The sequence below is a fragment of the Cyprinodon tularosa genome, unplaced genomic scaffold, assembly GCF_016077235.1.
Source record: "Cyprinodon tularosa strain WSP-4 unplaced genomic scaffold, ASM1607723v1 ctg1395, whole genome shotgun sequence".
Taxonomy (NCBI): domain Eukaryota; kingdom Metazoa; phylum Chordata; class Actinopteri; order Cyprinodontiformes; family Cyprinodontidae; genus Cyprinodon; species Cyprinodon tularosa.
Genome location: NW_024038216.1, coordinates 174,137 through 233,009, shown reverse-complemented (window position 1 = coordinate 233,009; position 58,873 = coordinate 174,137). Strand labels below are relative to the sequence as shown.

Genomic DNA, 58,873 nt, shown 5'->3' with positions numbered 1-58,873 from the left:
AGTGTATCTCAATATCGAATACTGAGCATGGCAAAGGGATCTGCCCCTTTTGGTGACATTTTTTGGATGTGTAACAATGAGACACAGATGTTAGCCACACTGCCCCCTCTGTGGGAAGGCATCTGTGCACCAATAATGCTGACAGGACAACTAAAGTTAATAGTAACTAACCCAGAAGGTATTAAAGAAACATCTAACGGAATAACCAACCGTGCTAAAAGAAGTACTCCCGTCAAACACGAGTGGAAAACATCAGATGAGGTATATATTACCTGGGATCAGATCCCATATGGAGTACCTGAAGAACAGATTGCCATAGGGAGTGATTGGATAGAAAGCGGAAGAGCGGCTGGTGCTGTACCAATTTGGGGAACTATCGTCAATGCACAGTACACAGCTCGAAATAGTAGATGGGTGAATCTCCTATGGTATAATCAACAAAGGTTTATCAATTTTACAATAAAGGGCATGGATCTGGTGAAGGAACAATTGCATGCCACTTCACTAATGGTTCTGCAAAACAGGTTCGTGCTAGAATCCCGTATGGCGGGGGATCAAGGGATATGTGATCATATAGGAGAAGATTGTTGTACTTTGATTCCTATGCATACAGATGTAAAAGGCAGCCTCACAGGAGTCCTACAGGAAATGAAACGCATGAGAGATGAGCATGTGCTACATACAATTGGAACACTCAGTTGAAGGGATTCTGGGACTGGTTTATTAAGCTTGGATGGGGAAGATATCTTAAGGCAATTGGGATGGCTCTAGGAGCAATAATATTAATCATATTGATAGTTATTTTGTTGCGTCATACCCCTTGTTCGAGGACTAGTCTCGCGACTCATTGTAAGTGTAACTGGACAGTTCCCAGTAGTACAAATACAATTGGACCAAGGCATATAGAACATACTCATGATCTTCACCCACCCCCACCAGGTATGTGCTTTTATTTACTAACAAAATTGTATATTAACAGGCTTAACAACATCTTATATACTTACTCACGTAGATATAGCAATTTGCATGCTGAATTATCCATAGATAAAGGAAATAACATGCCTTATGATGATGTCTAAAAGTGCCATACTATGTCCCCACAGGTAGATTATTGAACATGGCAGAGGCTTATTATGAATGTGACGAAAACCAAATGTCTTGTTTCCCATCCGATGAGGCATGCCTAGCGTATAATGAGAGAAAAAGACAAGCTTACGAGAGAAAAAGACAAGCTACACTGGCGTCATTAGGCACATCACTAGAGGTAGCTGCATGCCCATATGTTCCCCCCAGGCAGCCAGAAGGTCCTGTAGGAGAGCCAGGTATCGCACCTCCAGGTTGGAACAAACCTATGATGACGCCCAGAAGGCAGCCAGATGATCAACCACCATCACCTACAGGGAAGCCACTGTCCAACCCGCCATCACCTGGGAACCTCAGGATCGATTTCGGCCCAAACAGCACCCCTGCCAGTCCTGAGAATCCGGAGGATCGACGACCACCACCACCCCGCAAATTTCATTATGAGCTGCCATCCATCTCAGGCATACTGGCTGAGTTACACGACCCGCGGCCTGTCACTCCGCCACCTCTGCCACCTGTTGTCATAGCAGATGACATAGTGCTCGACCCTGAGGAAGCTCACCACATTGCAAAGTTCTTGGCTCATCTGCTGGAGTCGTACAAAACCGATGATGACCTTAAGCCTGAGATTACTTCTATGAGCACGGAGGTTTATTCCAAGTTCATGAAGGGTCTGGTGTACACCTATTCACGTCGACCCTTTGAACTGTTGCGCCGCACCATGTACAAACGCAAAGCAAATGCTGGGAATCAGTGTTTGACCCGAGAAAATCTGGAGCTGAGGCAACAACTTCAAGAGGCACGGCAGACCATTATCAACCTGCAAGGGCAGCTGATACAGCTGACCACTGATCAACAGCGTATGGCTCCCTATCCCCATGGGGGCCGGAACGGGGGCCCACACTATCATTAATCTCAACTACAACACCGTACTGGATATAAAGGACAATGGCATTATTGATGATTATGAATACCAATGCTAAAAATAACTGACAAAATAATTGTGTAATATATGTGACAGTACATGTACTGTGCAAGTGAGTGCCAGATGGTTACTCCTAGGGTGGATGTATTGCAGGTCCATTGACCATTGGACCACTTATATTGGTCACTATAACCATATGATGTGGGTTTGGTTTTACTTCTAGTTTGATGTGCATGATATATGAATATTAGTTACTTTTGAAATTTCACACTTATGATATTTTAGTCTCACGAAGTGTTGATCCTATTAGGATCAAAGGGGGGAAAATGTAGTGAATTAGTGTGCGCCAATGATTAAAATATATATATTTCTTTCACATGAATAAAGGTCTTGCTTTAAAGGTCTGGTATGCTGCAGAAAGGAGACAGAGGGTCTGGTATGTTGCTCTAAGTGCAACTTCAGATTAGAACGGGACAGTGAGTCTGGCAAGTCACTCTAAATGTGGCTTCAGTGATAAGGCTAAGTTAAGAAGGTGCAGATGACCTGCCCGAAGACAGTTGAGCCTAAATAAGGCCTGTGCATGAGACATACACTTGGAAGAATAAATCACTGGAGTTTGAAGTACAAGATTATGCTAACCAAGTTTAATGTGAAATGTTATAATCATGAATCACTGGATGAAAACTTTGCTCTGAAATATTAATGACTGAAATAAAATGTGTTTTTGATTTAAAGGCAACATATGTTATCATGACCTATAAGAAATGTAACCATAACCTGCAATAAAGGTTTTGTTGATTAAATATATAAAAAATATGATTTGAAAAGGACTTTCCCCCGGTAGAATAAAAATAATTGGACTTAACCGAAGAAAATGCATCTAAAATGGTGAAAAGAAAGGAGGGGCTTGGGGGAGGAGCCCCCAACAGCCCTGAATGTATAAAAGAGAAGCTGTTTCAACAGTTTGTCAGTTGCTCACCGGTGACCAGCTCAGTGTGGTTGTGTTGTGTTTTGCAATAAAGCACCCTGGACTTGGACTCAGCTTCTTCTGCCTGATTTTTGGATCTTTGTTTGAAAACTTTTCTGCTTTTTAAGAACTTTGAATTTTTACAAAACTTAGCCCCAATTTTTAAGTCATTAAGAAGAGAGAAAATACACGACACCACCTCCACATCTTTTCTTGGCTTTATGTTGTCCCCTGGCCTAATGTCGATGGACCCGGCCAAGGTTCGTTCGGTCACTGAGTGGCCCATTCCAGGTGACACAAACAACTGCAGAGGTTCTTGGGTTTTGCTAATTTTTAAAGGTGCTTCATCCGGAACTACAGTCAGGTGGCTGCCCCACTCCATGCCCTCACTTCTATTAAGGTCAAGTTCACATGGAACGAACAGGCTGACAAGGCGTTTAAACACCTTAAGAACCTTTTCACTTCTGCTCCGGTCCTAGTTTCCCCTGACCCAGAGAGGCAGTTTATTGTGGAAGTGGATGCCTCGAGTTCTGGGGTTGGGGCTGTCCTCAGTCAAAAGGCCTTGGATGGTTGTGTTCACCCTTGTGCCTTTTTCCCTTGAAAGTTATCACAGGCAGAGCGGAACTATGATGTGGGCAACCGGGAGCTTCTGGCAGTCAAGTTGGCGTTGGAGGAATGGAGACACTGGTTGGAGGGTGCTAAACTTCCTTTTTTGGTGTGGACGGATCATAAAAACCTGGAGTACCTCAAGGCTGCCAAGAGGCTCAACCCTCGACAGGCCAGGTGGGCTTTGTTTTTTGGTTGGTTTAATTTCTCCCTTTCCTACAGACCCGGTTCAAAGAACGTCAAGCCAGATGCCCTCTCCAGAATGTTTGAGTCAGAGGAGGAAAGTAACGACCAGACCTCTGAGTTCATCCTCCCTGACTCTGTTAGATGCTCGGTCACCAGGCTTGGTCTTGAGAAGGAGATCAGAAACTCTCTGGAAGGTGTTGATGTTCCTGAGGCTTGTCCCAGTAACAGGCTTTTCGTCCCAGACACCCTCAAGAAGAAGGTTCTGGACTTCTGCCATTTTTTGTCGCCTGTTTGGTCACCCTGGCATTTCTAAGACTCTTCGACGGGTACGTACCCAGTTCTGGTGGCCCTCCCTGAACAGTGATGTCAGGGATTTTGTTTCTGCCTGCAGAAACAAAATCCCTGGACCCAGGCCAGGGATCCATGCACCCAGGCCAAAGCCTCCCACCGACCTCCGTCTGGTCTGCTTCATCCTCTGCCCGTTCCTTCCCGGCCTTGGTCCTGCCTCGCTATGGACTTCATCACTGGTCTCCCTCCCTCTCATGGCTACACGGTCATCCTAACTGTTATAGACCGTTTCTCTAAGATGGTCCATCTGGTTCCCTTACCTAAGCTTCCCTCGGCCAAGGAGATGGGGTTAATCCTGGCAAGGGAGGTTTTTAGGCTTCATGGCCTCCCGACTGATATAGTCTCTGACAGGGGTCCTCAGTTCGTGGCCCGTTATTGGCAGGAGTTTTGTGCTATGCTGGGTATCTCCGTTAACCTGTCTTCTGGATTCCATCCTCAGACTGATGGCCAAACGGAGAGAGCTAACCAGGAGGTTGAGACCAAGCTCCGCATTATCTGTCAGTCCGATCCCTCCAAGTGGGCCCTGAACCTACCCTGGGTGGAGCATGCCATCAACACCACACTGTCCAGTTCCACCAGCCTCTCCCCATTCTACGTGGTTTATGGGTTCCAACCGCCGGTTTTCTCCATTGAGGAGGTGGAATCTAGAGTTCCGTCTGCCCGTCTGTCTGCCCTGAGGTGCCAGCGTGCCTGGAGAAGAGCAAGGAAGGCCATTCTCTCTGCTTCTCGAAACCAGGCTCGAGCTGCCAATCGCCGGCGGGTTCCTGCTCCACAGTACAAGGTGGGGGACAGGGTCTGGCTCTCGACAAGGGACCTTCCCCTCAAGGTGGAATGTAGGAAGTTGGCACCTCGTTTTATTGGGCCATTTCCCATCTCCAAGGTGGTGAACCCTGTGGCAGTTCGTCTCCGTCTGCCTCCTGCCATGAAGGTCCATCCCACCTTTCACGTGTCTCGAGTTAGGCCTGTCAAGACTTCTGGCCTTGCTCCCGCCCCCTCATCCCCGCCACCCACCCGGCTTGTTGATGGCTTCCCCGCCTACACGGTCAAGCGCATTCTGAAGTCTCGTAAGTGGGGTAGGGGTACTCAGTATCTCATTGACTGGGAGGGTTATGGTCCAGAGGAACGCCAGTGGGTTCCCTCACGTCACATCCTGGACAAATCCCTCATTAGAGAGTTTCACCATGCCCACCCGGACCAGCCTCGGGTGTCTGGAATCCGCCCTTGAGGGGGGGGCTCTGTGATGATCCTGGCACTGGAGCTGACGCTGGTTCAGTCTCCACCCCAATCATCTCTACTGGTTTCACCTGTCTCCATCTGCATATAAGCTCCTTCCTCATGAGTCTCCAGTGCCAGATCGTTTCAAGCCAATTCCGGTGAGAATCTTCCAGCCTTGTTTTTTTGAAAACCTGTCTGCCTGCCTGCCTGTTTTTTGATCCTTTTCTGTCCTCTGATTTTTGAACCTGCCTGTCCCCTTCTTGGACTTGTCCGTCTGCCTGAGATCAGCTCCGTTTGTCTCTGGATTCCAGAATGATTACCCGTGCCTAAGACCCAAGTCTGTCTGAAAGTTAATGAGCCTGTCTGCCCCCTCTTCGACCTGTTATATCGGAGATCATATCTGGATCAGGAACTAAACAAACCCGCTGAAATCCCCTCTGCTTATTAGCTCGATGTCTGGATCTACAACTGGACAAACTACCTGTTCCTGTCTGGTCCTCAGAGCCCCAACCTCCTGTGATATCAGGTTAGTCCATCAGACAGTTTCTCCTCTAACCTGCCAGAGCCACCACTAACCTGCCCCTTTGTCTCCAGGTCATATCAATCTGCACGCGGAAGCTGAACGTCCGAGAGTCGGTGTCCTAATCACCAGTTTTTGCCCAATCACCAGTTTTCTCAATAAACTTTTAAAATTGTCACTGACCTGTTGTGGTGAATCTTGGGTACGCATCCGGTTCATTACAGCTGCTCTTTCTTGAGTATAATTTCTGAATCTCAGTGAACAATCCCGCAGGCTGTGGTTGGACCGGCCAACACGGACCATCTGGTAGCTTCATGAGGAGATCAGCTATGCTGAACCAGGGGTCCGGTTCTCTGAGCTAGAACCCATCCATCCAGAACCACCACAGATAACCTGGACCAACCAAATCCTCAACATGCCTGGACTTGGTTGGTTTCATGAGCGCCAAGTCGGACTGAAAACAAGCAGGTCAATGAGGTCATGTTTAAAGACCGACTCCCCCCAAAATCAACAGTTTATTGCAGATAAACCGAACAAACTGCTTTTATCTCACTGAGCAACATTTTACATTTTTATTTATATTCTGCAGCGTTTGTCTAAAAACCGTCTCAGTGCCTCCCTCTTAGCTTCTTAGATCTTTTAGCCTACTTCATGCTGTCAGACAGGTTCTATTTAAAGAATATCTTGGTTCTGCAGGTCCAACTGTGACCAGGTCTGGTTCTGGTCATAGAAACTGAACAGATAATCTGGTTAATCCAGTTAATCCAGGATGCTTTTCTCTCAGTAGTTTAATCTTTATTTCCTTTGGTTCTAAAACATTAAAATATTCAAATCCCAGTTTGAATAGTTTCAGAGAGAAAGAACAGCAGAAATCCAGGCCCCTGAGGCTGGTTCTGGTTCTTCATCATGTTATAAACTGATGAAGTTCCACATGTGAGAACATGAGGTCTGATTTCAGGACGCTGATGATGGATCAGGTTCTGAAGAGGTTCCTGATCCTCATCCTGAACCCACCTCCTATCTCTGAGCTTCATTTCTCTCCTCCCATTGGTCCATGACTCAGTCTGTGGAGCCCTCTAGTGGACGCTGCAGGTTTCTGTACAGAGTTCTGCTGCTTCCTGCCACTGTGGGCCTCTCAGCAGCTCTGGGTGGGACCAGAACCGGTCTGGTAGAACTCCTCCTCCTCTCTGTGGTGTTGATCCTTCAGACTGCTGGAGAACACTCTGAGCCTCGTTGGTTCTGATGAACCCTGAAACAACCTTCATCAGACGAGGTTCTCCCTCTGTGATGAAGAGGAGGGATGAGGAACTCTCAGATGTTAGTTTTGATCCTGACCAGAAAAAGGTCCTGGGTTCAAATCCCACCCGTGTCTTCTGTGTGGAGATGCCCTGTTCTCCGTGTGGGTGGAGTTTCCACAGACAGACGCATCATGTTGGATCTTTACTCATAAACTGAATCTTCCTCCTTCTAACTGTCATCTGATGGTCTGAGGGCCCGCTGGCCCCGACTGTATGGCTGCTGTCAGCGGGCCCCAGGGCAGCTATGGCTACCATGTAGCTCCCCTGCATCATTAGGTGAAGGAGTGAATGTAGAGTAAAGCTGTAGAGTCTCCTGACTTCAGAAAATGCTGTTCCAGTACAGGACATTTACCTTTGGACCATTTGGAAAGATCCACTGAAGAACAGAACACTGATTCTGATAACCGACCCGGTTTGAAGATGGTTTGATCCAGAAGCTGGTTTCTCTGTGGGTCCAACAGTTTTCTGCTAACCTGTCCAGAGACGCCCAGTTTTCATTTTCTGGGTCAGAACCAGGATGTTTCCAGGCTGTTCCAGACATGAACCTTCAGCCAAACACAGAAACTGAGAATGAATATTTCCACTGATTGAGAGGAAATCCAGCAGCTTTATTCACTTTAACTGGAAATCTGTCTGCATCCAGAAGCACCAGTAAGGTGAGAGGACTGGTGGAGAGGGTTCCTGGCTTTCCTGTAGGAACAGAAACAGTTGGACTAAAGTTAGACGTCAATTATTAATGTTATTAAGTATAAATGTTAAAGAGAGAAAATTTATCTCTGAAGTTCAAAGAAGAGGAAGAATTCAAGAATCCATTCTTAGATTTGGAAACTTTTCAATAGATCCATAAAATAGAACGTTTGACCAAATTCAAACATTTGGTCAAAGCTTTATTAGAAATTCCTGTAAATAAACATTGTCAGTCTTTTGATTAAAAAGAAAAATAAAGATAGAAGCTAAATAGTGCAGAATAATCTAATTATAATAAAGGACTAAAAATTCTGGATCCGAGCAGAGCTTTAAAATTAATAAAGGTTTTAAACTTGAGTGTGCTGACCTCTAGTGGTGAACTGGTATCATGCAGATCATGCAGCCAATTTCATTGTTTTTTAAATTAAAAATAAGCTTTAGATACACAGATTTAAAAAATCTTGTAATTCTTCATAAGTTTTACTTGTCATAAATGTCATGGTTTTAACATACTTAAGAAGTTTGTTGCCAAGATTGTGTCTAAACAAAAACTAAGCAAATAACTAAACAAATGATCAATAAACAAATGTATTCTTCTGTATCTAGTAATAAAGTAAACAGGATTTCTATATATCATTCTTGTGTTCAGCCTGTTGATATCAGGCAGGACATCTCTGACCTCAAAGAAGGAACAACAGCTCCTGTCAGTGGACTCTTTCCGAGTCCAAATCTGTTCCCGGCGTTGTGAGCATTAGCTGTGTCTCACTCATCTGGGAACGTTATGAGGCCTGTGGGAGTCTTATTTTCAGTTTCTGTATCAGAGATGGGGAGTTAGGGACGGGATTCGAGTCACAATTAAGTTCCATATTTAATATGCTGGTGAAGATTCTCAGTCATCCAGGTCATAGTCATTTCGTAAAAGTTTAAAAAACAATCCACTAGACTTTGTTTCCAAGGTTTGAAGACGTTTTGCTTTCCCCCAGGAAGCTTTCTCAATTCAAAATGTCTGGATTCGCAGTGAGGTTGAGGCTTAAACATGCAAACTGAAACTGACGAGCAGGTCGTTTGGTTCCATTGTTAGCCTGTAATATCTGAAACCTGTCTATGATTCTGAAGGTCGGTCGTTAAAGGGATTGTTCACCTGGCTGTACCACTTGGGGGCGGCAACGGGAGCCATGCGGCTGCCGCGCCAGCAGGAGGGGGGGGGATAATGGAGACAAACCCTTGTTGTTCAAACAACGAGCGGAACATCTCCTCGTGTTGTGTAGGTTTGCTCGGAGGGGGAGCCCGCTCGTGGTTCTGCTGGGTCAAACTGGCCTGATGGTTCTGTCATGATCGAGGGGATTCTTCTGACGTACATGCAGGAAACCACCAGCAGGACAAAACTGATCGATTTATCTTATTTATTTAACAGAAAACAGTATCCGAGCTTGGTTCAGACAGATCAGCTACTTTGTTCCAGAAGAGGAGCCGATCTCAGAGGGGGCTTGTGGATTGGAAAGTAGGCTAGAGACCAAACGGTGGAGAGCGGGCAGGCAGACGGAGTAACAGCAGAGCCAACTGAGTCAGACCATCAGGCGGTGAATGGTCGTCCAGCTGCTCCTTATATGTGCTGCACCAGATGAAACACAGGTGTGCCACCTGTCGGGTTGGCACGCCACCGACACGCCACCTGTCGGGTTGGCACGCCACCGACACGCCACCTGTCGGGTTGGCACGTCCTCCAAATTAATTTTGAATTGTGGTTCAATAGAAATATTAATAATAAACAAACAAAACAAGTAAGCCAACACCATGGAGTTCATAAACTAAAATTTTGAGCATTACTTTGAGTGAATCACTTCAATCAGGTGTTTTCTTCAATGTTTAGTCAGATTTCTACTCCTGTTGGTGAAATATTCTAGACCAATGTGCTCTAAGGTGTCTGGGAATGTTTGTTAAATCACTGTTTATAAAAACACAATTCAAGAATCACTATTTCAATCCATCAAATATAATTTTGTATGTTTTTATGTATATTTTTTTTTTGGTTCTTATTAGAATTGCTGTTGTGAATTAATCCTTTCTTTATCGGGAGTGTGTAACTTTCAAGCACCACTGTATATATTTACCTTGTTAAATAGAATCTATTTTAGGATTGCCAGTCCAGAGAGGGAGCGGTGTCTAAGGGGAAGGAGAGGAGCAAGGTGGAAGGTCAGGTAAAGCAAGCTAAGTTTTGGTACAGCCCTTCTTAGAAGTCAAAAACCTCAGATATGATGTGTTGGTAAATGATTGAGGCAGTTATTGGCAGAAGGCAAGTTTCACAAATATAGAAAATGTATGTAGAAAACAGTGAAATGTTCTACTTAAGGTTTTTTAATCCTATAAATGCGGCTCAACCAGCTGCCCTTCTCCCTTACCAAGATGGCGGCAGCGCTGACGCATCCGTCCGGAAGTTGTCGCCCTAAGGTCCCCCGGAAGTAGCGCTGAGCAGTTGTTAGCAGCTAGCTTGCTTTGTGGACCGTCCGGTCGGATCTCAGGCCAGTTTGGATCAGCAGCTGCAGGAATGGGTTCAGTTCTTCCTCTCAGAGACTTTATCAGGCAGAGACTGGATGCTGCTGCGGAGGAGATCTTCTCCGAGGTGGAGAAAACCATCATCCGCCTGGAGGAGGAGCTGGCCGCCCAGAGCAAGCTGCTAGCTGTGTGCCTGAAGCCGCAGGTCAGGCTGCAGAGGCTCGGTAGGTCTGATGTTCATCTGCATCTCTGGAGGTTCCTCTCACTTAGATCCACATTACTAGATGTTCCCACTGTAGAAACACACCAGACTAACCTCCCAATCAATGAGGGCTCAGATTCATGTGGGTTTAATGACTGTTATTATCAGCAGGGCCGGATGTGGGAGAATATGGGCCCCTGGGCTGCAGATGTGGAGCAGAAGGTTCCTCTGTAGCAAAGGTGTAGGGTGGGGGGGTTCTGAGGGTGGGGGCAGATGGACCTACAGTTACTCCACCTGAATGCTTTCTTCAGGTTTTTGTATTTTCTAAAATTGAATTCTTTCCTGTTGTTGAGAACACAAGGAACCACAATACACTGATATTTATGTTTAAAGATGTTAGAGATGCTTTTAGTGCATTATGTATGTAATGGGTTTTAGAAGATGTAGATTAAATTCTACTAAAATATGTTTTATAGTTATTTGTGATGAGTGGTGTTTGGCGCCCCCTACTGGTTGGCCTATAAATACTGGGAACGGCTGACAATTCCACAGAATGTGTTTGGCCCCCAGCTGTGGTGAGTGCTCCGGTCTGGCTATCTTCTTTGTAGAGTTGGGTATCCGAGGGATTGCTGGACTTTTTATTGCATTCCAGCTGTTGGTGAACCAGAGGGGAGGCTAACCAGAGGATTTGTTTTTCTCTACCATTCATTACAGTAAATCTTTTTTTTTTTAAACCCAACTGTCTGGCATCTGATCTGTGCATGACAGGATGGCTAAGAGAGGAGCTGTGACGTATATATACAGCCCAAAAACATTGATGTATAAAAAAATAACCAATAACAGCCGATTCTGATGCCACAATCAATAAATCATGCATCACTAGTAAAACAATTTAAATTCCATCCATCCAGAAAAATATGGATATGCTAGATTTTAATTATAGAATAGCGTATTTTTTTCTTGAACATGGATATATATTTTATTGCATGTTGCATATCCCAGTAAATCTGTTTCTCCTTTAAATCTGCAGCTCTCCCTGTTTCTCTCCGTTTAAAAAGATTTATGAACCTCTTTACTAATATAATGATGCTAGAAACTACATTTCTAGATCTGTAGAAGCTCTGCAGTCTGATTCTCTGTTCAATAAGAAAACATGTTAACCTGGAACTGGGAGTCATGGTCCTCCAGTGTTTCCCACAGGATTTCAGGAGACAGTGGTGGGAGAGTCTCTGACCCTCGGGGGTTTTCATGTGTGCACATTTTTAAGCGTGGTGTATCCCACCTAAAGGGGAACGCCGTTTTTTTACATTGGGCTTTGTGTCATTTGGAGCCGTTCTGAAGATATTCCGTTAGGTTCTATCCAAGTAACGTCTTCCTATGAGCAACGACTTGAAGGCACAAACTAAACTGTTCATCATTTATTCTTTATGGTACGCCAGCATTCAGAACATGGAGACGAATCACTGTCCCCCAGACGTGGTTATATTTTTTATATGTCCTTTGAGAAGGCCAGATTTTTTAACTAGAAAAGAAAATATAATACTAACTTGTATAAACTTATAATCTGTTGCCATTTTTAGCTGAAAAAGCTCCTTATATCTAACCAACAGATTTTTCGGTGGCATCTCTAATTATTTTAACCAACTTGTCTCCTAACTTTAACTTAAACATCAAACTAGCTGCTGGTTAATAATCACTGAGTGCTGCTGTGTCTCTCCTCCAACCATGTAGCTACTCTCTAGGCAGTGAAATGCGACCACAAAGTGACAGATCTGATGATGTCACACCCAGAGGCGGGACATGGGAGCAGCAGGAAGAGAGGAAAAAAAACACGGACACTGATAGCTGCACCCAACGTCTGTTACCTTAGGAAATGAGCGGGAAAAGGAAAAAAACTGGAAATTATTGGTGTGGACATGTCCCCACCAACTCTGGCCTAGTGTGGACATGTCCCCACCAACTCTGGCCTAGAGTGGACATGTCCCCACCAACTCTGGCCTAGAGTGGACATGTCCCCACCAACTCTGGCCTAGTGTGGACATGTCCCCACCAACTCTGGCCTAGAGTGGACATGTCCCCACCAACTCTGGCCTGGTGTGGACATGTCCCCACCAACTCTGGCCTGGTGTGGACATGTCCCCACCAACTCTGGCCTAGAGTGGACATGTCCCCACCAACTCTGGCCTAGAGTGGACATGTCCCCACCAACTCTGGCCTGGTGTGGACATGTCCCCACCAACTCTGGCCTAGAGTGGACATGTCCCCGCCAACTCTGGCCTGGTGTGGACATGTCCCCACCAACTCTGGCCTGGTGTGGACATGTCCCCGCCAACTCTGGCCTGGTGTGGACATGTCCCCACCAACTCTGGCCTAGAGTGGACATGTCCCCGCCAACTCTGGCCTAGTGTGGACATGTCCCCACCAACTCTGGCCTAGTGTGGACATGTCCCCTCCAACTCTGGCCTAGAGTGGACATGTCCCCACCAACTCTGGCCTGGTGTGGACATGTCCCCACCAACTCTGGCCTAGTGTGGACATGTCCCCACCAACTCTGGCCTGGTGTGGACATGTCCCCACCAACTCTGGCCTAGAGTGGACATGTCCCCACCAACTCTGGCCTGGTGTGGACATGTCACCACCAACTCTGGCCTAGAGTGGACATGTCCCCACCAACTCTGGCCTGGTGTGGACATGTCCCCACCAACTCTGGCCTAGTGTGGACATGTCCCCACCAACTCTGGCCTAGTGTGGACATGTCCCCACCAACTCTGGCCTAGTGTGGACATGTCCCCACCAACTCTGGCCTGGTGTGGACATGTCCCCACCAACTCTGGCCTAGTGTGGACATGTCCCCACCAACTCTGGCCTAGTGTGGACATGTCCCCACCAACTCTGGCCTGGTGTGGACATGTCCCCACCAACTCTGGCCTGGTGTGGACATGTCCCCACCAACTCTGGAGTGGACATGTCCCCACCAACTCTGGCCTGGTGTGGACATGTCCCCACCAACTCTGGCCTAGAGTGGACATGTCCCCACCAACTCTGGCCTGGTGTGGACATGTCACCACCAACTCTGGCCTAGAGTGGACATGTCCCCACCAACTCTGGCCTGGTGTGGACATGTCCCCACCAACTCTGGCCTGGTGTGGACATGTCCTCACCAACTCTGGCCTAGTGTGGACATGTCCCCACCAACTCTGGCCTGGTGTGGACATGTCCCCACCAACTCTGGCCTAGAGTGGACATGTCCCCACCAACTCTGGCCTAGAGTGGACATGTCCCCACCAACTCTGGCCGAGGGTGGACATGTCCCCACCAACTCTGGCCTAGAGTGGACATGTCCCCACCAACTCTGGCCTGGTGTGGACATGTCCCTGCCAACTCTGGCCTGGTGTGGACATGTCACCACCAACTCTGGCCTAGAGTGGACATGTCCCCACCAACTCTGGCCTGGTGTGGGCATGTCCCCACCAACTCTGACCTAGAGTGGACATGTCCCTGCCAACTCTGGCCTGGTGTGGACATGTCACCACCAACTCTGGCCTAGAGTGGACATGTCCCCACCAACTCTGGCCTGGTGTGGACATTTCCCCACCAACTCTGGCCTAGAGTGGACATGTCCCCACCAACTCTGGCCTGGTGTGGACATGTCCCCACCAACTCTGGCCTGGTGTGGACATGTCCCCACCAACTCTGGCCTAGTGTGGACATGTCCCGACCAACTCTGGCCTGGTGTGGACATGTTCCCACCAACTCTGGCCTGGTGTGGACATGTCCCCACCAACTCTGGCCTGGTGTGGACATGTCCCCGCCAACTCTGGCCTGGTGTGGACATGTCCCCGCCAACTCTGGCCTGGTGTGGACATGTCCCCACCAACTCTGGCCTAGAGTGGACATGTCCCCACCAACTCTGGCCTGGTGTGGACATTTCCCCACCAACTCTGGCCTAAAGTGGACATGTCCCCACCAACTCTGGCCTGGTGTGGACATGTCCCCACCAACTCTGGCCTGGTGTGGACATGTCCCCACCAACTCTGGCCTAGTGTGGACATGTCCCGACCAACTCTGGCCTGGTGTGGACATGTCCCCGCCAACTCTGGCCTGGTGTGGACATGTCCCCACCAACTCTGGCCTGGTGTGGACATGTCCCCGCCAACTCTGGCCTGGTGTGGACATGTCCCCACCAACTCTGGCCTAGAGTGGACATGTCCCCACCAACTCTGGCCTGGTGTGGACATGTCCACACCAAAAAAAGTTTCCAGACATCTGACTTAAAAGCTGCAGGGGCGGGCACAATCTCAACTTCGGGGTTGTTTTCATCCTTACAAGTATCGCTGTCGGCCATGCTAGCTTGCTGCGAGCTTGTGTGGACAGCGTGCAATCTGCGTGCAATCCTATTGGCTTAAGGTTGGTATGAGGACGCAGCGCAAAGGAACTGGTCTATGCAGTTAAGGATTTTTTTCTGCGGGACTGTGTTTATTCCTCTTGCTTTTTGACGGACACCTTCCCTTTTATTATTGTAACCCAACCACAACGATATTGAGACACGTTTACCACCGCGATAGCAGATAATGTCAATATCGTTACATCCCTAATGTTTATCGGATGGAAACAGAGTGTTTCTGCTTGTTAGATCAGACCGACTGGCCAGTGGGAAAGGGGTATGAGATGGAAGTTTCATCCACATCTTCATTTGTCAGGTTCATCACTGTCTTCCTCAGAGTCCAGCTAGGTTTCTCCCGCCTCATCCTCATTCAGCTCCATGTTTATCAAATGGAAACAGAGTTGTTTCTGCTTGTTAGATCAGACCGACTGGCCAGTGGGAAAGGGGTATCTCAGACGGAGCTATTCACTGACTGGATTATATTAAACTGAACTTCCAATATTCACCACTGATCACGGAGCAGCCGGCATGCTTGGTCTCGCAATGAATTCTGGAATATCCAAGGATAGTGAGGATACATCGGACCCGTCCTTGAAATCGGGCAAAAAGAAGGACGCATTTTAAGGTCGCATAACGAGGACTCTTGGAATCCGACCAGACCTCGGCGCCACGCTATGACGTAATCGTCCTTCGAATCTGGCCTTCGGAGGACGCGTCCTAGGAATTTGAACAGAGCAAAAGTTGGTGCTTTAGGCGGTTCGGGTCGCAGAAACTAGAGGTCCGGTGCCACTCAGCAAACCCCATTACTGCCACTCTATAGCGGGAGGTGTTACTGGCAGGTTCTGATACTGTTTTGTTGGTGGAACTGGACTCAGTCTGTTTGGACTGAACTCATCATTGTTCTGTATGAACCCATCAGTCAGAACCAGATTCAGTTATCAGAACACAGACTAATCCGGGGGTGTTGCATTTTTGGTGGTTCTGAAGTTAAAGAACATTTTTTGGGATCCCATAAATCATGGATATTCTCCCTGTCTCCTCGGGGACTTCCTGCCAAAAACGGGTTTATAAGGAAGGGGGTTCGGGACCGACTACGGGAGTCTCTGTTTGGGGAAAAATTTAAACCAGAACCCCCAGCATTAAAAGGGGGGAAAGTGGGGCTGTACCCCCCTGAGTTCACACAAAACCCTACAAAACCAAAACCCTTCCCCCGCATCAAAGGGGAGGAAGGGGAGCTGTATCCCCCTAATTCCACGAACCTCACAGAACCAAAACCCCTCCCGCATAAAAGAGGGGGAAGGGGAGCTGTGTCCCCCTGACCCTTAAAACACAAAAACCTAAACAAAACCAGAACCCCCCAAAACCCAAAGAGGCCAGCAGCAGCCAAAACCTTTGCAGGGAAAATTTTTGGGATATCCAGAATCCCCCGGGAATGGGAGATAAACCGATGTGGCCCAAACCCTGAAAATGGCCCAGACCCTGGGGGGCCCCAGAACCCCCGAGATCTTTAGACGACCGGGGAAAGAGTAAAATTTTTTAAAACATGAAGGGCCCTGCCCAAAACCCCAAGGATGTCCACAATTATAGACGACTTGGGGTGATTTGGGAGTACCTGGATACCGGGGAGGCCCTGGGGGAAACCAGAACCCCGGAATCAAAAGATAAATCGGGGAAATCAAAAAAGCCCCCGAATCCCCCCAAAATTTAAATTTCCGGGAAAATTGGAGTTTGGACCCGACATAAAGATAGATCCACGCTTGGGAAAGGGGGTTTGATCCCTTTTGTTGCAGGAATAGAGAGTCCTTTAGCGAAAAACCCTCGGGGAGTTCTGAAATGATTTTGGCAAACGCCCAAATCCCGGGTCAAAAACACGGGTTACTTGCCCCAATGCCCCAACGGGTTTCGGGAAACAGACACTACCCACTCCCTTAATCTAAACCCCCTTTAATCTAGTTTTTTAAAGGGGCCCCCACGGGGGTCTTTTTAAAATTCCATTTTTAGGTTCAGTTTTGGGTTTTTTTTTATTCGGATTTGGAAAAAATTTTTTTGGGTTCTGAACCCTTCTGGGGGGCCAATTGTAAAATTTTTCCCAAAAAAGGGCCCCGTGATGTCCCAAGTTTTCTTTCCCCCAAACAATAGCAATCGACCCCAAATTCATTTCAAGTCATTGTTCAGTTTGGGGCCCCCCCCTTGATGATCCGATTAAAAGGGAAATCTTTTTGGGACAAAGTAGTGGCGTTTATCTCTCTTTGGAGAGTCAGGGGGAAATGATCGCCCCCCAAAACGTTCTCTGCAGAGGGCTGTGTATTTGACAAAGGAAAGACCCCAGGTCTGTTTCAGTGGGGACAAAGCAGCAAATTTTCACCGGGCAATTTCAGGGGTTCTGACAAAAAGAGAGAAAAAAATAAAACCCCCTTTTTAAAAGGGTTACCTTTGACCTTTTTACACACCACACTAGCATGATTCCTCGTTTTTCCTAGGGGCCCAATCTAGGGAAATACTTTTTTCTCAAAGGGGTTTTTAAAAAAAAAAACCAACATGGTGGCGCCTGCAGTTTTGGAAGATTGCGGAAGTGGGCAAAAAAAGAATCAGCCTTTGGGAATTATTTGGGACAGCCCTTCTTCTAGGAAGGGAAACACAAACAATTGTCTACTCGGGGTTTTCCCGGGACGAAGAAACAACAACAGACGGGGTCGGGGGGGGTTCATCACATGCAAACCCAAATCATCACGGGAAAATTGTTTTTTTGGGGCCGGGGGTGGGGAACCCAAGGTTTTTTTAAGAATGTCTAATTTCCTTTTTAAGAAGGCTGACTTAAGGAATGCCAATCTTTCATGCCTCTTTACTGTGAACCAACCCAGAACTAAACCGACCCACCCCCTAATGAATTAGTACCATGTTAGTAGGGTTTCGGGGGGTTGGCACAGCCCGGGGTTCATTTTCTGCGTACCATTTAAACTCAACAGTTTTTTGGGTTTTACCGTCCCTGGCCCAAAATTTTCCCCCAAACGGTTTCAAAAGGGGTTTGATTAAAGGGCCCAAAAAATGTGTCAATTCAGGGAAAAAACTTTTTGGATTGGATTCGTACAGCGAATATAAAGCAGGCGGGGCAGACGGCAAAAAAAATCAAAAAAAACCCATTTAAAAAAAGAATCCCATGCTAGGAGTTCAGGGGGAAGAAAACGGAAAAAGTATGACCCATTTTGAACCTCTCAAAACAAAACATCGAGGGAAAGAAAGAGAAAGTTTATCACTCTATCTGAGGGGAAACAAAGGGAAGTAAGTGCGGGCTCATCACCCCTATCCTTTTTATGAAAAAAAAAAAATTTGAACAAATTCAATCTCTCTTTGAGAATCCCCTCCTCCCTTACCCAGCAACAACCCCCCCACAGCGGTTTATTGCGGGTTTTCCCCTTTTCTTTTTAAATGTTTTTTCCTGTGGGTATTTAATTTTAGGAAAGGGGGCCATGAAGTGGGGGGAACCCCGTTTTGTTTTTTAAAAACCCTTTCCCCATTAAAATTTGTGGGACAGTTTTTCAGTTCTTTGGGAAACAGGCCCGAAGTAAACAAAAAACTCCACATACTAGACTGTCACCCGCCCGGTCGAACCTTTTTATATACTTTCAGTGTTAAAAAATGGGATTTGGAAAATTAAAAAGTCTACAATTTGATGTGAGCCGGGCTTTAAACTTGTTGGTTTAAACCATCAACTTTTTTAGTTTGTTATTTTCACTTTAATTCCTATTTAAATTTTAAAGAATTTAAGTGGGTTTTTTTTTTCAACACTATTTTATTTTCCCCCTGAATAAAAAAACATTTAAACAAATTTTTGATGAGAGCAGAAGGGGGGGTGTAGTGGAAGGGGGGGGGCCCCATCGTCAGTGCCAAACACGATACAGTACAAAAAAAACATTCTCCATTTTTCCCCCCTTTTTTTTGTTTTGTAAATTGGGAAAATTTGTGTGAAAAAAAGTTTTTAAGTTTAAATCCAGTTTTAAAAGGGGGGAGATCGATGGATTTTTTCAGTCGGCACTTTTTTTAAATTTGGGAAAGTTTAAAAGGGGAAAAAATACATTCACATTCACAGCATGAGGGGCTGCCAAGTTCTAACCTTAGACAAATTGTTCCCTTTCTTTTAAGGAGATCAAAAAAAAAACAGAAAACTTTGGTTAAAAAGGTTTTCCTAAAAAGAAATGGTTTTGTTTTAAGGGAAAAAAAAATGTTTTTGTCTAAAATCCCCCTCAGACATTTTGTGGCCCCGCAAATGAGGGCAAACAAAACTAAGAAAAAAAAATTTTTTAGAGAGTACATGCATAAAAATTTTTTTTTTAAATGAGAAGAAAAAAAAAAATAACATTTTCCCACAACAAAAAGGGGAAAAACTGAAGTTTTTTTTCATTTTTTTTTTCTATGTATTTCCCAAATTAAAACTAAAAAAAGGTTAGGTTTAAATTTGGTGAATATTTTTTAGAGGATTTCTGGGTTTTTTGGGAGTTTCCCCAAAAAATCATAAAAATTAAAGATAAAAAACCCCTGATCACTAAAATCAATTTTTTTGCTAAAAGCCATAAATTTTAAGTATAATTTTTTTTAAAAATAGTGAAAAATTTAAAAAGATTTTTACAATGGGCCCGAAGGGTTTAACTAAGGGGAAAGGGAAACAAATGACCCTTACCCCCTTAAAAAATCCCGAAAAATATTTTAAAAGAATTCTGTTGGGTTGTTTTTCCCAAATTTAATTTTTTCCAAGAACAACCATTGTTTTTAGAAAAAACGTGGTTGAAATTTTTGGGGTGTTTAGGCCCTCCTTACAACCCCGTCCCCTTTGGGATGACCTTATTTGGGAAAGTCTTTTAAAGAGTTTAAAAAACGATGAAAAACACACATTAATTAAAATCATTTTAGTTCATTAAAAAAAACCCATGAAACCCCAAACCAGTAAAATAAAAAAATTTCTAAAATTTCTTCATATTAAATTGAATTAACCCACTGGGAAAAAAAAGGATGCCCCAAAATTTAAAAAAAGAGTTTTTTCCGACGGGAGCCCCCCCTATTTGACCCGTTAGTTTCAGAACCAGCTGAGACTCCACTGTTTAATTTTTTAATGTTTTAGCCCGTGGAATAATTATTTTTTTGATTGTTTTTTTTTCCAAAAAGAACAAAAAACCCCCTGGTTTACCATGGAAAACTTTCCCAAATGACCCCCCAAAGGTTCCCCATGTGGATTCAAAAAAAACCCGGGGTTCCCCGCCCCGATAAAAGAGGACCCCGGAAAAAGGGTTAAAAACCCCCCAAGCCGTTCCGGGCCCCTTTAAAGAACCCCCAAAACCCTTTTTTTGTTTGACCTGTTGCAAAAAGTTTCCCCCAACCCAAAAAAATTTTGCCGCCTGCAAATTTTAAAAACCACCGAACCCGCACCCAAAAAGAAACCTTACCTTTTTCCTGTGGAGCCCCTGTTTCCCCGGGCCCTTCCCCTTCCCAGTAAAAACTGCCTTTCCGCCCCCTTTTTATAACCCACACCGGGAAAAAACCCTTCCCCTGTAAGATCTGCGGGGGAAAAGTTGCCTTTAACATAACCCGGTGGCCCCCCTGGGCGGCACAGGGCGTGAGAAAACCCTTTCCTGGCCACAAAAAACCCCAAACAAAGAAACCCTTTAGACAGAAACAACAAACCCCCCGACCTATCCCCATCAAACCCCCAAACCCAAACCAAGGGAAAAGACTACCCCTTACCAAAAGGTTTTGTGTGGGAAAGGGCCCTTTAAAAACAAGGGGGGCCGCCATGAAAAATCCCCCCATAGGGTTCCACACCAAAGGGGAAGGCCGTTTTTTCCCCCGTAAGATCCCCCCGGGGAAAAGGTTTTTGGGTTGAACAGTTTAACCCCCCCGGTGGCCAACCCCCGGAAAAGGCCCCGCACACGGGGGGGAGAAGGGCCTTTCTCCTTTTCCACATCCTGCCAAAAAAACGCCCTCAAGCCAAAAGCAACAACCTCACCTGTCCAACGTCAAGAAAACCCCAACAGGGAAAAACCCCCTTTCCCCCCTGCCAAACCCAGTTGGGAAGGGCTTCATCCCGGAGGAAATGTATTTTAAAATTCCCCCCAATGAAAAGGTTCCCCAACCCGGAGAGAACCGGGGTTTTCCTGGAAAAAGTTGTCACCCAAAAAGGTTCACCCCAAGGGGGGGGGCCCCCCGATAACCAAATTTAGGAAAAGCACACCCCGGGGGAAGTCGTATTCCGCAAATGTGTTTGGGAAAAAAACCCCCTTTAGACAATCCAGCGACTTGCAGTGCCACAAGAAGCACTGCCAAAAAGGGGCCCCCCCGCAAAAATGAAAAAATTGGTTTTCCCGATTCCCCGTGCCCAATTTAGTTAAACTTTTAAAAAGGACCTTTTTGCGGCTCCCCTTGGGCCCTTTATACCAAAAGGAAAAAAATCCCGGGGAAAACTTTGGTTTAACCTACTGCAGGTTGGCCCCCTTCTAATCCTAGCAAAAGCCCCCCTTAGCCCTATTTTTAAAGCTTGTATTCAAAAAAAGAAGGGGGGAAAGAAGGAGGAAAAGAGGTTTTAAATTGACGGTTGGGGAAAAAAATTTGGCCCAAATATTTTTTAAAACACCCTTTCCACCCCCCATGTGTGGCCAAATTTTGGAAAAGACAAAGGGGAAAAGGGGGCTCCCTTTGGGAAGTGTTTAAGCTCCCTGGGTTTTTAAACACCAGATAAACAATGGGAAAAAAGAAAAAAAAGTTAAAACTAATATTATTATAAAGTTTAAATTTAGAAAAAAAAGTTGGGTTGGAGTTAAAAGATTTTTGCAGTATGGCTCCCTGGCCTGGTTAAATATTCCCAAAATTGTTTGTGCCCTTAAAGATGAGCCAAAGTGGGGAAAAAATTTGTTTTGAACCCAATTCCCTTTTTTTGGGTTTGGGCAAATTGTTTTTTTTAAACTAATACACTTCTGTTTGTCAATTTTTTTTGAAAGGGTTTTTAAAACCCAAAAACCCCAAACCTAGGGTCCCCAAAAAAAAAGCAAAAAAGGAAAAGGGTTTGGAAGTTGTTTCCTAGCTTTCCCCTTCTGGTGAAAGACCCCCCCCCCGGCCCTTTTATTTAAAATTTTGGGGAAAAAAAGCTGAAGGGTTAAAAAAAACCCCCCCTAACTTTTTACAACCCCCCCAACCTTCCAATGTATCCCCAACCCCCCGATGTTTCCCCCCCCCAAAGGGAAAAAAGCCCCAAACCCCCTTTTAAATGGGAAAAAATTTAAGGGAAAGTCCGTTTATCCCCCCATAAGGGTTTTAGTGTTCCGGGTCTTTTTTTCTTTTTTAGCCTACTCAAAGGGGGTCTACTCGGGAATGGAAAACAAATTTCCCCAAAACCAAAAACGTTCATTAACCCTCGGTTGTACCCAAGAATTGAAACTAAAGATTTTCACGCCCAATTTACCCAGTTTTTGCCCTTTTTAACTTTTCGGCTGCTTAAAACTGCTCAGTTCTTTAAATCGAATTTTCTTTTGTTTTTTTCAAAAAAACAAAAAAAAAAAAAACGTGGTTTTTTAAAAAACAGTTTCCAGGGTTTAAAATGATTTTGGAATGCTTGGAGTGGGGTTTTTTGTTTGTTTAAAGAAAAAGGGGGCCCTTTAAGGACCCCTTACGACAAAGGGTTTCCCTTAAGGCGTTTTTGGGGGTTTTCCCCCCGCTTTTCTTTCAATTATATACCGGGCAAAAAAATAAGGCAGTAAACCATCTGAATGTAGTCAAAAAAGCTGTAACTATTACCCGAAAGAAAAATTAACCCCCCCTAAATTTAAAATAAAAAAATTGCAGGGTCCAAATTCCCAATTTTCGGGCCCCGATTTTCCCTGGGCCCAAATAGTTTTTTATTTTCGGGAGAAGGGAAAAAATTTTTAATTTCATTTTGGCCCCCCCCGGGAAAAGTGCAAAGATCGCAAAAAAAGAAAATTTTCACTCAAAAATAACTTTTTAAAAAACACGACAATTTTATGAAAGAAAAACCCGAAAATTTTTTCTTTTTCCCCGGGAAACCTTTTTTGTTGTTTTTTTTTTAAAAATTCCCCGCGGGATTTGAAAAAAGCCGGGGATCTTCCCCCAAAGGGCGGATTTTTTGTCCCCAACCTTTTGCCCAAAGTAATTTTTGATATTGTTCCAAAAAAAAAAAACAAAAAACCCCGGGAAATCCTATAAATATGGGAAGTCCTTTTGTCATCCTTTTCGGAAAAAAACACACACATTTTTAAAAAATGTTCAAAAACATTTTTTCTTTGAAAATTGGGAGGGGAAAAAAAAATTTAAATGTAAGGAGGTAAAAACATTGTTAGAATCCCGGGGACCTGTTATGTTCTTATTAAATTTTCCCTTTTTGCCCGCATTTTTTTTTTCAGGGAAAACTAAATGCTGCGGTCAGACTTAAAAAACAAGGGGGAATTAAAACCCATCTAAAGAAAGGCACCGGTGGAAAACCCCTTTTAAAAAAAATAAAACATTAATAATAAAAGACCCATATCCCTTAAAAAAAAAAGTTAAAACCCTTTTATTAAAATTTTAATTTTTTAAAAAAAATCCTTTAAACCCCGACAAACATACCCGGTTACCTTAAAATAAAAGTTATTCCCCTTTTGTGAAAATTTCTTCCCCGTCTTTTGATTTTTAATTTCCTTTAATTTTTAAAAAACCCCCCTTCCAAAAAAAAGGGTTTTTTTTTTTAGATTTTTTAAAAATTTACCCCAATTTATTTAATTTTTCGGCCCCCAAAAAAACAGTTTTAAAGGGAAAATTTAGTTTAAAAGAAAGTGCAGGAAGGATTGAAAAACAGGGTTAAAAACGGTAATGTAGGGTTTTAGTTTCCCTTTAACGCATGCAATACACCCCCAGGGGAACCCGGAAACTTTAAAAAATGCAGAAAATTTCAAAAAAAAATTCATTGGGTTTATTTAGGGAAAAAAAAAAAATTAGAACTAATTTATTTTAAACATTTTAATGGCAAGGAAAAATTTTTTTCTGGGCCAAAAAAATTGTGAAAGTCACTTGCCCCAAAGTCAACCCCTGAATGTAAAAACTTTTCATTTCTGTTTTTTACATCTATTTTTTGGTTTTTTTCTGGTCTTAAAGTGGATTCTAGTTTAAAAAAAAAGGGTTTTTTTTTAAGCGTTTGCTAATAAAGTTTGGTACTCAAGGACAATTTTAAAATGCATATTTGTTAAATTTAGTCTTTGATTTTTTCAAACTTTTTCTTGGGTTTAAGGGGAAAACTATCTAAATCTATAAAAGGGGGTTTTAACAAAAATTTTTTTAACAAATTTTGTGAAATCTTTTTTTTTTTTTAAAACCCAATATTTCTGAAACCCCCTTTCTTGCCCCAGGTTTTTTGTTTTTAAACCCCGCTATTAAAATAAAAATGTCTAAATGGGAAGTTTAAAAGGTCTGGGTTGGGCCGGGGGTAAGTCTGTTTTTATTTTTAAATGCTATCAAAACACGCTCTCAACACAGAACGCCCTTTTGGGAAAAAAAGGAGCCAAAATGGGAAGGGTTCCAGCAAAAAACCCCAAACTGGAACTGATTGGTGGGAAAAAGAAAAAAAGAAAAAATTTTTAAAACCGTAAATGGGAAACAGCCTCTGTTTTTATTATCTGAAGCTCAAACCCTTTAACACAAAAGAAAAAAAAACCCAAAAAATGATTGGGGAAATTTAAAAAGTTAGGGTTTTAAAAGGAAAACTTTTCCCCACATGATACACATTTCCCCTTTTTTCTCAGTGAAAAATGGACTCATTTCAGAGTAAATGTCTTTCCATTGATACGGCATGGAATCGTGGGGAAATTACGGATCTGATCATCAGCTGTCTCAGGTCTAGAGTACTGTTGAACACTTCAGCTTGAGGGAAAAGGATCAAGCCCCAGGATGATGGAGCTGTTTCTCCTCCCAGAGTTTCTCCCAGCAGATGTTTTCCTCTCAGCGGGCTGCTGAACTGTCGTCCTGTAGCAGGTCTACTATCTCTGGTTCCTCACAGCTCTTTGGTCTGATGATGATGGACAGGTTGGAGTCTAAGTGGACAGGTGTCCTTTATTCATACCATACCAACTTTATTTATGAAGCACTTTATACACCGAACAGGACCAAAGTGCTGTACATAATCATAAAATACAATAAAATTATAAAATAGAGAAAAAACTAGTCTAAAATACATATTAGTATACAAAAAGAATAAAACAAAGTAAAACCTCTCAAATTGTGCCAAAAGCCAAGGAAAAAAGATGAGTCTTAAGAAGGGACTTAAAAACAGCAAGAGAAGAGGCCTGTCTTATGCTCAGAGGCAGATCGTTCCACAGCTTAGGAGCTGCCACAGAAAAAGCACGGTCTCTTCTGAGCTTGCATTTTGTCTTTGGGACCCTCAGAAGCAACTGATCAGCTGACCTGAGGGAACGGGAGGGTGTATAAGAATGTAACAGCTCAGACAGATAAGAAGGAGCAAGGCCATTAAGAGTTTTAAAAACAAATAAAAGAATTTAAAAATGAATCCTAAAATGTACTGGCAGCCAGTGTAAGGAAGCTAAAACAGGGGAAATGTGGTCGAATTTTCGTGTACCTGTTAAAAGACGTGCAGCAGCATTTTGAACCCTCTGAAGATGAGAAATATACAAGTCACTGACCCCTGTATAAAGTGAGTTACAGTAATCCAGCCGTGTGGTCACAAATGCATGGATCACTGTTTCGAAATGCTGTCTGGAAAGAGTTTTACTTTTGCTAGCTGCCTTAAGTGGAAAAAGCAGGACTTTATAACGGCTCTGATGTGCGCTTCCAATTTAAGACCAGCATCCATCTTAACCGCTAAATTTGTAATAACCGGCTTAACGTACTGAGCCAAGGAGCCAAGACTGGTCACGGAATCAGCAGTGGATCTGCCAAAGATCATTACGTCCGTCTTGTCCTCATTGACTTTTAAAAAATGTAGGGCCACCCAGGCCTTCACATCTTCAAGACATAAAAACAGAGACAGAAGAGAGGTGGAGTTTACATTCTTTAGCGGTAAGTATATCTGTGTGTCATCTGCATAGCAGTGAAAGGCAATCCCATGTTTTCTGAAAATAGAGCCGAGCGGAAGAAGGTAAAGTGAGAAAAGGAGCGGGACTAGAACTGAGCCCTGTGGGACACCACACGACAGTGGAGCAGAGGGGGACCTATGGCCATCAAGACAGACACAAAAAGTACGTTCAGCCAAATATGATCTAAACCAATCTAGAGCTATGTGACCGACGCCCACCCACTGTTCCAGACGGGAAAGTAAAATGACATCATCAACTGTATCAAAAGCAGATGATAAATCCAACAGCACCAAAACAACAATGTCACCTGAATCAGTTGCTAAAAGTATATCATTAAAAACTTTTAAAAGGGCTGACTCTGTGCTATGAAATGGTTTACTACCTTCTCAAGAATTTTTGAAATAAAAGGCAATTTAGAGATAAGTCGATAATTTACCAGATTAGTAGGATCCAAAGCTGGTTTCTTAAGTAGAGGCTGCAGAACTGCATGCTTCAGAGCTTTAGGAACAACGCCTGAGGACAAGCTACTATTTACAAGAGCAAGGACAGAAGGACCTATAGCAGAGAAAGCTTCTTTAAATAATTGGGTCGAAATAACATCATCTGGAGAACCAGTTGGCCTTAAGTGACTAACCACCTCCTGCAATGATTGCAAGTTCACACATTCAAAGCTGTGGAAAACACCAGAACAAGGCACCACAACTGAAGGATCATAAGAAGAGGGGATAATCTGGGCCCTAATAGAAGCAACTTTCTTATCAAAAAAGTGTAAGAAGTTTTCACATGCAGCAGGTGAGGTCTCCATAAAGCCACTATGTGAATCATTTAGAACAGAGTTAATAATTTTAAATAAGATAGCAGGATTCTGACTATTTGATACAATCAAACCCGACAGGTATTTTCTTTGGCTGCCTTTTGCAATCCTTTGATAACGGCGCCAACATTCCTTTAATGTTTGGAGAGACACCTGTAATTTGTCCTTTCTCCATTTGCGTTCTGCTCTGCGGCAGTCTCTCCTGGCAGCCCGAGTGACCTCATTTAACCAGGGTTCATGCTTGGATTTTGGAAATCTAATTTTTAGAGGTGCCACCAAATCCAAGGCTGCTTTACTGGTAGAATAAAACCAGTTGCTGAGTTCCTCAGTGTTATTTCCCACATCCTCTGGAATAGTACAGTTCTGATTAAAAACAGAAGAAAACTGACCAGCAGTAGTAGGGTTAAAAACACGACAGAGCCGAGCTGCAGCTCGAGTTTTAGCTTTTCCACGGGACAGCGTTGTCTCAAATAAAACAGGCATATGGTCAGAAAAGAATGAGTCACCAATTTCTAAGTTAAAGACTGGTAGACCATAAGATAAAACCAAATCAAGAGTGTGACCATGTTCATGAGTAGCACCAGTCACAGACTGCACAAAATTAAAAGAATCAATAACATTAAGAAATGACTGAGCCATAGGTGAAGTCGGACAGCAGACATGAATATTAAAATCACCAACAATGAGAACTCGCTCATATTTTGGCATGATATCGGCCAAGCAGAGATGGCAAAAGTACTCACTTTCCATACTTGAGTAAAAGTACAGATACTTGTGTTAAAAAATACTCTGGTAAAAGTGGAAGTACTGATTAAACTTCTTTACTCAAGTAAAAGTAACAAAGTACAGGCTTGTAAATTTACTTAAAGTATAAAAGTAAAAGTAGAAACCACTTTTTTCATGCCGTTGCCTACATTTTAAATGGATGTCTGCCAATAGGACTAGATCTCCGTTGTGTTCATTTTCAATCATCTCGTCGTCCATGCTACTATGCTAACGCCACCGCCACCAAGCTGCAATGATTTGCCGCCAATGAATACCGCCGAATCTGTCGATTCATCTTGTAGTGGTGCGTCAAATGCAACGTAGATTCCCATCCAATTAGATTGAATTTGGTATTGATGACGTGAAAAATAATAACGGTAACTCCATTGAAATGATTCAAAACTAAAGTAACGAGCCAATTTTTAAAATGTAAGGAGTAGAAAGTACAGATATTTGTGTAAAAATGTAAGGAGTAGAAGTAAAAAGTCGCCATAAAAATAAGTAGTAAAGTAAAGTAAAAATATCAGAAAAATCTACTTGAGTACAGTAACGAAGTATTTGTGCTTCGTTACTTCCCATCTCTGCGGCCAAGAAATCAGAAAAGTCATTTATAAAATTTTTGTTATACTTCAGCTCAAAGCTACTAAACAAGGGTACGGGCAACTGCTTGCAAGTAAAACTACTTTTAAAAACAGTCACTATTCCTCCACCAGAGCCCGACATCCTTGGAGAATTAAAATAGCTGCAGTTCCCTGGGACAAGTTCATTAAAAATGCTGGAGTCACCCAAGCCACGTGTCCATGATTCTGTTATTGTTGGGAGCTGGAGTAGTACCATCTTTCTCCAGCAGAGTCCGCCGTGGATCCTCCTGAGCAGAGCCTCCTGCACAGCTGCTGCTCATTACCATCATCAGAGGATCCACTATATAAGCTGTCTTCAGACCTTGCCTCAATGTCGCAGTGTTGATCCAGTTGGTCAGCGCCTAAGCCTAGACTCTAAGTGTATCTTTGTGACTTTGAATCCAGCCAGGATTCTAACCGTTGTCTCTATCTTCCAGGAAACCTGTGTCTCCTCTGTGAAGCTCTGGAAGAGCTAACCTGCCGAGCCGACCCTCAGAGCCAAACCTGAAGAACCACAGAGAACTTCCATGCAGCTCAGGACTAAGAGCTGGAAAACCCAAAGCCAAGGTCTGTTCATTTCTAGACGTGAGACGCTGAAGCAGCAAGCGGACTCTGCTGAGCAACTCCTCTCCAGATCCAACAGTGACTCTCCCAAAGCTAACCTCAAGAACCCTCAAGGTACAATCAGTTGTCATCAAGAGATTAAGCTCCAACGTGCTAAGCTAACTGAACTGTCTCTCACGCAGACTCCAGTGAACCAGTTTCCCAGGCCTGAACCCGAACCTGTCATAATCTCAGTGCTTGTCTAAATAAACTCTGTTAAAACCTTTACTCCTGTTTCCGCCTCAGTGGTGTTCTGCATAATTGGGTCCCCCTTGAGAGCCCATCATGACAGTTATAAATAAAAAATCTAATCCTTGAGAGGAAAAGAAATCCTTAATTACGAAAGTTTTATTTGCCAGCTACCTGGCATTTACCAAACCGATCCTGACAGAAATCGGCGGATCCACGTCATCAGCTGCCGTCCGGGACTCCTGGCAGAGAGGGCGCAGGTTGCTAGGATTCACCCTGCGTCTACAGGGCCGAGAAGCGCAGGGACCACGGGACTGGAACGCTCTATCCCGGCCTCCACCGACAGGAACCAGACAGGAATCCACAGGATCCAACACACGCAATGGACAGGAAAGGCGAGGCACCAGACCACACATCGCGGAGGCAGAGAAACCGCGCCGCAGGGCAGCCTTCAATCGCACCAGCCGACCGCTGCACCTTCCACGGCGGCGCGCCCGCTTCCAACAGAAAGGCAAAATCCAGAAACGACACAGGTGAGCTGGAATGCCCAACGGCCGGGTCGAAGTTTTTTCTGTATTATAAGTCCTCAGTAACGTGTTTCCAGCTGAGGCACCAATGTCCAGCAATGTTTGGCGATCATACACAGAGAGTTTACACTTGTAATAAAATTAAAACCTGACAGGAGACAGAAACAAAACAGGAGGAGAGTCAGACGGCAAGCCTCAAACACTGGCGCCATCTTACCAGATCTCCCAAAAAAAATTCAAATAGCGTGTTTCCAGCAGGTGGAGTTAATGCAGGTGAAGAGTGGAGGACAGGTTGGTGACCCCAAGATCATTTCATTCCATAAAGGAAGAATAATGAAAGAGCACAGTGGGATTTTTCTGGTTTTAGATTCAGATTCAGTTAAAGTGTTTCTGTGATGAAGTTGAAGACCTTCATTCTCTTTAGAGGTCTGATTATATCTGCTCCCATAGCTCCCAGTTTATTCTGGATCAGTGGAAAATAAACTATCAGCCATAAAGCAGGTCTGTCTCTGCACCTGATTGGCTACATGGTTTCTTTTCTTATTACCTACAGAGCTCAGTGGAACCAGCTGAAGGTTCAGCAGATGGTCGGTTCCTGCAGATGTGATCTGATGTAGAAATAAACTAGTTCTAACTTGGTCTTTGAGGGAGAGGAGTTGAAATGATGACAGATGGAGGCAGAGGTGATGAAGTCTGGGTTTGGACTTTGAATTATATCTTTGAATTATACCAAATTCAAACATTTGGTCAAAGCTTTATTAGAAATTCCTGTAAATAAACATTGTCAGTCTTTTGATTAAAAAGAAAAATAAAGATAGAAGCTAAATAGTGCAGAATAATCTAATTATAATAAAGGACTAAAAATTCAGGATCTCAGCAGAGCTTTAAAATTAATAAAGGTTTTAAACTTGAGTGTGCTTACCTCTAGTGGTGAACTGGCATCATGCAGATCATGCAGCCAAATTCATTGTTTTTTTAATTAAAAATAAGCTTTAGATACACAGATTTAAAAAATCTTGTAATTCTTCATAAGTTTTACTTGTCATAAATGTCATGGTTTTAACATACTTAAGAAGTTTGTTGCCAAGATTGTGTCTAAACAAAAACTAAGCAAATAACTAAGCAAATGATCAATAAACAAATGTATTCTTCTGTATCTAGTAATAAAGTAAACAGGATTTCTATATATCATTCTTGTGTTCAGCCTGTTGATATCAGGCAGGACATCTCTGACCTCAAAGAAGGAACAGCTGCTGTCAGTGGACTCTTTCCGAGTCCAAATCTGTTCCCGGCGTTGTGAGCATTAGCTGTGTCTCACTCATCTGGGAACGTTATGAGGCCTGTGGGAGTCTTATTTTCAGTTTCTGTATCAGAGATGGGGAGTTAGGGACGGGATTCGAGTCACAATTAAGTTCCATATTTAATATGCTGGTGAAGATTCTCAGTCATCCAGGTCATAGTCATTTCGTAAAAGTTTAAAAAACAATCCACTAGACTTTGTTTCCAAGGTTTGAAGATGTTTTGCTTTCCCTCCAGGAAGCTTTCTCAATTCAAAATGTCTGGATTCGCAGTGAGGTTGAGGCTTAAACTTGCAAACTGAAACTGACGAGCGGGTCGTTTGGTCCCATTGTTAGCCTTTAATATCTGAAACCTGTCTATGATTCTGAAGGTCGGTCGTTAAAGGGATTGTTCACCTGGCTGTACCACTTGGGGGCGGCAACGGGAGCCATGCAGCTGCCGCGCCAGCAGGGGGGGGAGCCCACTCGTGGTTCTGCTGGGTCAAACTGGCCTGATGGTTCTGTCATGATCGAGGGGATTCTTCTGACGTACATGCAGGAAACCACCAGCAGGACAAAACTGATCGATTTATCTTATTTATTTAACAGAAAACTGTATCCGAGCTTGGTTCAGACAGATCAGCTACTTTGTTCCAGAAGAGGAGCCGATCTCAGAGGGGGCTTGTGGTTTGGAAAGTAGGCTAGAGACCAAACGGTGGAGAGCGGGCAGGCAGACGGAGTAACAGCGGAGCCAACTGAGTCAGACCATCAGGGGGTGAATGGTCGTCCAGCTGCTCCTTATATGTGCTGCACCAGATGAAACACAGGTGTGCCACCTGTCGGGTTGGCACGCCACCTGTCGGGTTGGCACGCCACCTGTCGGGTTGGCACACCACCGACACGCCACCAGTCGGGTTGGCACGCCACCTGTCGGGTTGGCACGCCACCTGTCGGGTTGGCACGCCACCTGTCGGGTTGGCACGTCCTCCAAATACATTTTTAATTGTGGTTCAATAGAAATATTAATAATAAACAAACAAAACAAGTAAGCCAACACCATGGAGTTCTTAAACTAAAATTTTGAGCATTACTTTGAGTGAATCACTTCAATCAGGTGTTTTCTTCAATGTTTAGCCAGATTTCTACTCCTGTTGGTGAAATATTCTAGACCAATGTGCTCTAAGGTGTCTGGGAATGTTTGTTAAATCACTGTTTATAAAAACACAATTCAAGAATCACTATTTCAATCCATCAAATTATAATTTTGTATGTTTTTATGTATATTTTTTCTAGTTTCTTATTAGAATTGCTGTGAATTTATCCTCTCTTTATCGGGAGTGTGTAACTTTCAAGCACCACTGTATATATTTACCTTGTTAAATAGAATCTATTTTAGGATTGCCAGTCCAAAGAGGGAGCGGTGTCTAAGGGGAAGGAGAGGAGCAAGGTGGAAGGTCAGGTAAAGCAAGCTAAGTTTTGGTACAGCCCTTCTTAGAAGACAAAAATCTCAGATATGATGGGTTGGTAAATGATTGAGGCAGTTATTGGCAGAAGGCAAGTTTCACAAATGTAAAAAATGTATGTAGAAAACAGTGAAATGTTCTACTTAAGGTTTTTTAATCCTATAAACTACCAAGATGGCGCCACCTACGGTCGCCCTGGTCCTCTCGTGCGCCCTGTTTTGTCTGTTTTTGTTAGTTAATTGTGCGTCTGCGTGCTCTTACTCCCGTGAAGAGCTTCTAAACATTAGAGCTACCACTCCTAAGGATTTATTACCAGTTTTTTTTAGTTTCTGCCGTGCACTCGGTCCTATTTCTGGCCAAGAGAGGAAGACGCCGTAAGAGAGGCAAACGTGCCGGAGCTCTTGTGCGCCTTCGCAGACGGGGGACACGCACGCCTTTACCTGGCGTATTTCTTTCTAATGTCCGAGCTCTCAGCAACAAGATGGATGAGCTGGCGCTGCTCATGAGAAGGAACAAAGACCTTTCCTCCTCTTGTGTTTTGTGCTTCACGGAGACATGGCTCAGCGGACAGATCCCGGACAGCGCGCTACACCTGGAGGGATTTCAACTCCTCCGTGCGGATCGCAGCGCGGAGCTCTCCGGAAAAACAAAAGGCGGCGGAGTCTGCTTCTACATCAACAACAGCTGGAGCACCGATGTGACGGTGATCTCACAACACTGCTCCCCTTCTCTGGAATATCTCTTCATTAACTGTAAACCATTTTATTCTCCGCGTGAGTTTGTTTCATTCATCCTGGCGGCTGTATACATCCCACCCGCCGCTGACGCACGTGAGGCTCAGCGCGCGCTGTCGGACCATGTCTTACATGTGGAGCGAACTTTTCCTGACTCTCTTGTTATTGTGCTTGGTGACTTTAACAAAGTAAATCTGAGTCAGGAGCTACCCAAATACAGACAGTTTATTAAATGCCCCACCAGAGAGCAGAACACTTTGGATCACTGTTACACAACAGCAAACAACGCCTATCGCGCCGTCCCCCGTGCCGCCCTCGGACTATCAGATCACGTGATGGTCCATCTCATACCCACATATAGACAAAAACTGAAGCTAGCTAAGCCTGTAGTTAGCACAACTAAGATCTGGACCAGTGAGGCTGTGGAGGAGCTCCGCACGTGTCTGGAAACCACAGACTGGGAGGTGTTCAGGGCTGCTACAGATAATCTGGACGAGTACACTGACATTGTGACCTCATACATACAGTACAATGAGGAGCGCATCCTACCAACGCGCACCAGGGTGCGTTATGCAAATGACAAGCCCTGGTTCACACCTAAGCTCGGCCAGATTCGACGAGAGAAGGAGGCAGCACGCAAGAGCGGGGACAGAGACAGCTACAAAGAGGTGAAATACAGGTTTAGCAGGGAGATGAGGAAGGCTAAATCTGTGTATGCAAATCGCCTCCAGCAGCAGTTCTCTGCCAACGACTCTGCCACAGTGTGGAGGGGCCTCAGGGCTATTACCAACTACAAGCCCAAAGCCCCCCGAGCTCTGAATGACCGGGCACTGTGTGAAAGACTGAATACACACTACTGCCGCTTCGACTGTCCCAGAGCCGTTAGCACCTCTCTGGTCTCTCCAGCCACCCCCTCCTCCCCCAACACAATTGAGGCCACTCCATCAAAGGCCCCCTCAATCCACCCCTTGTCCCCCCCTGCCCTCTGCATCCTGGAGCAGGACGTGCACAGACAGTTTCTGAAGCTGAACACCCGTAAAGCTGCTGGCCCTGACGGCGTTTCTCCCTCCACCCTGAAACACTGTGCCAGCGAACTGTCTCCTGTCTTCACGGACATTTTTAACATCTCCTTGGAGTCATGCCATGTGCCAGGCTGCTTCAAATCCTCCACCATTGTTCCTGTCCCGAAGAAACCAAGGATCACAGGACTAAATGACTACAGGCCGGTGGCGCTGACGTCTGTGGTCATGAAGTCCTTTGAGCGATTGGTTCTGCAACACCTAAAATCCATCACCGCCCCCCTCCTGGACCCGCTGCAGTTCGCCTACAGAGCCAACAGGTCCGTAGACGACGCAGTCAACCTGGCCCTCCACTTCATCCTGCAGCATCTGGACTCCCCAGGAACCTATGCCAGGATCCTGTTCGTGGACCTCAGCTCTGCCTTCAACTCCATCCTCCCGGGTCTGCTCCAGGACAAGCTGTACCAGCTCAATGTGCCCAGCTCCCTCTGCAGGTGGATCACTGACTTCCTGACGGACCGGAGACAGCACGTGCGGCTGGGAACAACTGTCTCGGACACACGGACCATCAACACCGGATCCCCCCAGGGCTGTGTCCTTTCCCCCTGGCTTTTCTCCCTGTACACCAACTGCTGCACCTCCAGCCATCAGTCCGTGAAACTGATCAAGTTTGCGGACGACACCACCCTCATCGGGCTCATCTCGGACGGTGATGAGTCTGCCTACAGGAGGGAGGTGGACCGGCTGGTGTCCTGGTGCAGCAGCAACAACCTGGATCTGAACACCCAAAAGACAGTGGAGATGATCGTGGACTTCAGAAAGGTCACAGCCCCACCGTCCCCCCTTGCCCTCACAGACAGCCCTACCCCCATCTCCAACGTGGAGTCCTTCAGCTTCCTGGGCACCACCATCACCCAGGACCTCAAGTGGGAGCCGACCATCAGCTCCCTCGTCAAGAAGGCCCAGCAGAGGATGTTCTTTCTGCGGCAGCTGAGGAAACTTAAGCTGCCAACCCGGATGTTGGTGCAGTTTTACACCTCCATCATTGAGTCCATCCTCACCTCCTCCATCACCGTGTGGTACACTGGCGCCACCGCCAGGGACAGATACCAACTGCAGCGCATTGTGCGCTCCGCTGAGAAGGTGATCGGCTGTAAGCTGCCATCACTCCAGGACCAGGAGACGTGCAGGTCGCATCACAGCCGACCCTTCTCACCCTGGACACAGACTGTTTGAACCTCTCCCCTCAGGGAGGAGGCTACGGTCCATACGGACCAGAACCTCCCGCCATAAAAACAGCTTCTTCCCCTCTGCCATAAGACTCATGAACACTATATGTCAGACTCCATAACCTGCCCATGCCATTCACACTGCTGTATTGCACACTGCTATATTTGCACTATCTTGTACATTTTACTTTTTATATTTATCCATATTTTTATCTTAAGTGTATATATTAGTATATTTTTTGCATGCCTTATACCCTAGTGTTTTTAGAGATTTTTATAATTTTATTTACTATTTCATATATGTTTCATGTTGCACGACTGTACCACAAAAATTCCCTAGTTGTGAACCTCTTCACTAACAATGGCAATAAACCCGATTCTGATTCTGATTCTGATAAATGCGGTTCAACCAGCTGCCCTTCTCCCTTACCAAGATGGCGGCAGCGCTGACGCATCCGTCCGGAAGTTGTCGCCCTAAGGTCCCCCGGAAGTAGCGCTGAGCAGTTGTTAGCAGCTAGCTTGCTTTGTGGACCGTCCGGTCGGATCTCAGGCCAGTTTGGATCAGCAGCTGCAGGAATGGGTTCAGTTCTTCCTCTCAGAGACTTTATCAGGCAGAGACTGGATGCTGCTGCGGAGGAGATCTTCTCCGAGGTGGAGAAAACCATCATCCGCCTGGAGGAGGAGCTGGCCGCCCAGAGCAAGCTGCTAGCTGTGTGCCTGAAGCCGCAGGTCAGGCTGCAGAGGCTCGGTAGGTCTGATGTTCATCTGCATCTCTGGAGGTTCCTCTCACTTAGATCCACATTACTAGATGTTCCCACTGTAGAAACACACCAGACTAACCTCCCAATCAATGAGGGCTCAGATTCATGTGGGTTTAATGACTGTTATTATCAGCAGGGCCGGATGTGGGAGAATATGGGCCCCTGGGCTGCAGATGTGGAGCAGAAGGTTCCTCTGTAGCAAAGGTGTAGGGTGGGGGGGTTCTGAGGGTGGGGGCAGATGGACCTACAGTTACTCCACCTGAATGCTTTCATCAGGTTTTAGTATTTTCTAAAATTGAATTCTTTCCTGTTGTTGAGAACACAAGGAACCACAATACACTGATATTTATGTTTAAAGATGTTAGAGAGATGCTTTTAGTGCATTATGTATGTAATGGGTTTTAGAAGATGTAGATTAAATTCTACTAAAATATGTTTTATAGTTATGTGTGATGAGTGGTGTTTGGCGCCCCCTACTGGTTGGCCTATAAATACTGGGAACGGCTGACAATTCCACAGAATGTGTTTGGCCCCCAGCTGTGGTGAGTGCTCCGGTCTGGCTATCTTCTTTGTAGAGTTGGGTATCCGAGGGATTGCTGGACTTTTTATTGCATTCCAGCTGTTGTTGAACCAGAGGGGAGGCTAACCAGAGGATTTGTTTTTCTCTACCATTCATTACAGTAAATCTTTTTTTTTTTTAAACCCAACTGTCTGGCATCTGATCTGTGCATGACAGGATGGCTAAGAGAGGAGCTGTGACGTATATATACAGCCCAAAAACATTGATGTATCAAAAAAATAACCAATAACAGCCGATTCTGATGCCACAATCAATAAATCATGCATCACTAGTAAAACAATTTAAATTCCATCCATCCAGAAAAATATGGATATGCTAGATTTTAATTATAGAATAGCATATTTTTTTCTTGAACATGGATATATATTTTATTGCATGTTGCATATCCCAGTAAATCTGTTTCTCCTTTAAATCTGCAGCTCTCCCTGTTTCTCTCCATTTAAAAAGATTTATGAACCTCTTTACTAATATAATGATGCTAGAAACTACATTTCTAGATCTGTAGAAGCTCTGCAGTCTGATTCTCTGTTCAATAAGAAAACATGTTAACCTGGAACTGGGAGTCATGGTCCTCCAGTGTTTCCCACAGGATTTCAGGAGACAGTGGTGGGAGAGTCTCTGACCCTCGGGGGTTTTCATGTGTGCACATTTTTAAGCGTGGTGTATCCCACCTAAAGGGGAACGCCGTTTTTTTACATTGGGCTTTGTGTCATTTGGAGCCGTTCTGAAGATATTCCGTTAGGTTCTATCCAAGTAACGTCTTCCTATGAGCAACGACTTGAAGGCACAAACTAAACTGTTCATCATTTATTCTTTATGGTACGCCAGCATTCAGAACATGGAGACGAATCACTGTCCCCCAGACGTGGTTATATTTTTTATATGTCCTTTGAGAAGGCCAGATTTTTGAACTAGAAAAGAGAATATAATACTAACTTGTATAAACTTATAATCTGTTGCCATTTTTAGCTGAAAAAGCTCCTTATATCTAACCAACAGATTTTTCGGTGGCATCTCTAATTATTTTAACCAACTTGTCTCCTAACTTTAACTTAAACATCAAACTAGCTGCTGGTTAATAATCACTGAGTGCTGCTGTGTCTCTCCTCCAACCATGTAGCTACTCTCTAGGCAGTGAAATGCGACCACAAATCAGATGCCTCAAAGTGACAGATCTGATGATGTCACACCCAGAGGCGGGACATGGGAGCAGCAGGAAGAGAGGAAAAAAAACACGGACACTGATAGCTGCACCCAACGTCTGTTACCTTAGGAAATGAGCGGGAAAAGGAAAAAAAACGGAAATTATTGGTGTGGACATGTCCCCACCAACTCTGGCCTAGAGTGGACATGTCCCCACCAACTCTGGCCTAGAGTCGACATGTCCCCACCAACTCTGGCCTAGAGTGGACATGTCCCCACCAACTCTGGCCTGGTGTGGACATGTCCCCGCCAACTCTGGCCTAGAGTGGACATGTCCCCACCAACTCTGGCCTGAATCTGATTCAGGATTTGATTTGATTGGTTTATGATTTAGTCCAGAATATCAAGCTGTTCCAGTTTTCCTTGGATGTAGAAAATGTAAATTTTAGTTCATTTTTTTTATTTAAGATGAGAAAACACAGAATTGATACTTTGAATAAAGTCAAACCAGAGAGCATGCTGGGTAAATAAAATGGCTACAAACACCCTGCTCAGTGAAGACATTCACTTTGGTTCCTTTGTCTCACAAATGTTAAAATAAAGGATCATTTCAGGGGTTTTATGAATCACTGTCGGGTCAATTTAAGGAAAATCCATTAAAATCAATTTATTTATTCTTTCGTCTTTTTTTTTCTGGCTTTACTGGACGTGTGGAGACTACACGATCCAGCATTATTATGGGATGGCTGTGAATGGAAATGGGTCCAATTCTTATAGTTGAATACGTCATTGTTTCCCCTTAAGCCCACGCTGCTCCCCAGGCGCCGCACAGTGGCAGTCTACTGCTCCCCAAGGGGATGGGTTAAGATGCAGAAGTGAATTTCTCCATTGGGAGATTAATAAAGTTCAATTAATAGTTATTATTTTCGAGTCGATCATTTTGACCGTCTCCAGTCCTTTCGTTTCATCCTGTCTTCTCCATTTTCTCCAGCTTAAAATCCTGTTTCCTGTTTCTTCGCTTAATCTTATTTTCCAGCAGCAACAGTTTTATTTTCTGTGTTTAAATGTTTTTGATGATCTCCAGATGTGATTGTTATTATTTTAGGTTTTCCTGGTGAGAAATCAGAATCGGCTTCAATGTAAAGCCTCTTTCCCAGTGAAAATATGTTTTTTAAACATGTGTCGACTCGCTAACAATCGGCATCTGGCTCCCTTCCCATTGGCAATAAAAGCTGATCTAACCCCTTGCTGGCAGCTCCGTGGCCTCTGACCCCCTACAGCTGCATGTGTGGTGACACCAACACATGGGTTAGCACTGATGATGTCACCAGTGTGACAGAAACCAGGAAAGTAAACATTGGAGAGCAACATGGAAGGAAGCCACGGCGTAGTCAGTGTTATTTATTGTTTCGCTCTATTATCTGTCTGAATACTCCTCACCAGAGCTGCTCCATGTTTTTTAGGGATGTAACGATATCAAAATCTCACGGTACGATACAATTTCAATATTGACCTCACGGTACGATATTTATTGCGATATTGTGGAAAAGCTCACGGTACTGTTAAATAACTTACGATAGTGTTTGTGACGATAATGGCAAAAAAATACAGACATTTTTTCTGCTTTTGCCAGTCAACAGGCAATTTATTGTTGTATTTATGGATCATGACAACATAAAACGCTGATCACATAGTGCTTTTAAAGTGCAAGTTGTAGTCAGGAACATCAATATTCTGTTCATTCTTTTGTGCAATGTTCAAGTTAAGAAGCAACCAGAACAATTGTAAACAATAGGGAATTCCCTTTAAGTGCTTGCATATAGTCCATTGTCTGTCCACCACCTTCTCTCCTTTTGCGTTTTTTGACACGGCGAAAAAAAAAAGTTTCCAGACATCTGACTTAAAAGCTGCAGGGGCGGGCACAATCTCAACTTCGGGGTTGTTTTCATCCTTACAAGTATCGCTGTCGGCCATGCTAGCTTGCTGCGAGCTTGTGTGGACAGCGTGCAATCTGCGTGCAATCCTATTGGCTTAAGGTTGGTATGAGGACGCAGCGCAAAGGATCATGGTCTATGCAGTTAAGGATTTTTTTCCACGGGACTGTGTTTTATTCCTCTTGCTTTTTGATGGACACCTGCCCTTTTATTATTGTAACCCAACCACGACGATATCAAGACACGTTTACCACCGCGATAGCAGATAATGTCAATATCGTTACATCCCTAATGTTTATCGGATGGAAACAGAGTGTTTCTGCTTGTTAGATCAGACGGACTGGCCAATGGGAAAGGGGTATGAGATGGAAGTTTCATCCACATCTTCATTTGTCAGGTTCATCACTGTCTTCCTCAGAGTCCAGCTAGGTGCCTCCCTCCTCATCCTCATTCAGCTCCATGTTTATCAAATGGAAACAGAGTTGTTTCTGCTTGTTAGATAGGAACCAACTGGCGTGGTGTGTTGGCATCTGTAAGTTGCATACAATGGTGTCAAGTAATTAAGCGGGTAACCCTGGCTCTGGTGTTCCCACAGAATTCCGATCCGAGCCGAGGCGATTTTAATCCGTGTCGCTTGCAGAGTCGTTTGACCAGGATAGACACGCAATCGTGAGCTGTTCCCACTGCCACTAAATGCCGATTGTTCCCGGTTTTAAACAGGTTTTTTCAGCCAGTGGGAAAGGGGTATTGGAATCCTTCCCCTCAAAATAAAACACAGATTTTAATTGGGGTCCACAGTAGAAGAAGAAATACCTTCATCGTCCCACAGTGGGGAAACTGATTGGACTGAGAAACAAACAACAGACAATCGATGATACACTGAAGGACGTAGAAAGAACAAAGCGGTGAAAAAAATTAGGCCTTATTATTGATAACAGAATATTCAGGTTTAAAATGTCCTGACAGCCTTGAAACGAGTCCATGGAGGGTTCCTGAGCTGCTCGCCCTCAGACTATCAAAACTCTACATCTAGAGTTTTGAATTCTAGAGTTCTGAACTCTACATCTAGAGTTCTGCTCTTCTCTGTATAATGCCACATAAAGGCAATGTTCAAATTCCTACCTTCTCAAGTGATGAGGTTTGTTTACATAGATAATTTTACAGATAGTATTTCATTAGTCTGTGTAGGGTATAGATTTCATGTAGACTTAAGATAATAAATATACCCGTTATTTTTTCTACATCGTTGTGACGTTTTGGCGATCTCGCAATCGCTACTTTGTTGGCTCTGCGCTGCCGTAGCGCAAAGTTGTCTGCCTCCATGGCTGCGAGACCCGCTCCTATGTAATTATAAATAACGAATTCTAAGGCAACGCATATATTAAGGTTAAGAGGCTGAGCTCGTAGATGATGATAAATAACATAGTTATGTATAATATATTACATTTCTGACTGTATATCCCTGTAATTATTACACACTGTAGCTTTAAATAATAAATAATATGCTGCTGTCATTTGGCACATCTCTTTTCAAATATCCATTATTGTAAAAATGTCCATAGCTGGATATTGGTTATTTATTCTCCAGTTTTATATTGTTAAAACACTTTACAGAATTTTATTGTTTATATTTTAACTCTTCCCTATTATGTTATTCTTAGACATTTTTCTAAGGTCCACATTTGTGTGACCAGTTTCAGTAATCTTACTGCTGCTGTAAATTTGCCCATTGTGGAACAATAAAGGGATTTTCTATTCTATAAAAAGGGGTAGAAATATATAAGTTCATCTAAACAATGTATGTATAAAAAATATATCTGCAAAATCTCTAATATTCCACAAAAAAAGTCTTAGTTAAGCAAATTGTGCAAAACGGCAATAAAAGAAATTAAACTATCAGATTTATAGTCCCCACCCTGCAGATATATTATAATCTGTCCTTAAATTCCAGCCAAATCCATTTACACAGTAACAGATAAAAACCTTTAGATAAATCAAACATTACCGCCACATATCTGACTCTATAACCATTAAAACAACTATTTTCATTAATCTCAGACGGAACTATTCACCGACTGGATTATATTAAACTGAACTTCCGATATTCACCACTGATCACGGAGCAGCCAGCTTGCTTGGTCTCGCAATGAATTCTGGGATATCCAAGGATAGTGAGGATACATTGGAGCCGTCCTTCAAATCAGGCAAAAAGAAGGACGCATTTTAAGGTCGCATAACGAGGACTCTTGGAATCGGACCATACCTCGCCGCCGCGCTATGACGTAATCGTCCTTCGAATCTGGCCTTCTGAGGACGCGTCCTAGGAATTCGAACAGAGCAAAAGTTGGTGCTTTAAGTGGGTCGGGTCGCAGAAACTAGAGGTCCGGTGCCACTCATCAAACCCCCGTTACTGCCACTCTATGGCGGGAGGTGTTACTGGCAGGTTCTTATACTGTTTTGTTGGTGGAACTGGACTTGGTCTGTTTGGACTGAACTCATCATTGTTTTGTATGAACCCATCAGTCAGAACCAGATTCAGTTATCAGAACACAGACATGATCCTGGTGTTGCATTGTTGGTGGTTCTGAAGTTTAGAAAATCATTTGGATCGCCATGATCATGATGATATTTTCTGTCTCCTCAGGACTTCCTCCCAGACGGGTTTATAAGGAAGAGGTTCTGACCGACTACGGGAGTCTCTGTGTTCAGGACAAGGTGGAACCAGAACCTCCACGCATTAAAGAGGAGGAAGTGGAGCTGTATCCCCCTGAGTTCACACAGAACCTCACAGAACCAGAACCTCCACGCATCAAAGAGGAGGAAGTGGAGCTGTATCCCCCTGAGTTCACACAGAACCTCACAGAACCAGAACCTCCACAGACCGAAGAGGCTCAGCAGCAGCCAGAACCTTTGCAGGGACAGGAAGCTTTGGATGATCCAGAATCTCCTCGGAATGGAGATAAACAGTGTGGACCAGAACCTCTGCAAATGGACCAGACCCTGGCTGAGCCAGACAGTCCGCAGATCATAGACGACCTGGACGAGTTAGGAACTTTTGACATCGAAGAGGCCCTGTCAGAACCAGGATGTCCACAGATTATAGACGACTTGGGCGAGTTGGAGTACCTGGATACCAAGGAGGACCTGGAGGAACCAGAACCCCTGGAATCAGAAGATGATCAGGAATCAGAAGACCCAGAATCTCCCCAGAATAAATCCAGAAAATTGGAGTTCAGGACCCGACATGACGATGAGAGTCCACTGCTTAGGAAGGAGTTTGATACCTTTGTGCCGCGACATAGAGAGTCCAATAGTGCAGAACCATCGGGGAGTTCTGAAGGCGACCCGGCAAACGTCCAAATACCAGGTACGAAACACTGTACTTGTCCGAATGACCCAACAGGTCTAGAACAGAGACCAGCCCACTGCCCTAATCTGAACCCATTTAATCTAGATTATTAAGGGCCTCACTGGGTCTGTTAAGTCCATATTTAGGTTCAGCTGTTGGTTCTTTTTTAGTTTGGACCGGCAAAATTATTTTGGGTTCTGAATCTCTAGGGCACAATTGTCAAACTTGTTCCAGAAAGGGCCGTGATACTGCAAGTTTTCTTTCCAACCAAACAATAGCACACCAGACTCCATTCATACCAAGTCATCATGTTCAGATTGGACCCCCTTGATGATCCGATCTGACAGGAAATCTTATTGGACAAAGTAGTGGCGTTTATCTCTCATTGAGAGTCAGTGGAGATGATCGCACCCGACACGATTCTCTGCAGAGGGCTGCGTAGCTCTGACTAAGGTAGACCCCAGGTCTGTTTCAGTCGTACTATGCAGCAATTCACCGGCAATTTCATGGGTCTGACAAGACGAGAGACAAAATAAAAGCCGCATTTAAAAGTTACCTTTGACCATTTACACACCACACTAGCATGATTCCTCGCCTCCTAGTGGCAATCTATGGTACTACTTCTCTCTAGAGGTAAAAAAGCAAACCAACATGGTGGCGCCTGCAGCATTTAGGAAGATTGCGGAGAGTCAGGCGAAGAAGGCAGCCTTTGGTGAATTGACAGTCGTCTTCTAGGAAGTGGATACGACAAACGATAGTCTACTCAGGGCTTACAGACGCAAGAAACAACAACAGACAATCGAGGTTCATCACACTGCTGACCAGAATCATCACTGGAAATTGTGTGGCACAGTAGGAAAGCTAGAGTTTTTTTGAATCTCTGAAGTTTCCTGATTAAGAAGGCTGACTGTAAGGAGATGACGCAATCTGCTCATGCGCTCTTTATCTGTGAACCGAGCCAGAACTGAACCGAGCCGAGCCCTACTGATGAAGTAGTACCATGTTAGTATGGTTCGGTTGTGTCTGGCACAGTCCGGTTCAGTTCTGCTTACCATTTACACTCAACAGTTATCTTGGTTACCGTGCTCGGACCAATTCAATTCAATTTCAATTCTGTTTATTTATATAGCGCCAAATTTACAACACATGTCATCTCAAGGCACTTTACAGTTCAACCAGATCATACAGTCAAATTGATACAAAGTTTTCTATCTGAGGAAAACTAGTTGATTGCATTGACTCAAATACAATCCCTCACACTAAGCATGCTTGTAGCGACAGTGGAGAGGAAAAACTTCCTTTTAACAGGAATAAACCTCCAGCAGAACCAGGCTCAGTGTGAGCGGCCATCTGCCGAGGCCGACTGGGGTTCAAGGAGACAGAAGCAGAGACACAAAAAGCAGCTGTAAAAGGCGGCCCCATCCAGGAAACACACAGCCAGGCAGACGAGCTCCGAGCCAGCTCCCATGCCAGAGGACGAAGAGAGCACATCCACTCAGTCACGGTCAGAGAAACAGGACCACACTGGAAAACAGGCCCATCTCCAACATCTATAAACAAGGGTGTTGATGGAAGCAGCACAGCTGATGTTTCTTTCCAGGATGACGTCACAGCCAAACAGGAACAGACGAGGCAAAGCTACTCTGAGGAAAAGCAGAGAGAGCAGAACATTAGAGATTGAACTAACAGATTCTGCAGAATAGGAGAACAGAGAGAGAATGAAGCAGAATGATGACATGGGGGTCCCTATGTCCTCCAGAAGTCTAAGCCTATAGCAGCATAACTATAGAAATAGCTCAGGATAACCTGAGCCACCCTAACTATAAGCTTTATCAAAAAAGAAAGTTTTAAGCCTAGCCTTAAAAGTAGACAGGGTGTCTGCCTCATGGACTAAAACTGGTAGTTGGTTCCACAGGAGAGGAGCCTGATAACTAAAATATCTGCCTCCCATTCTACTTTTAGAAATTCTAGGAACCACTAGTAAACCTGCAGATTGAGAGCCAAGTGCTCTGTTAGGAACATAAGGAACAATCAGATCTCTGATCTCAGATGGAGCTTGGCCATTTAAGGCTTAATATGTGAGAAGGAGGATTTAAAATTTTATTCTGGATTTAACAGGAAGCCAATGAAGAGAAGCCAGGATAGGAGAGATATGATCTCTATTTTTCATTTTCATCAGAACTCTGGCTGCAGCATTTTGGATCAGCTGAAGGCTTTTAACTACAGTTTGTGGACTTCCTGATAGTAAAGAATTACAATAGTCCAGCCTTGAAGTAACAAATGCATGGACTAGTTTCTCAGCATCACCCCTGGACAGGAGATTTCTAATTTTTGCAATGTTCCTCAGATGAAAGAAGGAAATTCTAGAAACCTCTTTGATATGGGATTTAAATGACAGGTCTTGATCAAAAACAACACCAAGATTTTTTTACATTATTATCTGAAATCAGTTTAATCCCATCCAAATGAAGTGACTGACTAATCAGCTTCTTTTTCAGAGACTCTGGTCCAAAGACTATAACTTCTGTTTTGTCTGCATTCAGGAGCAGAAAGTTAAGAGTCATCGAGGTTTTTATGTCTTCAAGACATGCCTGTAATCTATGTAATGGGTTAGCTTCATCTGGATTTATAGACAGATATAGCTGGGTATCATCAGCATAACAGTGAAAATTAATCCCATGCTGTCTTATAACTCTACCAATTTGGAGCATGTATAAAGTAAAGAGAATTGGTCCTAGCACTGATCCCTGTGGTACTCCAGAGGTAACCTTTGAGCATGTTGAAGATCTATCATTAACATGAACAAACTGAATTCGATCAGATAGATAAGATTTAAACCAGTCTAGTGCTGTTCCTTTAATTCCAACAAAATATTCAAGTCTTTCTAAAAGAATATTATGGTCAACTGTATCAAATGCAGCACTGAGATCCAACAGGACGAGCACAGATACAAGTCCATTATCTGAGGCCATGAGAATATCATTAGTGACTTTCACCAGAGCTGTTTCAGTGCTATGATGAGCTCTAAAGCCAGACTGAAACTCTTCAAAAAGTTCAATATGGTGTAAGTGATCGCAAACTTGTTTGGCAACTACTTTTTCAAGAATTTTGGATAAGAAAGGAAGATTGGATATAGGTCTATAATTAACCAAGTCATCTGGGTCAAGAGACGGTTTCTTAAGCAGAGGTTTAATTACAGCAACCTTAAAATATTTAGGTACATATCCCTGTAACAGAGATAGATTAATCACATCTAAAATGGAGGAGCGGATCAAAGGGAATACCTCCTTAAATAACCTGGTTGGAACTGGATCTAACATACAAGTTGAAGGCTTAGATGAAGACAATAATTTTGCTAATTCAGAAAGTTCAACTGGATCAAAGCAGTCTAAACCCGGTTTAGATTCCATGACTAACTCGGGTACAATCGCGGATAGAGGAGTGCTTATGATCTTATTATTAATAAGATCAATCTTATTTATAAAGAATCCCATAAAATCATTGCTGCTAAGAGCAGGTGGAATGGACGGTAAACAGAGCTATGGCTCTGGGTGAGTTTGGCAACTGTATTAAAAAGAAATCTAGGATTATTCTTATTCTCCTCTATTAATGAGGAGAAGTATGCTGCTCTTGCTTTACAAAGGGTCCTCTTATACAGCATTAAACTATTTTTCCAGACTAGGAAGGACTCCCGCAGGCCTGTGGAGCGATATTTTCTCTCCAGTTTCCTAGCATTTTGCTTCAAAGTATGCAGCTCTGCATTAAACTAAGGAGAAAGCTTTCTATTTTTAACGGCTTTCATTTTCAAAGGAGCTGCGTTGTCTAAGGCAGTACGCAGAGAACTAGTAACCCCATCAACAAAATCATCAACCTGTGAAGGGGAATAAGCTATGCTTTTGCACTCTGCAGCACTGCTCAGTGACACAGAGGAGAGAGAAAGTGAAGCAGATTCTTTAAAATTTATAACTGCACTATCTGATAAAGATCTACTAAAATTGAACCTTCTTTTGGGGGAGGAGAACTCTGTTAAAGTAATCCTGAAGGTTATTAGAAAGTGGTCAGCGAGGACAGGGTTGTGAGGAAATACTGTTATTTCTTCACATTCTATGCCGTATGCCAGCACAAGATCCAAAGTATGAAGATGAGAATGTGTGGGACTATTCACATTTTGAACAAAGCCAATAGTGTCTAAGATAGCATTAAAGGCTGCTCTTAAGCTATCGCCTTCAATGTCAGCATGGATGTTAAAATCTCCCACTATGATGACCCTGTCAGTATTTAATACCAAATCAGAAAGGAACTCTGAAAACTCATCTAAAAATTCAGAGTAAGGACCTGGTGGACGATACAAAGTTACAAAAAGAAGAGGTTTTCTTGCCTTGAAATTTGGATCAGGGAAATTAGGGGTTAAATGTTCAAAAGAGTTGTAGGTACAGATGCTGGTCATAAAATTAGAATATCATGAAAAAGTAGATTGATTTCAGTAATTCCATTTAAAAAGTGAAACTTGTATATTATATTCATACATTACATACAAACTCATATATTTCAGATGTTTATTTTGTTTAATTTTGATGATTACAAATGACAACAAATGAAAATCTCAAATTCATCATATCAGAAAATTAGAATATTACTGAAGACCAATAAAAACAAAGGATTTATAGAAATGTTGGCCAACTGAAAAGTATGAACATGAAAAGTATGAGCATGTACAGCACTCAGTATTTAGTTGGGCCTCCTTTGGCCTGTATTACTGCAGCAATGCGGCGTGGCATGGAGTCGATCAGTCTGTGGCACTGCTCAGGTGTTATGATAGCCCAGGTTGCTCTAATAGTGGCTTTTAGCTCTTCTGAATTGTTGGGTCTGGTGTATTGCATCTTCTTCTTCACAATACCCCATAGATTTTCTATGGGGTTAAGGTCAGGAGAGTTTGCTGGCCAATTAAGAACAGGGATACCATGGTCCTTCAACCAGGTACTGGTAGCTTTGGCACTGTGTGCAGGTGCCAAGTCCTGTTGGAAAATGAAATCTGCATCTCCAAAAAGTTGGTCAGCTGCAGGAAGCATGAAGTGCTCTAAAACTTCCTGGTATGTGGCTGCGTTGACCCTGGACCTCAGAAAACATAATGGACCAACACCAGCAGATGACATGGCACCCCAAACCATCACTGACTGTGGAAACTTTACACTGGACTTCAAGCAACGTGGATGAAGTGCCTCTCTTCTTTTCCTCCAGACTCTGGGACCTTGATTTCCAAAGGAAATGCAAAATTTACTTTCATCAGAGAACATGACTTTGGACCACTCACCAGCAGTCCAGTCCTGTTTCTCTTTAGCCCAGGCAAGACGCTTCTGACGCTGTCTGTGGTTCAAGAGTGGCTTGACACAAGGAATGCGACAGCAGAAACCCATGTCTTTCATACGTCTGTGTGTGGTGGTTCTTGAAGCACTCACTCCAGCTGCAGTCCACTCTTTGTGAATCTCCCCCACATTTTTGAATGGGTTTTGTTTCACAATCCTCTCCAGGGTGCGGTTATCTCTCTTGCTTGTACACTTTTTTCGACCACATCTTTTCCTTCCCTTCGCCTCTCTATTAATGTGCTTGGACACTGAGCTCTGTGAACAGCCAGCCTCTTTAGCGATGACCTTTTGTGTCTTGCCCTCCTTGTGCAAGGTGTCGATGGTCGTCTTTTGGACAACTGTCAAGTCAGCAGTCTTCCCCATGATTGTGTAGCCTATAGAACTAGACTGAAAGACCATTTAAAGGCTTTTGCAGGTGGTTTGAGTTAATTAGCTGATTAGAGTGTGGCACCAGGGGCCATCAATTTTGAACCTTTTCACAATATTCTAATTTTCTGATATGATGAATTTGAGATTTTCATTTGTTGTCATTTGTAATCATCAAAATTAAACAAAATAAACATCTGAAATATATGAGTTTGTATGTAATGTATGAATATAATATACAAGTTTCACTTTTTAGATGGAATTACTGAAATCAATCTACTTTTTCATGATATTCTAATTTTATGACCAGCACCTGTATTAACTGATTTGGGAGTAATCAGCAAGTCAGACTGGAAGATTGTTGCTACTCCTCCTCCTCGCCCAGAACTTCTGGGTATGTGAAAATTTAAATAGCTTGAAGGAGTTGCCTCATTTATGCTCACATAATCCTCTTGCTGCAGCCAGGTTTCTGTAAGGCAACACAAGTCAATGTGATTATCACAAATCAAGTCATTAACTTTATTTACAAACTTTTAGAGGAAAGAGATCTTATGTTAAACAGACCACATTTAATTGTTTTAACTTTTTTCCCAATTGGAGTTATTTTGATTTTAATTAGATTATCATCATTTACTCCTTTGGGAATATTTGCTAATTCATTAGATTTTGGTCGTGGGCAAGACACTGTCTGGATGGAGTAAAGAGTGGGTAACAGTAGAAGCTGCAGAGATGTGTGTTAAACTACAACTCTGCTTCCTGGTCTGCACCCTGGGTGGTCAGGGTTTTGGAGGACTAATAAATGTGGCCAGATTCGTAGAAAGAAGAGCTGCACCATCCAAAGTGGGATGGATGCCATCTCTCCGAATCAGACCAGGCTTTCCCCAAAAGTATTGCCAATTATTAATGTAGCCCACGTTGTTTTCAGGACACCACCTAGACAACCAGCGGTTGAATGACGACATGTGGCTAAACATGTCATCACTGGTAAGATCAGGGAGGGGACCAGAGAAAATTACGGAGTCTGACATTTTTTTGGCAAACTTACACACCGAAGCAACACTAATTTTAGTGACCTCCGATCGGCGTAACCGGGTGTCATCACCACCAGCGTGAATAACAATCTTACTGTATTTAACCTTATCCTTAGCCAGTAGTTTCAGGTAGGATTTGATGTCGCCCATTCTGGCCCTCGGCAAACATTTGACTATGTTCCCTGGTGTCTCTAATGCCACGTTTCTGACTATGGAGCTGCCAATCACCAGAGTGGGCTTCTCAGTGGGTGTGTCACTGAGTGGGGAAAACCGGTTAGAAACGCGAACGGGTTGGTGGTGACCAGTGGGCAGAGATCCACGACTACGCTTTCTGCGTACAGTTACCCAATCGCCTGGCTGCTCAGGCACTGCTGCAGGACAGCTACGTGGGGGGCCTACTTTAACTGGATGTTCAACAGCCTGAAGCCTGGATTCTAACTCTGACACCCTCGCCTCCAAAGCTACAAAAATACTACACTTATTACACATCCCATTATCACTAAAGGAGGCAGAGGAATAACTGAACATCTGACACAGAGAGCAGGAGAGAGGAGAGGAAGAAGGAAGAGTTGGAAAAGAGTCAAGGGAGGGAGAGAGAGAAGCCATAGCAATGCTAAGCTAGCGCCAGCCTAGGCTAGCTACTCCTTGCTATCAGAAATAAAACCGTGTGAAACTGACAAGTGCTCAGTAGAAAAGTGCAGCAGAAGGTGCTATGTTTTAAAGTAGTCAGTTAGAGTTACTTAGATACAGAGATATCACAGAGAAAATAACTTAAAGGAGAAGTTCGGTTTTTTACACTTTAAGCCCATTTTCTGTAGTGTCCAGGATGAAATCGAATGATCGACACCAAAAGTTTGACAATTGCTCCTGTCTCTGCTTTTTGGCTCATTTAGAATCCCCCCCTGGCTGCTTTAGAATGGCTAGCATAGAGCATGTCCGATAATGTCCTTAAAACAACCTTAAACGTTCTTTTTTAAAAATATGCTACTCACCGTGTCGTCAGCGCTGTTCAATGACGTTCCAAAAAAAGTTTCGTGAAGAAAAAACGTTCCTGTAGTGTTTTATTTAGCATTTGTAAATCCCATTGAGTTCTGATGGAATAGTCAATATTCCGCTGCCACCGGAAACGGAAATGGGGCCTGTTTACACAGTTGTAGTCTTTTCGCTTCACTCTGTGTACTCCGACGTCGAGAATCAAGAATCCACCTTTCGTATTCCATTTTCAGAGTTTTTTAAAGTGTTTAACAGAGACGTTAGCACCTCGACGTCGGAGTACACAGAGTGAAGCGAAAAGACTACAACTGTGTAAACAGGCCCCATTTCCGTTTCCGGTGGCAGCGGAATATTGACTATTCCAACAGAACTCAATGGGATTTACAAAATGCTAAATAAAACACTACAGGAACGTTTTTTCTTTACGAAACTTTTTTTGGAACGTCATTGAACAGCGCTGACGACACGGTGAGTAGCATATTTTAAAAAAAGAACGTTTAAGGTTGTTTTAAGGACATTATCGGACATGCTCTATGCTAGCCATTCTAAAGCAGCCAGGGGGGGATTCTAAATGAGCCAAAAAGCAGAGACAGGAGCAATTGTCAAACTTTTGGTGTCGATCATTCGATTTCATCCTGGACACTACAGAAAATGGGCTTAAAGTGTAAAAAACCGAACTTCTCCTTTAAAGGAATAGTACACCCAAAACATGATTAGTCTTATGGACCTTTCTGCCTCGGGCGCTGGGCACCTCCATTATTTGAATATCAGCAGACAGCAAGAAGCCTCCCAGATCTCCAGATGCATTTGAGATATCAAAAAAGTACTCCAGAGTGTTGTTCAGCATGGGGGTGAGTAGAAAATGAAGGCTAATCATGTTTTGGGTGTACTAGAGATGTCCCGATCCAGGTTTTTGCACTTCCGATCCGATACCGATACTGGCCGATACCAGCCTATCCGAGCATGTATTTAAGTTTAAGTTAAAGTATTTAGCCTTAGTTGTAAGACTCGTGTTGAAAAGGGTTTTAGTACTCTTGATAACATCTAGCCAGCTGAATTCGGTGAGATTGAATAAAACACAATGCTTGGTAACAACAAACTTACCTGTTTATTAAGAAATAAACACAAACTGGACAAAATTATGAATAGTAATCTGAAATTGCACAGTGAACAGTAAAACCGTAAACAGTTAAAGGTGCAAGTATAAATGTAAGTTTAAATAAAAATGCAAAACAGACAAGAGTGAAAAATAATAACTTAGAATCAGGACTCTACTCTTGAAAAAAGACACTCCTTAAAAAAAAATCAGTGCAAATAATAAGTGAACTATTGCACAAAAATGCCTTATACTCCCCAATCTCCTCCACACCTAGTCTCCATCTACACACTCCCTTCAACTGTTTGCCCTGACTGCTGTCCAAGCATGATGGGGAGATTCTTTTTTACAAAGACGAGCATTTCAAGATTCTCAGGTGTCAGCCTGCTCCTGTGTTCATCAATGATGAGTGAGACTGCGCTAAAAAGCCTTTCGCTTTCAACGCTGGTGCAGGGAGCACTGAGGAACTTGGCTGCCGTTGCTGCCAGGGTGGGTAGTCGAGCCTGATTGTCTCTCCAGTAGTTAAAAGGATTGTTCACGCCCAAGTGGAGGCTCACTGAGGTAGCTCTCCAACTGAAACATTGCCCCTGGGGTGATCTGCTGCTCAGACAGACCTGCTGTGTAGTTCTCCTGCAGTATCTCGTCAAAGTAGCAGCCCAGGCTGCTGGTTGAGCTTCCAGCCTCCATTCCTGGTGGTTGCTTTGCTGACTCAGGTTCAGCCACACCTTCTCTAGAGGGCATGGTCTTCAGCTCTCGTTCCATTTTCATCACCTCTACTTTTATTGCCTCCTTTGCCTGATCCAGGTTGGTAGCAGTGAAGAACCTTAACATTTGGATAAAATGTAATAAAGATGTATCAATTATTTTATGTTTCAGCCAGTGTCCACATATTAATGTTCAATGAAAACAAGTAACATACAAAATAGATCACATAGATCAGATAGCTGAACAATAATAATAATAATCAGCAGTCGAGTTGTAAAAAAAGAATGGGGATGATCGATTTTTTTTTTTTTTTTTTGAAAGAATCCATAGCCTAATTAACATATTCTATTAACCTAAAGCACTATGCCTGGTCTGGTTGTTAGTTAGGGACTAATTTCCCACTGAGCTCAGCTTCATAGTCATGGTGGGACACTTTATTGATTTTACAGTGGAGAATCTTTTATTTAGAAATAAATAACAACTGTAGAGTAAAATATTTTAATTATTGTACTAAAGCTTGTAACTCACTCAAATAATAATATTACTAATAATAATAATACTATTAATAATAATAGTAATAAAATTATTTAATAATAATAATAATCACTTGTCTTTGTAGCGTGGATCCAGCATTGTTGCCACGGCATAGAGGGGTTCAGTTTCCACGTAGTCAAAACGTGTGTGCACAGCATCCAGTAAGGTAGCCTTCATGGTTTGAAGCCCTCGGTGTTCTTCACTCTCACTGTCCAGAAAGCGTGTCAGGACACGGACAGATGGGATGACATCTGCTGCTGTGGCAGAGGCAGCACTGACCTCCGCGGTCATCTCTTGGAAGGGTTTAAGGACTGTCGCCGTTTTTTCTAGCAGCGACCACTGGTTGCCTGTTAATGTGGCTGGTAGATTGCTGTCGCTATCCGATGCATAGGCCTGCAGTGCCCGCTTACAATGCACTAGGCTGTCAATCATCATCTTTGTACTGCTCCATCTGGTCTTAACATCTTGTTGCAAACGCTTCAGTTCAACATTCATCTCTTCCTCAACATCCTCGAGTTCCAAGTATGCCTTGGGGGAGTGCTTGAAGTGGGTTACTATTTTTCTCCCGTTAGCGATGGCATCGCTTACAGCTCGCTGTGCAAATAGACCGTGTTGGACAACCAGCTGTAAAGTGTGCGCAAAACATCCCAGGCTGGGCACACCGAGCTGATCCATTGCTTTTTTCATGTTGGCCGCATTGTCCCTTAAAACTACATGGACCCTCTTTTTATCAATCTTCCAAGCCAGTAACATATGTTCCATAGCGTCTGTAATGGCATTCGCTGTGTGTGAGCCTCTAAACTCACGCGCATGTAAAACCGCTCTTTTGGGGTTGAAGTCTGGCCCAATCCAGTGTGCAGTTAAACTTAATAAAGATAAAGGACGGTGAGCACAGCTCCATATGTCGGTTGTGAAACTAAGCGCTGTTGCACTCTCTACTTGTTTTTCAATATAACTTCGAACGTCTTTGTGAATCTGGGGGATAGTTTTCTCGAGGATGTAATGACGGCTGGGCATGTTGTATCGTGGTTCCAGGTGTTGGATGGTAGGTCTAAAGCCCACTTTACTGACGAGAGATAACGGCTCGTCATCCAGCATTATTTCCTCAGATATGACTCTTGTTATCCCTTGGGCTTTCGCACTGTTAAGTGGCAGCATATCACGCTTCCCAAATGTTTCTGCAAGAGTTAGTTGTGTAGGACCTTTCTTTTTCTTGTCGTCGGTTTTCTTTAGAAACTCTTCATGTTCTTTATGATGATATTTCGCTAGATGCTTGATCAGATTTGTTGTGTTAAAATGTCTCACAGCCTTACCACCACGCTTGACTCTAATGTGGCAGGTTTTACACTCCGCTTCATCATCTTTTTCATCATGCAGGATAAAATAATCCCACAAGGCTGACATTTTCCCCGCTATCCTCCAATTCACCTGTTTTAATGGTTAGGCCGGGACACAGAGCCAAAAAGACCTGTGGGTGTGTTGAAGGTGTTCTGGAAAATGCGGACCGGAGTCGGGGAACACTGGCGCAAAATAGTGGAATGGATCGTTTCAATCGGCGTAACTGGAAAATACGGACCGGATTTTTTTTTAAAAACTGGATCGGCAGTCTGGATCGGCATTTTTACATGCTTTGCCGATACGCATTTTTTGCCGGATCCGGTCGGGACAAGCCTAGGGTGTACTATTCCTTTAACTTCAGATGGAGTTCCTCTGGACAGCTTCAACAGCTGCACACTCAGTTAATCCAAACAGGATTAATTAATCTCAGCACAGTTTCAAAAGGGTAGAGTAAATGGGGCTAAAATGTGTCAATCTCAGGGAAAACTGTCAGGATTGGAGTCGTACAGCAAATATAAAGCAGGCGGGGCAGGCTGGCACAAAAATCAAAAACATTTTTAAAAAAGAATACCGTGGTAGGAGTTCAGGGGGACAGAAAACAGAAAAAGTAGTGATCCAGTTTGAACCTCTCAAAAACAAAACATCGAGGGTAAGAAAGAGCAGTTTATCACTCTATCTGAGAGAAACAAAGGGAAGTAAGTGCAGCTCATCACTCTATCCTCTTTATGAAAAAAGAAAAAAAACTTGAACAAACTTCACAGATCTCTCTCTGAGAATCGCCTCTCTGCCTTATCCAGCATACAAACCGCCCCACAGCCTTTATTGCTGCGTTTTCCTTTTCTTTTTATGTAGTTCCTGTGGTGTATTTAATATAGGCACAGAGTCATGAAGTAGGGGAAGCGCCGTTTTGTTTTTTATAATCCTTCCCAGTCAAATGTGGGACAGTTTTTCAGTTCTTTGGGCACAGAGACCGAAGTAAACAAAAAACTCCACATATCTAGATCTGCTCAGCCTGCCTGGTCGAAGCCTCTCTATATACTTTCAGTGTGAATAAATGGGATTGGAGATTAAAAAGTCGTCACAATCGATGTGAGCCGGGCTTTAGCTTGTTGGTCAAACCATCAACTTTTTAGTTTGTTATTCTCACTTTAATTCCTATTCATCCATAATTATTATGATTGTTTAATAGGAAATTTAATGAATTTAATTGCTAGTTTTTCATCGCTATTTTATTCCCACTGAATAACAAACATTTAAACAAACTGTTGATGAGAGCAGAAGTGGGTGTAGTGGAAGGGCGGGGCCTATCGTCAGTGCCAAAGACGATACAGTACACCAGACATGCTCCATGCTTTCCAGCATCCTTCTTTTTGGTTTTGTATTGAAAGTGTTGTGTGAAAAAAAGTTTTCAACTGTTTAGTCCAGTTAAATAAAGGAGATCGATGGATTTACTCAGTCGGCACTTTATTAACTTTGCAAAGTAAGGGAGAACAATACATTCACATTCACAGCATGATGGTCTGCCAAGTTCTAACTTTAGATAAAGTTGTTCCCTTACTTTTAAGGCAGAGTCAAAACAATAACAGACACTTTGGTTAAACGGTTACCTAAAAAAGTATGTGGTTTTGTTATGGAAAAAAGGTATGTCTTGTCTATAATCCACTCAGACATTTTGTGGCCTTGCAAGTGAGACAAACTAGCTAAGAAAAAAACATTTTTAGAGAGTACATAGCATACATCAATATACTGAGAAGGAAAGAACAAAAATAAAATTTTCCGACAACAAAAGGATCGTCTGAAGTTTTTGCATTTTTTTCCTATGTATTCCAATTAATCATAGAATAAGTTTAGGTAAATAGGTGAATATTCTTTAGAGTATTACTGTTTTTAAGCAGTTTCTCAATAAATCATAAAAATTAAAGATAAAATCACTGATCACTAAAATCATTGTTTGCTATAGCCATAATTACAAACTATATTTTATAATAATAGTGATCATAAATAGATATTTTACAATGGTTCTTGGCAGGTCTAAGTCAGGGGCTGAGGTTTAACTAAGGGAAAGGGAAACAAAATGATCTTACTTTAAACCTCAGCACATATGTTAAAACAAAGCATGTGGTTGTTTTACAATTGAATTGTTCCAAGAACACATGTTTAGAAGAAACATGTGATAGAGGATGTTCAGGCCTCCTTCACAACCCGTCCGTTGCATGACCTGTATCTGGAACGATCTTTAGCAAGAGTTAATAAACGATGAATCACACATTATACATCATAATAGTTAATTAATACACAACCCATGAAACACAAACCGAGTAAATAAAATATTTCTAACAGTTCTGTTCATATAAATTAATAGCCACTGCACAAAAACGGATGAAGAAATATTGAGAGTGACCAGATCGGAGCTCCTCCTAGTCGACCCGTTAGTGCAGAACCAACTGGGACTCCACTGTCAATTTTTTTATGGTTTAGCTCCGTGGACTAACTTACTTTTTTCTGATTGTGTTTTTTCTTAACAGAACAGAACCATGTTTATCAGGAAGACGTTCCAACTGAGCCAGAAAGGTTCCTCAGTGTGGATTCAAAGAAACCAGGGTTTCTGCAGATTAAAGAGGAGCAGGAAGAAGTGAGCTCCCAGCAGTCTGAAGACTCTAATGAACCCGAACCCTTTGTTTGTAAGACCTGTGGCAAAAAGTTCTCCAACATGTTGCTGCTGCAAGACCACCGAGACACGCACCAGAACGAGAAGCCTTACTCCTGTGAGCTGTGTACGCGGCGCTTCACTTCGCAGTACAATGCCTTCCGCCATATGATTACGCACACCGGTGAGAAGCCCTTCTCCTGTAAGATCTGTGGGGAAAAGTTCGGCTTGAACAGTAACCTGGTGCGCCACCTGAGGCGGCACACCGGTGAGAAGCCCTTCTCCTGTAAGATCTGCGGGGAAAAGTTCGGCTTGAACAGTAACCTGGTGCGCCACCTGAGGCAGCACACCGGTGAGAAGCCTTTCTCCTGCCACATCTGCCACAAGCGCTTCAGCCGGAGCAACAACCTCACCTGTCACGTCAGAACTCACACAGGGGAAAAGCCCTACCCCTGCAGTGTGTGCGGGAAGGGCTTCAGCAGGAGGGGCGCTATGAACATCCACATGAGGGTTCACACAGGAGAGAAGCCGTTTACCTGTAAGATTTGCGGGGAAAAGTTCGGCTTGAACAGTCACCTGGTGCGCCACCTGAGGCAGCACACGGGGGAGAAGCCTTTCTCCTGCCACATCTGCCACAAGCGCTTCAGCCGGAGCAACAACCTCACCTGTCACGTCAGAACTCACACAGGGGAAAAGCCCTACCCCTGCAGCGAGTGTGGGAAGGGCTTCGTCAGGAGGGCCGCTATGAACATCCACATGAGGGTTCACACAGGAGAGAAGCCGTTTACCTGCAAAGTGTGTCACAAAACCTTCACTCAAGGGGGGGGGCTGATCTACCACATGAGGACGCACACGGAGAAGTCATATTCCTGCAAACTGTGTGGGAAAACCTTCAGACAATCCAGCGACTTGCAGTGCCACAAGAAGCGCTGCCAAAGGGTCTGACCTGCAGAATGAAAACATCTGGTTTTCTGATCCTGTGCTGAATGAGTTAAACTAAACTGGACCTTAAAGCGGCTCTTCTGGGCCCATTGATACCAGGAAAACATCGGACACTTCGTTAACCTACTGCAGGTGGCCCTACTATCGGCGGCAACAGCGTTAGCATATTTAACGCTTGTCATGTCAAAAAATAAGCACAGGAGAAAAGAGGAGTGAACTTGTGTTGGGGGTTGGGCCTTCCTATGATTAAAACACCTGCACACCCATGTGTGGCAGTTTTGACAGACAAAGGAAGAGACTGGCTCCTGGCAAGCATGTTTAAGCTCATGGTTTAATCACCAGATACACAACTGGTAAGAAGAAAATAAAGTTAGCTATTATTATTATATTGTTTATTGAAAAATAAAAGTTGAGGTTGAGTTAAAAGATATTGCAGTATGGCTCGTGGCCTGGTAACATTCAGTTTGTTTGTGCTTATGGGTGAGCCACAGTGGAAAATCTTTGTTTTGAACTAATAGGGGGTTTTCAGGTGACGTTACGCTCACGTGACTACTCAGCGCGTCCGCCATATTGGGTGGCAGCCTTAGGCAGTATTGACAGTGAAAAATGGTGAAATCGTGTGTAATTGTTGGTTGCACGGCCCGTGGAGGTGGAGATCAACGCTCTTTCTATCGCATACCAGCCGTAATCGTGAATCAATGTGAAAAAACAAAACAGCTATCTGAACAACGCCGTCACCTATGGCTGACACGGATATCCAGGTCCGATTTGGACGGTGTTAAGCTGGAATACGCCAGAGTCTGCAGTGCTCACTTTGTCACAGGTATTTAACTGTCAAGCATTTAAAACATGTAAGAATATATTAATAATAGGGCTTGGG

The 58,873-nt window shown here is 43.7% G+C and overlaps 1 protein-coding gene across 3 annotated transcripts; it reads left to right on the top strand.

Moving 5' to 3' along the window:
• Window positions 1-35,673: 35,673 nt before the first annotated feature.
• On the top strand, window positions 35,674-58,396 carry LOC119778821 (zinc finger protein 436-like). 3 transcript variants are annotated; one of them, XM_038278205.1, is made up of 4 exons: window positions 35,674-35,959; window positions 42,274-42,374; window positions 42,447-42,996; window positions 56,930-58,396. In XM_038278205.1, exons 1-4 carry the CDS (start codon window positions 35,788-35,790, stop codon window positions 57,994-57,996), a joined length of 1,890 nt encoding a protein of 629 aa, XP_038134133.1. In that variant the 5' UTR covers window positions 35,674-35,787; the 3' UTR covers window positions 57,997-58,396. The 3 variants fall into 3 exon arrangements, with proteins under 3 accessions (XP_038134133.1, XP_038134134.1, XP_038134132.1); XM_038278206.1 differs by having other exon boundaries at window positions 35,677-35,959; window positions 42,274-42,996; window positions 56,930-57,258; window positions 57,343-58,396; XM_038278204.1 differs by having other exon boundaries at window positions 35,677-35,959; window positions 42,274-42,996.
• Window positions 58,397-58,873: the final 477 nt, after the last annotated feature.

Excerpts from the sequence above, each read along its gene's own strand:
- LOC119778821 (XM_038278204.1), top strand. The coding sequence starts at position 35,788 with ATGGGTTCAGTTCTTCCTCTCAGAGACTTTATCAGGCAGAGACTGGAT. Across the intron at positions 35,960-42,273 it reads GGTCAGGCTGCAGAGGCTCG|GACTTCCTCCCAGACGGGTT; the intron begins GTAGGTCTGATG and ends CTGTCTCCTCAG. Across the intron at positions 42,997-56,929 it reads GGCAAACGTCCAAATACCAG|AACAGAACCATGTTTATCAG; the intron begins GTACGAAACACT and ends TTTTCTTAACAG.